General features: G+C 42.7%; 2 protein-coding genes across 3 annotated transcripts; both read right to left on the bottom strand.

The window, feature by feature from the left end:
• Positions 1–4371: 4371 nt before the first annotated feature.
• Positions 4372–21892, bottom strand: cenpt (centromere protein T). Of its 2 annotated transcripts, XM_083637914.1 has the most exons (16): positions 21810–21892; positions 21606–21715; positions 21060–21183; positions 20831–20975; positions 20626–20719; positions 19495–19631; positions 18686–18737; positions 16153–16301; positions 14912–14963; positions 13486–13634; positions 12290–13291; positions 11477–11833; positions 11317–11401; positions 10279–10440; positions 7807–7911; positions 4372–4814 (listed from the first exon to the last, which is right to left on the bottom strand). In XM_083637914.1, the coding sequence occupies exons 2-16, from the start codon at positions 21701–21703 to the stop codon at positions 4682–4684; spliced, it is 2844 nt and encodes a 947-aa protein (XP_083494040.1). In that variant the 5' UTR covers positions 21704–21715; positions 21810–21892; the 3' UTR covers positions 4372–4681. The 2 variants fall into 2 exon arrangements, with proteins under 2 accessions (XP_083494040.1, XP_083494039.1); XM_083637913.1 differs by having other exon boundaries at positions 11477–13291.
• A 5320-nt stretch (positions 21893–27212) lies between these two features.
• Positions 27213–46655, bottom strand: urb1 (URB1 ribosome biogenesis homolog). Its single transcript, XM_083637330.1, has 39 exons — positions 46526–46655; positions 46172–46311; positions 45793–45944; positions 45544–45673; positions 44596–44692; positions 44419–44504; positions 44211–44336; positions 43977–44107; positions 43695–43890; positions 43463–43600; positions 43055–43228; positions 42799–42925; positions 42587–42709; positions 42352–42464; positions 42094–42213; positions 41384–41500; positions 39787–39925; positions 39529–39687; positions 38650–38849; positions 38323–38541; positions 38047–38232; positions 37074–37911; positions 36725–36929; positions 36439–36625; positions 36296–36354; positions 35999–36186; positions 35775–35885; positions 35280–35343; positions 35012–35180; positions 33948–34050; positions 33384–33544; positions 33183–33294; positions 32923–33029; positions 32481–32624; positions 32145–32254; positions 31814–32020; positions 30762–31003; positions 29402–29980; positions 27213–28181 (listed from the first exon to the last, which is right to left on the bottom strand). Exons 1-39 carry the CDS (start codon positions 46650–46652, stop codon positions 27985–27987), a joined length of 6783 nt encoding a protein of 2260 aa, XP_083493456.1. The 5' UTR covers positions 46653–46655; the 3' UTR covers positions 27213–27984.
• Between the last annotated feature and the right edge of the window lie 18409 nt (positions 46656–65064).

Here is a 65064-nt window from a genome sequence, read left to right as displayed (position 1 = left end):
AATTTTTCGTTTTCTTTGTTTAGTTTTTTCAAGATAAATAGCTAATGCGGCTGTCGTCCACTCCGTCAGAAGTGCGTTGCCGTGGTTTTAACCTCGGGTCCTTTGCATTTACTATTTATCTTGAAAAAACTAAAAGAAAAAAACGAAAAATTTTGCTTAGTTTCCACAATATGGTTGTTGTCACTACACCACTTCAATCAAGATTTACAGTACGCCCAGAAAAGATGTGAATCCACGAAATTTAGAGTGTTCTCCCGTTGAGTTACTGTTTAGAGAGGCTGATTATAGGGGCCCGCGCTACCGCAGCTGACCACTGCGAGGCGCATTCTGTTTCCAAAAATGGCCGGAGTGTCCTCTCTTTCCTTCCATGCTCTTTGTGGTTCCTCCTCGCGTGCCTTCCTCTTCTGACTGTCACAAACCAGCGTGTACAAATGACCGCCACCTAGTGTATCGGAGTGTAAGATTGGTTATCAGTTCAAAACTATCTATGGTTCAAAAATAACGACATAGTGCCATCTATTGGATATATTGGGTCAAGCAGGAAACAGTACAAATGCTAGTTTTTTTCAGGTGATTTTTCTCTTGGCACTTCTCTACAAACCAAGGTTCAAAACAGTACACACAGCCACCTAAATTGCAAATGAATTTGCAAATCAGCCCACATGGATGTGGTAAATGATGGAACCAACTGTCAAGAACATAGCTACTGCCAAATCCCCAAATTAACTATTCCCCCCCCCCCTCATAACTTTATTATTTAAAGTTTTAACATTTAACATTCAACAAAAATGTAGCCTATACAAACCATACAAACTCTCACATACATTATCTCACATTATACCCACCCCCTTGTCCCTCCCTACCTCCCCTCAGACCAAGAGCACATAAAAAAGAGGATCCAATGTCAGGCTAGTTGTAGTAGGATTAAGCTAGCCTGGGTAAACCCAGCCTCCACATGACCTCTATGTGCTATCAGTCACGTGACTGATGGCACATAGAGGTCACGTGGAGGCTGGGTTTACCCAGGCTAGGATTAAGCGATATGATCAGGTAACATGATAAATCAGAACGCCAATTCCTTATGTGTACTAAACAGAGACCACACTTTAGAAAACGTATCATAGGCCTACGACCCCTTCAATGTATGGTGTATTTGTTCCAACTGAACAAGGACAACACCTCCTGTTTCCATCTCTTGAAAGGAGGGTGTTTGTTGGATTTCCAGTTTGTGAGAATTAATCTGTGTGCTATGAGGCTGCTGAATGCCATTGCTTTCTTTTATGCATTTGTGGCAAGGGTTTCCACTGGTATTACTCCAAAGATCTCTTCAAGATTCAAGATTCAAGATTTTTATTGTCACTCCATGGTACAAGTATCACGTGTGAAATTCTTGTGCTGTGGACTCCGTTTACAACATAGTACAAATATAACGGCATATGAGTGCAAAAACAACAAGAGACACAACAAGCAATAAGGCAGTATAGTGATAAGACAAGTCAGAGACAGTGGCATATTCACTGCACATACAGTAGGTGCACATGTCATGTGCATACTTTAGACGTGCTTAAACATTTTAAATTCTGCGTATTTGACATACAGGTGCAAATAGCATATTCCTTATTAAACATACAATTAAACTGCGTTTTAAATTCAGCGTATTTGACATACAGGTGCAAATAGCATATTCCTTATTAAACATATAATTAAACATTAGACATACGTAATGGTAGCAGCTACAGTGCGGTACAGTACGGCTACTACACTATTTGTGTATGTTAAGGAGTCTCGTGGCCTGCGGGAAGAAACTGTTCCTCAAGCGATTTGTGCGTGCTTTTGGAACCCTGTATCTTCTCCCTGAGGGTAACAGGGAGAACAGGCTGTTGTGGGGATGGTTTGTGTCTTTGATGATCTTCAGGGACCTCCTGAGGCACCACTGTTTATACAGTTCATGCAGTTCTGGCAACTCACATCCTGTTACGTGCTGGGCCGCGCGTCTCACTCTCCGTAGCGCCCTGCGGTCCATGGTGGTACAGTTCCCGTACCAGGTGGTGAAGCAGCCAGTCAGCAGGCTTTCAATGGAGCCTCTGTAGAAGTCCGTAAGGATTTCTGGCCTTAGCCCAAATTTCTTCAGGCGCCTGAGTCCGTGTTGGGCCTTTTTGACAACAGTGGCGGTGTGGCCGGCCCAAGTCAGGTCCTGGTGGATGTTGACTCCCAGGTACTAGAAGCTGTCCACCCTTTCCACCACTGTGCCATTGATGGTGATTGGGGGGTGTGTGCCCCCCCCCCCCCCCAACAATGATCTCCTTGGTCTTGGAGACGTTCAGAGAGAGGTGGTTGTCCTGGCACCATTGTTCCAGGTGGTGGTCAATGGGTTTGGTTCGAGAGGTGTATTACATAGAACAGTCAAATACAGCAGACCAGAAATTAACTAGGGAGGGACAGGACCAGAAGATGTGACCTATTGGGAGACTGGGTTACTGCATCTAGGACAGGCGGGATTAACAGATGGGTATATTTTTAGCAAGTCTGTCATTAGAGTATATTCTGTGGAATACCTTGAATTGAATAAACCCATTTCTAATACAAATAGAAGTATAAATTAGTATAAAAAGAACATTTCTAAATGTTATCTTTTTCCTTTGTTGTCATCTATAGTGGTTATTTGCATAAAAAACACAATTTGATTAGGAAATTATTGTATCTAAATATGTGCGTTGATTTTTTTTAAGTAACTCAATCTGTAACTTGTGTTACTTGACAAACTGGTATAATATTACTGAAATCCTATTGGTAATAAGTTAATTACTGAGTTACTGCTAAAAGTAATATATTACATGTAATATTACTTTTGTAATGACTGAGTTACCCCCAACACTGTTGAGAATACAGATCTTTGTAGGGGGGAATCAAATGAATCATCACTTGACTGTTTCCAAAGATAATGACGATCAAGATTGAAGAACACTTATTTACTTTATTCAAAGACTACTTGCACATCTTCCTTGCTGCAAGTTGTCGGAGAAGAAAGTATCTCAATGAATTAATAAATTAAGAAAGTTGAAGGATAGTACTATGCAAGCTTATATAGTAAAGACAAAAAGATTATGCTTTTCATCAAGCTGTGATGGAAGTTGTAAGATACTAGCGTGCTTTTCTTTTAGTGGGTAATGCATGACACACAAATAAGTAAAGCCAAGCCCCCCAAACTTATTTTCAGACAAAGAAAACTGACCACCTGGCAAAGAATGTTAGAAAATATTTACACTATTCAGGATGACTTGATTTATATTTCCAGGAGACGAAGAGTACAATGAGAGCTTACAAGTACCATTAGATAAGGATGACTATGGAAAAAGTGAAAAACTACAAATTGCTAAACTAAACAAAAAAGATGTGGATACGTCACTTCTCCAATAAAATGCACAAGAAAAAATAATAAAAAAGCTATGACTGTCGTGTCCAGCCTATTTAAAAATTGAAGCCCATGGTATAGGTGGCAGTCAAAAAAGCATCCAAGGCACTGATAATAATTCAAAAATCCTTTATTTATTACAGGGATAAACAAAATCCACAATGTATTAAAGGGATAGTTCATTTTTAAAGTGTAGCCCTATAAGCTACTTACCAATGATGATGTTGATTGGTAGAGTTCTTTCTCAGCACAATACATGGTGTTCCTCATAGTAGCAAATCACAAAAAGTGTGGACGACCAAAGCAGCTCAAAAGGCATTAGCATACAAAGTGAAAAAAGGGGGAGCTACTTGGAGTTTTCCTCATAGTAGCGCTGGAAAGTTGGGCAAAAAACAAATGCAAAATCAATGTGGTCACGCTCCTGTATGTACAAGCTGACTGAGGTTAACTAAAATTTCATTCACAGTGAAAGTAAATACCGTAAGTAAAAGTAAATTTCAGTGGGCTTCAGTCAGCTTGTACAGACAGGACATTGACCTTGCATTTGTTTCCCCCCTCCAACTTTCCAGAGCTACTATGAGGAACAGCATGGATTGTGCTGAGAAATAACTATCAATCAACATCATCGGTAAGTAGCAAATAGGGCTAGACTTTAAAAAAAGTGAATTAGCTGTGTTGCGGTATCTGCAGCTCCTGTGGCACTGTTGGTAGCTTGTGACATCACTGATGGCCCCATGTTTTAGTTGATGTTGTCACTGCCGATGGTGTCGCGGCGCTGTGTTAGTGGATATGACATCAGCAGTCAGTGTGAGTATGGCATCAGTCACCATCGGCCACCACATGCTGGTGATGGCGGCACGCTGACCGCAACATTGCGCCATCGGTGTATACGATCAACCGCCCCTCCCCACCTCCCATCACCCCCCCATAACCTCTGCCCTCCCTCCCTACCCTGCTCTCTATCCTGTTGTTTTGCTTTGTCATGTCGTTTGTTATGTCTATATAAAAAAAATGCATAAATGTTGCAGGCTGGATGAGATTAAATAGAATTGTAAACTTTAAATGTCTAACTAACAATAAAGTATTAAAAAAAAGTGAACTATCCCTTTAACACCAAGAGATCCATAACCAAACGGCAAAAAAATAAATAAAATGTAGATGTGTGAACTAGCATCTCAAATAACAAAACCACAAAACAATCACATTTCTGGATGGCACTTTACAGATTGCAGTGGAAGAAAGTAGTCGCCATGACGATGATAAAGCATCTCATCTCTTCTTCAGTTTGGGGATGACAACATTTCCACTGGCTGCACAGGGGATCAGGAGCTTGCGATACTCCATAGGGAGATATTTCTCAATCAGCACCTCAACCGGCATCTTGTCATTCACATAACCCTGTCTGGAGAGTGCAAAAACACACAAAGCAAGTTCAATGTAATCAAAAATGTCAGGTGCTTTTTGTATTTGTATCATTTGTAATCTTAGTGCCCTCCCTGATAGGCCATTGCTCATCCTGTCTAATTTAGGTGTGTAATTAGGTGTGCTTTGGGTAATGTTGCATGTAGAATGCATAGTTAAATGGGAGAAAGAAGCATTAATGTAATTCTAGATAGCGGAGTCAATCGATTTACTGTAGAGGATTTGCTTTACATGTCCTGTATGTTTGTAGGTTAACACTTTCTACAGTATGAAGGTCATGTCTATAATGTATTATGAGCACATTCATAAGACTATGCATTTATGAGGCTTTATACAAATTTGAATTATTAAAAGTAGTGGACAATGTATTATAATTAAGCAATATAGCATGAGAGCTAGTGTGTTGTGGCAAATATATCCCGCTGATCAGTTGTTATCCCACGAGGCCGCAGCGGGCCGAGTGGGATAACAACTGATCAGCGGGATATATGCCACAACACACGCTGCTCGAGTGCTATATTGCTTTTATAAAACGGTTTCCAAGTATGATAATATAAATATAATAATAATACTATAAGTCCGACTGGCATGGTATTCTGATAGTCAGTTGAAACACTACTATAAGGCGGGACCTCTAGCAAGAAGATAGACGTGCGGGTGATTTGATTGGATCGTTCTGGAGACTGAAGTTAACATTGGCCAATCCTGGCGCTTGCTGAGAAGCTGAGAGCTTTCTGGAAAGCCCGACAGGCAGCTCGAGCGCAGCGCTGCATTCTCAGCGCTTGCTGAGAAGCTGAGTGCTTTCTGCAAAGCCCGACACCAACTAACGTTACAGGGTTAAATGCGGGGTTAACAGCCTTTTTTTTGCAAAGAAGACATTAGCCTGCATCTATTCTTGTACAAAACATAATTTTCTGCAAAGTATTAGTAAAGTTATAAGCGAAGATCGATTCACAAGGATCTGACAGCTGTCTCCGCCATTTTTTTTTTTTTGAGGTAACCAAAGGCTTTTAGTAAGAGAGTTGCCATGGCAACCAATAACCCATGGCCATGGGTTATTGGAGTGGGTTATTGGATTTATACAATGGCTGTGAACCAATCAGATTGCTTGATTTGAGAGAGCCGTTTTATAATAATCAATATACACTATAGCAGGACTTTGCAAGCTTTAAGTAAAGTGACAGCACTATAAGGTTATTGGCAATTGTATGCAACAGTTATGAGGACTTATGAGCAGTATTTACTGTGGCTGCAAGTAAAGTGTAAAACAAAAAACATTGTTTCAAACACTTGTCGCTTTGGCATGGAGATATAAAGCATTATTGATGCTGAACTTATAATACATTATGACCACTTATAATACTTTATAAGTTGCCATGCATGATTTTAATAAACATTTATAAAGCCTTATAAATCCATTATAATGGCTTATGAATGTGCTCTTAAATGCATTATAGACATGACCTTGACATTCATAGAAAGTGTTACCGTTTGAAGTTTTGAAAAGTGAGTTTATAAAAACAGTAAATTCCTCTTGGTACTCCTCTTTCTCTTCTCTAACCTGTATCCAACTGCTTTTCAAATGAATTGTAGATCAGTGTGACACCATAGGTAACCAGTGAACAACTCTGCACTCGTTTCTGGCTGAAGGAACCATACTATAGGTTCCTTGCTCTGGCTATAGGGGACAGCGATTAATGATCACACATGTAAACTGAATTGTGCATAATAAAAACATCTTTGAACACTGAAATTCAATGGTTATCCCCTTAAACTGCATGTATAGACAAACACCTACATTTTCAACAGAAGTTACCTTAACTCATTAAGTGCCATAGACGACCTAACTCGTCTTACATAATCCAGCGCTTAAGTGCCAAGGACGGACTAACTCGTCTTACATAAAGATTTTTTTTTTTTGACGGTGGAACATCAATCAACCCCTTTTACATCTTCGAGATAACTATTTGGAGCAAGAGCATGTGTGTAATCTATTTTACCGACCACTAAGTGGCGACAGAGACCGAGAGAAGTCACAGCCACGGGACCCAAAAGCCACAAAAGCAGCCGCCTCCCGCGGAAATGGCTTGGCGATTTTACAGTCAGAAGCCCGGACACACACACACAGAACGGACAGAGATCCCTTCCCCCCAGAGCCGCGCAGCAACGCGCGAACACACACACACACACACACACACACACACACACACACACACACACACACACACACACACACACACACACACACACACACACACACACACACACACACACACACACCGCGGGAGCAAGCCAGCCATTCAAGGAAATGGCGACGCGATTTTACAGTAATCCATTTCAGACTCGTCTTGCCCGACAGGCAGGCAGGCAGGCAGGCAGGCAGCAGCAACGCGCTTCTGACACGCCCGCTGTTAGGAGGAAGGAGGAGAAGACACACGGAGGGAGGAGTTTGAATGAGAGGGGTGTTTCCTGTTGTTATGGAGGAAATTACTGTTCAAAACTATTGTTTAGAATGTCTGACGGTCTTACTGATGCCAAAAATGAATGGTTAAAGTGACTGTTTCACAAAAAGCCATTTATCTCTGAATAAATTTCCAGACGCTGAAACCATGCTGTACTCAACGGCTAATATCTACATAACTACTAACTCTGCAAACTAACTCTTTTAGACAGAGAAAGCACACATTCTATTAGTTATTTTTAGATGATTGATGTTCATGAATTCTTAACAGAAAAGAATCCTCGGCTGTTCTAAAATGAGCCAGAATCGTCAAAAACACCCCTGGCACAACTTACCTACAGGAATGAAAACATGGCTGGCATTCAATGTGTTAAACTGCATGTATACACACAAACACCTACCTTTTCAACAGAAGTTCCCTTAAACTGCATGTATACACACAAACACACCCACCTACCTTTTCAACAGAAGTTCCCTTAAACTGTATCTATACACACAATCACACACCTACCTTTTCAACAGAAGTTCGCAATCCTCAACATCAATGGTCTTCCTCTTTGCATGTGTAGCATACGCCTCCAAGTCCTCCGCCATTCGGTCAAAGAACTTATCCATTCTGTTAACCAATGGCATACATCAGTATTCTCCACAATACAATGAACCAGGTGAATCAACAGTGAAATCCATGACATCTTTACCATGTTACAGTGCAAAAACAATGTCAAGATAGATTGTTCTATTGTGGAGATCCAATGAGTACATAGCACTGTGCCATGGTGACATGGCATTTAGTGTAATCCTGTTGATGGAAAGTTTTCTGTCCAATATAATTAGTCCATAAATCATTATGCAATTAATTCACTGCTTTTCAGTTATTGTTAGTGGTTTCTGCAATATATAATTCAGGGTATATGCAGGAATCCTTACATTTTTCATTACAATACAATATTACCGTAAATTCCGGACTATAAGGCGCACCGGTGTATAAGCCGCACCTTCAGAGTTGACTATTTTTTTCTTATATAAGCCGCACCGGACTATAAGCCGCGGGTGTTTTAATGGTATTTTTTGTTTTTTTTTACAGTGCACAGTGTCCGCGGTGTGGTGAAAAGAGGGCAAGAGAGGAAATTAAAACAGAAGTGGATTTATAGTTAGAAAGAGTGCTAAAGAAGAGAGAATTCCGTTTTTTATTTTTTTATTTTAGTTACTCACAGTACTATTGACCAGTCCAACTCAAAAGATATTCGGCAGTTTCACTTTGAGCTCTTGTTCCGCCGCTGTCCATCAATGGTTATGACGAGTCTCGCTGGGTACAGTACGCCAAAGCGATATCCATTGACTTTAACCTTTTCGATGATGCGCGTTTCTGTTGCACCAACGCGGAGAGGTCCTGCCGGACGAAAAAGCGCGTACCCTCCCAGGTGAGGGGCTTCTTCCCCGCAGCCTGGAGGATGAGTTGACGGTCGGGCCAGCGGAGTAGGCAGATGAAGATGGCCCTCGGTGGCAGGCCGGGGTCTGGACGTGGCCGAGGCGCCCGGTGTGCCCTGTCCACCTCTGGTGGTTTCTCGCCTTCCTTCAGGTCCAGGATGTAACACAGGATTTTGCCACGAAAGCGTCCATGTCACCAATCTCAGCTCCCTCTTTTACATTGATCAGGCGAATGTTATTTCTTTTACTCCTGCTGATTAAGTCATCAACCTGCGTGTTTCGATTTGTTTTTGCATTTTATCCACTTTCGGACTCACTGTGTTGTTTTTGTCCTCCAGTGCGCTGATGCGCTTTTCCGCATTAGAAACTCTGTTCACGATTGCCTTATTTTCTTTAGTGATTGAGTGGATGGACTTCTGCACGTTTTCAAACTTGTTTTCAAGCTGCTCAAACCTCTGAGCGATGTCGGACTTAATCGATAGTGTTTCACGGAGTAAAAGTTTAGCCCAAGCCGTGTATCTCCAGCCTCCAGCAGGTGAGTCATTTCCTCATTCATGGCGGTGATTGCTTCGTCTTTTTCTTTCTGCTTACCTGTGTTGTGTTGTGTTATGTTATGTTATGTTGTTAAAAGAGGGCAAGAGAGGAAATTAAAACAGAAGTGGATTTATAGTTAGAAAGAGTGCTAAAAAAGAGAGATTTTTTTTTTTTTTTTGAAAAAATCCATAGATAAGCCGCACCGTTATATAAGCCGCAGGGGCCAAAAAAGGCCAAAAAAGGGGAAAAAAGCCGCGGCTTATAGTCCGGAATTTACGGTATATAGATTTTTTGTAGAGCCCGACCGATATTATTGGCCGATCACCGATATCGGCCAATATGGCCAGTATTTTTATTTTTTAAAGTTACAGACAGCATGTTGTGTACATTTGATTCATTTTTTTTTACTCAAGTTATATATACGGTATTTGTTCTTTGTGTTTTTGTATTTCTAGTTAATTATAATTATTACATTTCCAGTGAGGTTTACAGTTTCAGTGCACTGTATGTACAGTCATTTTGCACAATAAAGTTGATTGTTAAACTGTAAAATATCATGCCTTATATATATCTCACGTCAAGTCATGTCTTTGTCAAGTGTTTGATATTTGAGGGATCATTGCAAAAAATGTGTGTAATATAATGTGTATATATAAAATATAAGAATCTCGGCCGATATATCAGTATCTGATTCTTTTTACTCTCCAATATCTGTATCGGCCCCAAAAATCCAACGGGCTCTAATTCTTTGGACAATGATACGGTATTTGCTAATATCACAAAGTCTGCCACGATACGATTTAGATTCAATTTAAGGGTCTGCGATTGAGGAGAAGATATATGCCCATTTAACACAATCAGCTACAAAATGTAATACCTCATCAAATGGCGATTAAGACTTTTTAAAGGGCCTTCATTTTCCCTAAATTGATTTATCAACTTTCAATACATGTCTAGATCCCACGAATACCCTATGTAAGAAATGTTTAGCCTCAACACATCTATAGATAGAGTTGCTTACATCTCTTTCAGGACAGGGTACACATCAGGAGAGACCCTTGTCTTGGCAAAGTGCTTGAACATGCCCATAAGGTAGCTCTTGGGAAGGCCTGGTTCCTTCTTGGCTGGCCTCTTCTTCACTGGGGTCACTCTTTTACGTTTAGCTGGTTCAGCAGCTGCAGCACTGGTGGCATAATACATATTGGAACAATATGTGAACACCACAGAGTAGGCTAAGTAACAAAAAAAAAAGCTTTTTGGTAATGTTTGATTGCATATTTTGAAAACATGAAATCAAGCATTTTTCTTTCTTTTTTTTTACTGTTTTTAAAGAGTCAAAGTAACATGATGACCTAGTCTTGCATCGCCAGACCAATTCACATGGCATTGCATTTGCAAATGTGAATTGGTCTGGAATCTGTCAGTTCAATTTCTATTTCCAGGGGGCGTTCTCAATGGGCGCATTCCAAAATGCCTCAACCAGTTAGAGCAACGAAACATGCGACGCAGTGCAGAGCAAATTAAACATTGCTTACAAATGTAAACAGACTAATGCTACTGATCAGCTGGTTTGGTAAACTCCATGAGAGCAGGCATACATTTGTAGCCTGTTGAGTAGGGACTATAGACAGTAGAGGGACACCTAGTGGTGCTTTGATGGAAATACATGTTTTAAACCCGATGTTGAATGTGGGCAACAGAACAGCGTTCAGTCTGCTAGCAGCGGTTTCCTATACAAAGATATGTACCGCAGGCATGACGTATTTTTGTAGGCTTAATCAGAAATCGCCACCATGTTGGTTCTTAGGGGGAAAAGGCTAATGGATTTTAGAATGGAGATTTCGGTTAAATGCATGAAATAAGTTCTGTGGGTAACACGCTTATGGGAGTGGTAATTTGTGTTCAGCAGGATAATATTCACAAACATGGACCACTTTTATGACTGATAAAAAAAAAGCTGTGTCGTCAGTTGGAAAACAAACCAGTTTATCCTCAATTCCTAAGATATATGTAAAGCAGAAGGTATACATGTTCCAGTGCAACATGGAGTGTGACTTGCCTGGTATCAGTCGGTGAAGTCAGAGGATCACGGGGTGGAAAAATCATTTTCTGTCTGACAAATGCAGGAGTCTTCATGGAGAGCTCTAAAGAATTCAGAAAATAGAATAAATTGTCTTTCTTTTCCCATAGGGGGGGAAAAAAGAGGAAGAAAGACTGACCTTCACTCTGATCACTATCCCCCTCATCCTCCGACTCCTCTTCCTGGTCTGCATGGCCCTGAGCGGCATCCTGTTCAGGAGAAGTACCACTGGGTCCTGCCCCATCCCCTTCACCCTCTGTAAAAGGCACACTGAGTCCAGCCTCAGAAGGATGAGCCCTTCGACTGATGTGCTCCTCCTGCTTCCCATCGTCCTCTTCTTGGGTCTGAGATTCAAAAAGCTCCACACTTTGTTCACTGGCCACGTCATCCTCTTCAATTTGAGACTCCGCATCTTTCTCTTCAGATTGAGATTTAGCCGCATCCTCATCACTTTGAGACTCCTCTGCATCCTCCTCTTCCTCGGTTTGAGATGCAGCTGCACCCTCTTCCTCAGTTTGAGATGCAGCTACACCTTCCTGTTCTTCAGATTGAGATGCATCTGCACCCTCATCATGCAGCTGCTCATTGTCTTCGGCCTCCTGCTTCCCATCGTCTTCTTCAGTCTGAGATTCAAAAAGCTCCTCACTTTGTGGTTTATTTGCCACGCCATCGTCTTCAATTTCAGACTCAGCTGCATCTTCCTCTTCAGATTGAGATTTATCCGCATCCTCCTCCTCATCACTTTGAGATCCAGCGGCACCCTCTTCCTCAGTTTTAGATCCAGATGCGCCTTCCTGTTCCTCAGTTTGAGATGCAGCCGCCTCGTCCTCTTCCTCAGATAGAGATCCAGCCGCACCTTCCTGTTGTTTAGACTGAGATTCAGCCGCAACCTCCTCTTCCTCAGTTTGAGATGCAGCCGCCGCCTCCTCCTCTTCCTCAGATTGAGATCCACCTGCACCTTCCTGTTCTTCAGACTGAGATTCAGCCGCAACCTCTTCTTCCTCAGATTGAGATCCACCTGCACCTTCCTGTTCTTCAGACTGAGATTCAGCCGCAACCTCCTCTTCCTCAGATTGAGATCCACCTGCACCTTCCTGTTGTTTAGACTGAGATTCAGCCGGAACCTCCTCTTCCTCAGATTGAGATCCACCTGCACCTTCCTGTTCTTCAGACTGAGATTCAGCCGCAACCTCCTCTTCCTCAGATTGAGATCCACCTGCACCTTCCTGTTCTTCAGACTGAGATTCAGCCGCAACCTCCTCTTCCTCAGATTGAGATCCACCTGCACCTTCCTGTTGTTTAGACTGAGATTCAGCCGCAATCTCCTCTTCCTCAGATTGAGATCCACCTGCACCTTCCTGTTCTTCAGACTGAGATTCAGCCGCAACCTCCTCTTCCTCAGATTGAGATCCACCTGCACCTTCCTGTTCTTCAGACTGAGATTCAGCCGCAACCTCCTCTTCCTCAGATTGAGATCCACCTGCACCTTCCTGTTCTTCAGACTGAGATTCAGCCGCAACCTCCTCTTCCTCAGATTGAGATCCACCTGCACCTTCCTGTTGTTTAGACTGAGATTCAGCTGCAACCTCCTCTTCCTCAGATTGAGATCCACCTGCACCTTCCTGTTCTTCAGACTGAGATTCAGCCGCAACCTCCTCTTCCTCAGATTGAGACGTCATAGCACACTCTTCATCAGTTTGAGACTCGGGCGCAGGCTCCTCTTCAGTTGGTAATCCCGCAGCCTCTCTCATATCTCTCTGAATCTGAGACGCCATGACCGTGGGTTTGTCCTGCGTTGCAACGATGGAAAAGTTGGAATCTGTGGCAGGCTGGGCATAGAGGGCTGTGTTATGGTTGATGATGTCAGTGGTGATATCAGGTTGGCTGATGTTGGCCAGGTGCAGGGTGGAACCCTCAGACTGAGCAGTCACATTGTGAGCCCGCTCCGCCGCCCCTGAGAGAACGAGCAGGGGAGAAACCATAAGAGGAAAAACTGAGAATGGTAGTGATGAAATCAAAACAGCCAAATCAATTGTTCCAACACATCCTATACTGTTTGTTACTCCCAATCTCTAATGTGATACACTACCACCTGCTCTGTAATGTAGCCAAGCTGGAATTTAAAAAAATTACAATTAGTTCCTTTACCTGGATCACCACCCATCTGCCTTTTATGCACATCAGCGGCAAATTCTTCCACGCTGATTATTCTTCGGCGGTCTGGAACGTTTCTTTGAAGACCCCTTTTCTCCGTTTGAACGTCCACAAAGGGTGTTTTCAGATTTAGTGTGGCAGAACTGCAAAACAAAATTGGATAGGCTGTACACTAGAGGTCGACCGATATGGGTTTTTCAATGGCCGATGCAGATATTTAGAGAGCAGGGTGGCCAATGGCAATATATAATGCAGATTTTTTTTTGCATTCAATACAATGATACAATGATACAATGATTTAAATATAATAATAAATGAGTGTATTTGGGTAAAAAAACAAGTAGCCTATAATTCCATTATCATTCATGCACATTGAGAATCTAATATAACAAATACATCTACAGTATTATAAGGTTATCTTAGCCAGTAACATGCTTTAGATTTTTTTATTTTATTAATGAAATAGAAAAATACATTGGGTTATGCAGTAGATTTCAGAAGTGACTGGTAGGCTATTTAAGGGAGAGACCTCATTCAACTGTATTATTCTATTAACAGAGTTTGGGAGACGAATCATCTCCCAAACACAGTGTTTGGGAGACAGTTTGTCCCCCCCCCCCACACACACACACACAGAGACCCCCCATAGGTGTAATTTCCACTAGGGACGGGGGGACATGCCCCCCCCCCCCCCCCCTCCCACTTTTCAAAATCCAGATTCTGTCCACTGTTCACTTATTCAAATGAAAAAATCATGCGTAAACTGAAAGAATCATGCTTCAGACAGCTTTGTTTGGTCACGATAATCCCCCTGACTGACATAAGCGGTTCTTTCTTCTGGTCCAGCAAAGAAGTGGGGCCACTCTGGAGCCAGTTTTCCTGGTCGAGAGCCAGTTCCTTTGGCTGTCGAAATGCAAAGAACTGGTTCCAGATTAGGCACTGGCCCAGAACCGGCCCTGGAACTAGTGCAGAGGTCAAATCACTCACCTACCACCGCGGAGACCCGGGTTCAATTCCCAGCAGCGGTACTTCCGGCTTGGTCAGACATTCCTACAGACACAAATGGCCGTGTCTGCGGGTGGGAGGCCTGTGGGGTATCATGAGTCCTGGTCTCACTAGTGTGCCTCCTCTGGTCGGTCAAGGCGCCTGTTCGAGGGTAGAGGAACTGGGGGAATGGTGTGATCCTCCCCCACACACTACGTCCTGCCGGTGAAACTCCTCGTTGACATGTGTAAAGAAGCGGCTGGCGACTGCATGTGTGTCCGAGGAAGCATGTGCTAGTTTACAACTCTCCCCAGATCACGCAGAGGGGGTGGAGCAACAACCGGGACAGCAGGGGGAATTGGCCAAGTACAATTGGGAAGAAAATGGGAGAGAAACCAAGGGGGAAAAAAGTAAGAAACCCCTATAAGTCATTTACCTTGACAAACTGCACGAGTCGTCCGCTGATACTTCAGCCTCCTTTTCAACATCTGCAAGCACAAGCACCCAAAGGCTAGTCAACAAACACACATGACTGTTCACTGAAAGTGATCATTTTACTAACCACCAATGGTCTGTGCACCTTGTGAACCCAAAACAGTGTTGCCAACTCTTTTCCAAGCAAAGTCACCATTGGCTGCTCAGAAAATCGCTAGGGGTGGGGAGGGGGAATTGATACACCATAGTATGGCGATATTTTGCCTGACGATATTGTATCGATATTTGGACGCCAAGTATCGATTAAAAAAAAGCCATGCCATTCCAGGCCACCGGGCATCTGCCCGAAGCGCCCGAAGTTGCAGCTCGCGCCTGCAGTGGCGTATCGAGTCCAGAGAAGCTTAATAATGTAGCCTACGTGTTGGGCAAAAACAAAACAAAACAAAAAAACACTGCATGTTTTACTTCCGGTGAGGTCAAGGAAAAGGTAGGAAAAGGAGTTAGACAATATATCGAAATATTCAATATATCGCAATACTAGCATATCGCAATACTATCGTATCGTGACTTAAGTATCGTTTTAGTATCGTATCGTGGGCATCTGGTGATTCCCACCCCTACTAGATGTCATCACACACTAATTTGTATATCAATATATGCTTAAAAAAAGCATGCCTCTGCATAGCCGTTATAATAATTGACTGTATGATTGTATTATTAAGTGCTGACTCTGCCTGGGCCAGATTCAGCGTACGCTGTTAGAAATTACAGGTAAACCCTGTCCTGCTGCTCTCAGCGGAGAGGAGAAGGAAGAGGAGGGGCTACACTGAAGCGCTCCTGTGTTTATCAGACAGGCAGAGAGAAGGAGAGAGAGAGAAAACCCGGCAGCAGCCGCACCAATTTATAGGCAAAAAAATCTGTTGATTCAACACATTGACATTATTTCCCATGGTCAGAAAAAGTTGCCAGATTTGTCACTACCGTAGTCACTTTTGAGAAATAAAGTTGCCAGGGGTTCTGAAAAGTAGCTCAATACAGCGACAAAGTCACCAAGTTGGCAACACTGTGTGTGAGCTGAGCTCTCTGAAAACACTCCAGTCCAACTGTAAATGTATGAATTAATTTACAATAACAAAAAACATTCTGGGTCCTGTACACACCGATTCCAGAGTCCAAACACATCAGTAGTGGCTGTAATGCAGCTGAGCTGGAATTTTAAAAACCTACAATTCGTTCCTTTACCTGGCTCAGCACCCATCTGCCTTTTATGCACACCAGCAGCAAATTCTTCCACGCTGATTATTCTTCGGCGATCTGCAGCCTTTCTTTGAAGACCCCTTTTCTCCGTTTGAACGTCCACAAAGGGTGTTTTCAGACTTAGTGTGGAAGAACTGCAAAACAAATTGGATAGGCTGTACACCATCACATCCACTCCTGATACTGAACAGCCAATGATCTAAAGCAGGCATGTCCAAAGTCCGGCCCGAGGGCCAATTGCGGCCCACGGACCGATTTTAAGTGGCCCTTGGCTTGTCTCTCAAAATATGTCTACACAGTGGAAGCCATATTTTATTAAAGGCTTTTTAAAAATCTTCTTGAAGAGTTGCCTTGGACTTCCTTTGTTCTTTCTACTAATATGTCTACACAGTATTGGTTAATCAAGCAAGTTAAATTTGCATTTTTTCTGTTCACCTAACAGCAATACCATACAGTTTGTACAAGCATCAAGTAGGAACAGCACAGGCAGAATGTTTTCAGATGGTAAACAAGATCCTTGGAGTACAATTGTATGTTATTTTTTTTATAACCCATATGATGCGAGAAGCAGCTGGCCCCTTGGCATTTTCACATTATCCAATCTGGCCCCCATTCAGAAAAGTTTGGACACCCTTGATCTAAAGAAAACAAAGTAAAGATGTTCACAGCAGATCTGCCATACATGAATTTCAAGAGTCACTGAAGAGCTAAATGCTTGATCAGAGACTATTTAAAAAGACATTGTAGTAGTCAAGTAAGAAACCCCAGGGGCGTCTGTACATCTTTTCCACCAACTGGAACCTAGTGCTGGATCTGGGCTCAGTGGCGTTGGAAGTACTTTTAGGTAGGGGGTGCTGTCACCGATTCAACATTGGGGGGGACGGCTGACGGCGCCCACAGGGCGGCAAAAAATTTGGCCACTTTGTCGCCAGATTAGAGGAATATTAATATTAAGATTAGACTGTTGTGTCATTATTCAGTCACCTTTTCTCACTCACCTCCATGTCACCACTTGCTCCCACTGCTGTGTTGGAATCCTCATTCTCTCTCCCACCCTTTTTGGACTTTTAGCCATATTTAGAGGAATATTAAATTTTAAATTAACATTAGGATTATACTGTTGTGATGTCATTATTCAGTGTCTTCTCCTCTTCTCTGCAGCATTACTCAATTTACCCTCAGGACTCAGGGACAGTGATAGCCTACCTGCTATTCCTCCGATATATCCAGGGCCGGATTAATAGTACCATGGGCCCCCGGTGCTATTCATTTTCTAAGCTATTCATTTAGCCTTTTAAGGTAGTCATAAAGATTATATCTTCCAGACTGAAATGTTATAACAGAAGTGGAGTATTGGCCAGAATTACATGAACATTTGGACACTTATTCAGCGGGTATTTTGCATGTTGCGTTCAGGTGCACTGTAAAAAAAAAAAAAAAAAAAAAAAAAAAAAAAAAAAAAAAAAAAAAAATTTTTTACATCTCTTGCCACCAGGGGGTGCTGCAGCGCCCACCGCACCGTGCTTCCAACGCCGTTGTCTGGGCTGGTGCTAGAGCCAGTTCTCAGGTGGTTCAACTGTGAACCTTCTAAAGAATTGGTTTGCTTTTCCACGGGCTAGAGCTGACTAGAGAGCCACGTCATTGTGTCACTGAATAGGTCTGAATGCTTTGCAACATGGCTACCTGGGGTAACATGGTTAGCCCATACCATACATGTTAGTATAAACAAATAATCATGCAAAATAAAATAAAATGGGAATGCACCCCACCCATAGGTGTAATTTCCACTAGGGACGAGGGGGACATGCCCCCCGCCCCACACACTTTTCAAAATCCAGGTTCTGAATCTGTCACCCCCCACTTTTTTTTAACTGAAAGAATCATGCTTCAGACAGCTTTGTTTGGTCAAGATAACCCCCCTGACTGACATAAGCGGTTCTTTCTTCTGGTCCAGCAAAGAAGTGGGGCCACTCTGGAGCCAGTTTTCCTGGCTGAGAGCCAGTTCCTTTGGCTGTCGAAACGCAAAGAACTCGTCCCAGAACCGGCCCTGGAACTAGTGCAGAGGTAAAAGTACTCACCTACCACCGCGGAGACCCGGGTTCAATTCCCAGCAGCGGTACTACTTGGTCAGACATTCATATAGACACAATTGGCCGTGTATGCGGGTGGGAGGCCGGTGAGGTATGAGTCCTGGTCTCACTAGTGCCTCCTCTGGTCGGTCAAGGCGCCTGTTCGAGGGTAGAGGAACTGGGGGAATAGTGTGATGCTCCCACGCACTACGTCCTGCTGGTGAAACCCCTCGTTGTCATGTGTAAAGAAGTGATTGGCGACTGCATATGTGTCCAAGGAAGCATGTGCTAGTTTACAACTCTCCCCAGATCAGGCAGATGAGGTGGAGCAACGACCGGGACAGCAGGGGGAATTGGCCAAGTACAATTGGGAAGAAAATGGGAGAAAAACCAAGGGGAAAAAAAAGATAAAGACTTTTTTAAGTAAGAAACCCCTATAAGCCATTTACCTTGACAAACTGCACGAGTTGTCCGCTGATACTTCAGCCTCCTTTTCAACATCTGCAAGCACAAGCACCCAAAGGCTAGTCAACAAACACACATGACTGTTCACTGAAAGTCGTCATTTTACTAACCACCAATGGTCTGTGCACCTTTTGAACCCAAAACATCAGTGTGGCTGTGTGAGTAGTGATGCCAATTCTTTTCCAAGCGAAATCGATACTGGCTGCTCAGAAAGTCACTAGATGACATCACACACATCAATATATATGGTTAAAAATAAAAAAAGCACGCCTCTGCATAGCCGTTATAATAATTGACTGTATGATTGTATTAAGTGCTGACTCTGCCTGGGCCAGATTCAGCGTACGCCGTTAGAAATTACAGGTAAACCCTGTCCTGCTGCTCTCAGCGGAGGGGAGAAGGAAGAGGAGGGGCTATACTGAAGCGCTGCTGTGTTTATCAGACAGGCAGAGAGAAGGAGAGAGAGAAAAAACCTGGCAGCAGCCGCACCAATTTATAGGCAAAATATGTTCGGATTCAACTAGATTCAACACATTAACTTTGCTTCCCATAGTCAGGAAAAGTTGCCAGATTTGTTGCTAGTCTCTTTCGAGAAATAAAGTCGCCAGGGGGGTCTGAAAAGAAGCTCTATAGTGACATGTCACCAAGTTGGCAACACTGTGTGTGAGCTGAGCTCTCTGAAAACACTCCAGCCCAACTGTAATTGTATGAATTTACAACAAAAAACATTCTGGGTCCTGTACACTACACACCTATTCCAGAGTCCGATCAAATCAGTAGTGGCTGACCTTACCATTGCCATCTTTACACCGTTTCTCAAATGCAGTTACATTCAGGCTCCGACGTGGTCTCTTCCGGCTTAGTCCTTTTACACTGCTGGATGGACTGCTGGACGTTAGATCAGGCAGATCCAGCCCTGACAGCCAAGCGCTAGAAGTCAAGCAAATATAAACATGGACCAAATAATTTTGCCATTATGACCAGTTCCATCATGCAAACAGACAATATTGCTTCAAAGACTATGAAGAGGTGGATATTGTAATTGTTAGCAGGGTATATGCAGGAATTAAATGAAAATACCTTTTTAATATATTTTAAGTTCTCACGCCACTTTTGGCACATCAGTGATAGGGGTGTAAATAACAAGTTTCATCACGATACGGTATTATCTTTATTTATTTTATATTAGTTATATAGTATTATTAGTTATTATTATTATTAGTATTATTTTATATAGTATTACTTTGGACAATGATCCAATATTTGCCGATATCACAAAGTCTGCCACGATACGATTTTGATTCAGTTCAGGGGTCTGTGATTGATATGAGACAATATATTATGCACATTTAACACAATCAGCTACAAAATTTAATACCTCATTAAATGGCAATTAAGACTTTTTAAGGACCTTCATTTTCCCTAAATTGATTAATCAACTGAATACTTTTCAAGACCCTGTGGATTTCCCTGTAAAGGCCTAACAGTTCTACAAAATCTCCTACCCATTATTACAATGTCTAGATAGATGGATATCTTAATGAAAAGATATCTAAGTGGGTGGGCGGTGTCTGTCACGATTGTGATGTCATCAGTGATGTCATCACTGTCAGTGATTATCGCTTGAGCAATTGTGATGTCACTTGAGTAACTGATTGATCAACTGTGATATCACTCAGCCAGTTGTGATGTCATCAGTGATGTCACAGTTGTACAATGGAGCCTACGTGGGTGGGCGGTGTCTGTCTGTCAGTCACGATTTTGGGAGGCCGCAGAGCGGGCGATTTCCATTAACTGCACCCATGGCGCATCATCTCCAGAGTCTCCACCCTAGGAATCGAACGTGTGAGATTCCTAGTATAGATAAAATCCTACTAGTAGATACTATACTATACCATGTGGTCAAAATGCGCCAATAGCCTACCAAGAACTGTTGCTGCTCATGCTGGAGTTGGGTGAAGGCAGCTGTGGCTTCTCTGACACAACTTTCTCCTGAACCAAGAGGGACCTCTCAGGCTCTGACCGCATGAGAAAGAGGCACAGTTAAAAGGACAACAAGTAAAAACAAATTGAAAAAGGGGTAAAAAACAGCTACAGGACTTGAGAATGCAGGCCAATCCCATGCACACCTGTACGCAAGATGTTCATGAGTAGGCGCCTTGGAGTGAGGTCATCACAGGAGGAGTCTGTTGCTGTGGCAGGTGCAGTTGACTTTCTGGACACAACTGAGGTGGTCCTTCGCTTACTTTGGGGTAAGGATATCCTGGAAGCACTCTGGAAGGGAGGTGGATGGTTGGACATTAAGAAACTCAACAAATTCACCAATTGCAATATTATCACTCAGCACATCTGCCTGACCTCGCGCATCTTGTGTTTCAGGCTCCTCCTTAGGATTTGTTGTGGGGTTTGGGCATCAGCATCCTTCCTACTCAGTCTCTTGCTGCGCCGGGTCCCGCTGCTGGAGCTTTGTGTTGGGGAGGAACTAAAGAGAAATTAGATTCCAGTGAACAGTGGACAATCAATCACTGAGTGATGTGTACTTTGTACTATACCTACTATGGCTATAGTATACTTGGCATAAAACATCCACTTCACTCTGTGAGGACTAATAGGTCAGACTACTATGTGCAAGGAATGCGTTTTGTATGTTTGCTCAGTGGGTTTACACATAACTAACGTTTCAGCACACGTCATGAAGAGACAGTTTTAGTTACGTTACAGTATGTCTAAAGACGTAGCGTTAACAACTAACTAAAGTAGCACAGTGACTGCTTAATGATTCCATAGTTAGTTAGTTAACGCTAGTTAGGTAGCTAGCTACCCAGCAGCCCTGCAACGCTAACGCTATTTGGGCAGACACAATTTGACACAACGCGATTGGAGGTAAAAGTGCAACGGAATTACATGACAGTGCGACTGCGAGTAACAGGACTCCTAGCCTGCTCGGTGTCGAGGATATTTTGCAGCAGGACCCGAGCAGACAGGTCTTCCGTAAGATCCATCAGGACGCCGAGCTAAAACAGTAAAAACAGAAGGGTTAGCCCGTTAGCTAAAGTTAGCAAACCGTCAAAAAACTACGTCAACTGCTTTTTTTAGATGAGTTCTTACCAGAAGTGTCAGCTCTTTTAAGGAGGTCGTATTTTGCAGAACTTGGACCGAGGACAACAATGTTTAACTTCTCTCAGCTGTCCCGCCCGCTTTGGCCCGGTCCCGCCCCGCTATTCAATTACTAGCAGCAGCAGAGACGTTCCTCTTCTGACTGTCACAAACAATCCAGCGTCTATGGACGACCGCCACCTAGTGTATCGGAGTGTGTAGTATCATGACTTCAGAGACATTAACTTCCTACCAGTGTTGGGGGTAACTCATTACAAAGTAACTGAGTAATATAACTTATTACCAATAGGATTTCAGTAATATTATACCAGTTACTTTGTCAAGTAACACAAGTTACAAATTGAGTTACATTTTCAAAGCACATATTTAAATAAAGATACAATGATTTCCTAATGAAATTGTGTGTTTTAAAGAAAAAGGATGAAATTTAGAATTTTGGTCTGTTTACGCTGACTTCAAGATGGTTTAAATTATATTTCAGGATGGTTCTGGGACAGCGATGTCATTCTGCTACTGCAGTTATTTTGGTGAAAGTAATGCAAAAGTATTGTAATAAGTAACAAGTTACTCTACACAGACAATAATATTATAAAGTAACTTATTACTTTACTTAAACTTTTAGTTTAAGTAACTACCGTAGTAATATGTAGTATATTACATTTTGAAAGTAACTTGCCCAACACTGCTGCCTACTACCAAAGACAATGGGATTTCAAGCTATTACTATACAAGCTTGATAGTAATAGATCTATGCTACTACTACTACTACTAACAATAACAATAATAATAATAATAATACAATATAAGTATAGTAACAATAAACACATTTCTTGACGTTAAGTGTTTTATAATATTAAAAAAACTAATTTCTTGAGAAAGTTAGTGTTGTAAAATAAAACAAAAAACAAAACAAACCCGCAGATAATCAACAGATAACCCATTCCACTCCACTCAATTTCCCTTTTTTTCTGTGATCCTGTTTAATATCTCCATCCTGTGGCTAAACCTGGACACTGCATGCATTGAATTGATAGGAGACATCGGTGCAGACTATGGTAGGATGGAGATAGTCTGGCAAGCGAGATTAGATCCTTATCTAAATTTGCTGAAATATCCACAATCAGCTTCCACAGGCGGTAGAAAGAAACTACTGGGATCTTGTTTTTTACCACTATCAGCCATCTGTGGATAGCCTACATGATTACCCTTTTTTACTACGGAGTGAGAGACCATTAGCACTCTCCTAAACTCAGATGACAGTCATGGAGAACTTTACCAATGCTGACAACTATAAAGGGGATGATGATGAGTATTACTATGATTATCTTGATCCAATAATTGTGGATGAGAGCAAGCTGAAATACAATAAATGTAAGTATATTGCTTTACAAAATATTATATTCAATTTGTTATGATTAGCCTATATGATTAGATAACAGTTACATTACCTCTTCCCCTGCAGATTCAATTGTTATAATATTTTGGATAATTCTGGCTGCTTTTGTGGGATTCATTTTCATCATTTTGACTCTAATGTCTCACAGCGGAAATCTATCAAGGTAAGAGTGGCACATCAACTTTCAAAGTCCCACTGCTTTGCTTACATAGTGAATAAAACAAAGGAAATGCATTTTGGTTATATTAATCAAACACTGAATTATATACCAGTTTCACTTCCTCCCCCAGGGCTCACCGATCCCAAACCAAAAGGAATGACACCTGTGGCCAAATCTGAATGAGAGCTTTTCATGTATGTGAAGTGAAAGTAACACAAATGATCACAACTGAGGTGATGAAAATATAATGATGAAAGTGAGCCTGTGGAGAATGTGTCAAGGAAAAGGAGAAAGTTGAAAGTAACTATCAAGAGACCAGAGTAGCCTTTGATTCTGCTTTCTGTCCCTAACACATATGGCTATTATCTGGCCAGTGAACTGAGGGGCTAATCAAAGTGTTTAACACAAACAGCCACATTTCACCAAATAGCCTAATATCAAGTGCAAGGCTACATTTACCATTAAACTATGCAACACTTATGGTAAGAGGAGTTACATCATATATTGTTAAATGCCCCATGTGTACCCTGGGTGTTCAGGACAGGTAAATCCCCGGGGTTACTGATTCTAGTCTAATTCACTGAATTCAGTCCACACCACCTCCTGCGTCTCCTGGAACTAAACTCCTCTATTGCTGCTGTTGGCTGCTTGCTTTACAGTTACAGCACACTGCAAATTCATTTAGGCTTAAACCCACATCAACAAAAAATTATGGACAATTTGTCTTGTGTCTCATAATAGCCTACTGTATGTGAAAACAGGAAAACAAGCATTTACAAATAAGAAACATGGAAGAAGAAGAAGAAGAGGGGGGGGGTGTTTTGTAATTGAGTATTTTTGCAGCAACAGTTGTTTTCAAGGACAACACTGCCCAGTGAGCACAAACCGGGATTTGAACATGGATTTCTAGTTGAAAACTGGGTGATATTGGGTCTGAACGTCTAAGACCTACACATACTTTCACCCTCTTTGCAATTGGCTAAAATGCGGTTACATTGTGTAAAAAAAAAATCATATTGATGATTCGTTAGTTGTAGCTTGAAAAAGAGACAGTATTGATATTGTGTGAATTGGCATTTCTCCAATTCATTGTGTAACTGAGAAATTGAAATGTGGTCTACAAAAACACTACATTTCTTTCAACACATTTTATGTCACATGAAATATCATAAAATATCATAAATATGGAACTATATAGTCCATGTGCTGCCAGCAAAAACTTCCAGGACAAAACTATGGTTAATACTTTAGCGTAATACTATAAAATAATGAATTGAGTTCCTGCAGAATACGCAAGTAGCCTACTGCTGTGAAAAGAAAAAAAAAACATTGCATGGATGCAACTGGGACGTATCCTCAGTGATGTACCCTGGGGTCATAGGATGTTTCGGGTCTCGCAACATCATACACCCTCGCCCAGGTGACCCAGCCGGGGCTGGCCAAGCCCCAACTTACGTCTCAGTAGCTACACATGGTCAGCCCTCTAGGAAGGGTCGAAGGTGGTCACGTGGTCAGGGCCACTCAATCCGCTGCTCCAGGAACTACTCTGCCAGGACCGGGGGGGGGGGGGGGGGGGGTGCTCTGGTACGTAGAGGGACCGGGCTCTGTGGGTTGCCACCCGGCCGGGCTCCTCCCTCGTCTCACCAGGTCTAGGACCTGTGCGCTGCACCAGACTCCCCCGCTCCAAACATCTCATTCCGACGTGATGGTATCTTGGTGGATACCATGCAGTACCAGTAATTGGTGGCACTGCAGACTCCACTTGCGGCTTGAATGGCCCTCCTAAAAGGCCTCTCGTGGATTGTTGGGCTTCTTCCTCACGGAAGACGCAGGCTGGGGCGCTAACCCATACTGCTCCCGGGTGCCGTTCCTGTTCCGGTCCCTGTGACTAGACTGCCCGGGAAGCAGAATTGAATCCGAAGCAAGAGCAACTGCACGAAGTGCGGAGTGAGGTGCTCTGGGCTTCACGCTATGTTATTGTAACAGACTGTATACAAGGCTCTGTGTCCCCCTGGAGTTGCCGGTGTCTGGAGTTAAATGAAGTGCTGTACAGTACAGACAGATGCCCACACACAGTCAACATAATAGTCTGTTACATAATAGTCTGGTACACATGATATAAAATATACAGATGTATCATGATCATAGGCGGACTTTGACTTTTAGCTTTGGGGGGCCAGTTCTGGAGGAGTCAGATGCTCCTGACGGAATTTCTTTTGCCGTTTTACATTTGAGATTTTGCCCATTTGAAGCCAGATTTAGAGGAATATCTCATTTTAAGGCTACCATCATCATGGTTTGTCTCTAATTATTGTTTAATAAGTATAAGAATCGAAATATAAGAAATATTAGAATATGAGTAGAATTACAGAACATTAATACTCATTATTGTATGTTTAGTAATGTAATGTATATTATATAGCGCTTCACTGTTCACTGTTGCTTTTGACTGTGCTCAAAGACACTTTACAAATACAGGATACAACAACTATAATAAAGAAAAAAATATTAAAATAGATGAGAAAAAGAAAGATTATAGGTCAAAAGCAACAGTGAAAAGGTGGGTTTTGAAGGCTTTTTTTGGAAAGATGACGTAATGAGTATGAAAGACAATGAGTTTTGGCCTGTCAGATGTGACTGGGGAGGGCATTCCAGAGGGAGGGGGCGGCTGCAGCAAGGCCCTGTCAGAGGCCCCCCTGTCACAGCTTTAGCAAAGAGATACCTGTGATGCTTGTCAAAGTGGATATAAATCGTATGATCATATTCAGCCAGTGAGATGGAGATTTACAATGGTGAGCAAAAAAATACTACTGGGGATGGCTGGCCCCCCCATTAACTCCGTCCATGATCATGATAATTTAGCCTGTGGTACAGTCATGTAGAAAGCGGCCAACATTGTGTAAGAGTATAGATAGAGCCAGAGTATATATGTGCCAGGGGCTCAGTAACTTTTCATTGAACAGATAACTCACTTAGTAGAGGACAGTGGTTTTAATGTGGAAGATTGGTGGTTCAAATCCTGTGCGATTCATTGTCTTCCAATTTTAATGGAGCCCCCTTTTTGTACGGGACATAATGATGTATAACGATGCTGAATGCACACTGTGTACATAAACCTATCAGCATAGCTGAATATCCCCATTGTGGTAACTGTCTTGATCGTTTTTTCCAACGGTGACCCTAACCGTTTTTTAAATGTCTTTTCAACGGAAAAATGCTCACTGGGTGTTCTCAGATGTCGGATTTAACTCTTCATGTTGACAATGTCATTACAGACGGCTCTGACATCGTATTTAACTCTTCATGTTGACTAGCCACTTTTAGACAGAGATCCCGCAATATTGCCATTAAGAAGGCCCGCAACGTTGCCACAGAAAATGCTTTTACACAGAACCAAGCAGCCCCGCCATATTTCCGCCCCGGAATGTGCTTTTAGATGGCATCCACCCCTCCCGGATTGAAATGAGGCGTGAACCATGGGCTTATTATGCATATTATGTCCGAGGAGTTTAACAAGCAACTTTCAATATTCGTCTGATCGACGTTATGGATCACAGAGGCAGCATCATGTATGGAGAAACTAGCTAGCTTGTTAGCTGTCATCTATCAAGCTAGCCACTGCTGAGCTAACGTTATTTTCATTGTTTCCTTGCATATTGTGCGCTGGGCTCACATGCAAGGAAGCAGAATCTGAACATCATGTAAACCCATAGTATGTGTATATGCCTTCAACGACCGTATGTTTCCCTGTTTGCATCCTATTCTCTGGTTCCACTGAACATCACCACATGCCACTTAACAGTCATTTTGTGTGCCTTTATTTGAACTCAGTTGGGACAGAAACCAGTACAGTGACTGCTATGGATGCATGATTATCATCACTGATGGTCTTTACGATTTTCCTAGATATATTCACAATTATTAGTCTCAATGATATAAGGAACAAAATTATTTTACAGCCATTTCTATGTTCGTAACATAATGAATATTTTCTACAGCGGTTATTCTAAGTGAAAGAAAAGATATCACTAGTATTGCCGAAATGCAAAATTTCCTATCATCATTAATTGTGTAAACAAAAATCATTATATGTGTGTGATTATATACATTATTAACTGTGCATGAATTGACTATATTTAGCCTGAATACACAGTGCTAGGGTGAGTTATCGATGTTTTCTGATGTGCAATGTTCATAAACAAGCCAAGATGATTTGGATATTGACAATTATGACAAACGTAATTAACGGTGTGTATTGACCTATTCTTTGTATGGCTACATGCACCGAACCATGTCGTGACGTCACGGGACGAATACACGTACCATGACACCCCTAAACCAGATTGAAAATAACATTTCACAGACTGCAGATATGCTTTGCTTGTTATTTCTGATAGTAGAACTTCAATCTGGAGGTGGTTTTCTCTCAGTGCTCCTGTCATTTTTTCATGAATGAGCTGAGATTCCCGTCTTCCCGCAGCGTACCCTTTTTAAACAGATGTCGATTCGGGGGTGATACTACCTCCATTGGTGGAACGAAAGTGACACTCCATTCCGTAACTGTGACTTTTACACGTGAGGTGTAATAATCCCCACAAGGATCACAGCTTTCACAGGCTGTGTAAAAGAGGCTTGATGTCATTACAGACGGCTCTGACGGCAGCTTGAGTCAGCGAGGACTTGGAGGCCTTCTGTGCCTTTCCCTTGGCTCCGGTCACCAGGCTGACATGACAGAGGAACAGCTGTGCTGACTGGGCTCCGCTCCACAACTCATGGATGTAAAGTGACAACAGAAAGAGTCCAGCATCTGGAAAGGAGAAGAAATGAGGCGTTCATTTGTTTTATATTAGAAGAACATATTACAATTTAGACATTTAGTTGACACTTTAATCCAGAGCTATGTGCAATGGGGAGCAGGCAGCGTCTCACTTAAGGACACTTGGACAAGACACAGGGCAAACGATACCGACTGCTAAGAACGGTCTCTCTAACCTCTGGTGAAAACTAAAGGATGCCTGCAAACACTGTTGCTCTCAGAAAATGCTCTTCAAACATTGTTCTGTGTGTCTTAATAAATTGTATCCTCCTATACAGTATTAATTTTTGATTTTTTTTGTCCTGCACTTGATAAGACTGGTGTGCACATTCTACCTTCTGTTTTTGTCTTAACTCTCCAGGGTTTCCTCTATATGCATTTAGTAGTGGCAGTCCACCGCTGCTAAATCCTGGCCACCGCTGCTTCAAAATAAGATAGATATTTTTGGGGGGACCTGGCTAAGAAAAGCAGCATGAAGTTACAGATGCTACAAACAACAAACATTACATTATATTATATAACATCACTTTTATAGATAAATAAATGGTGCAAAGCACAAACTGTTATAGCAAAGTAAATCCGTGCAATTCTCCGGGGCAGTGGCATTGTACGCCAAAGGGCTTAACCACCTAGCCTAGGTAAACCCAGCCACCACGTGACCTGCTCTCTCAGTTCCCAGTCACTATCATTACTCACTAACATAGTGACTGAGAACAGGTCTGAGAGCAGGTCACGTGGGGGATGGGTTTACCCAGGCTATTAACCACCGTCCCACTCCCCACCGGGCCCCGGCCCTCAGCCACCGCTGCTGAAAAAAATCCTGGAGGAAACACTGCTCTCTAACTACTAGGACTCCCGTCACCCCAGGGTGGCAACATACCTCTGAGGTCTTTTGATAGTAAACACAGTATGGAGTGGAAAAGTGAATACCACAAGTGAATTCTTAAGTTACAGTATTGTTTGGTATGGAAGTTAAATAACTGAATCTAAACCTATCATCTGTCCAGATTCCTGTGCAACTTGTTTCTGTGCAATGTGTTGTTTGAACAATCCTGCCCCTCTGCACCCCTCCCATCAAATAACATTTTCTTCCTGACTCATATTCCATTATGTCCCACCCCAACATGCTTCTAACCCAGGAAGTAAAGATGCCATTTCATGAGGTCTAAAAAAGAAAGAAAAGAAAGCTGAAGAAGGTGGCATCCTCTTACCGTGTCTGGCCTGATCATGTGTGGCATCTGGCAGGCAAGTGTGGAGCACGGTCTGATGCAGATGGTCTGGAGTGCGGCCTTGGGTCTCCAGGAGGTGCATCATGATGGCGGTGAAGGTCTGGAAGGGTTCTCTTGCTGAAAGACCGGCATGCCGCTGGGCCTCGGAGGCCTGATGGTAGAGTCTGAGGAGGTCAGCTTTCAGGCCGGGGTCGAGCAACACAACCTCCACGATCTCTTTGTGTTTCACCACAGCCTTGTTGAGCCACTGCAAGAAGTCTTTTGTTGCATTTTCATTGTACGAGCTTTCCACCAAGCACCTCAGGGACCACTTGGTGAGCAGGTGCGCAGTATCGCAGGCCAAATAACTTGCACCCTGTTTGTCTGTTGGCTGGGCTAGTTGGGGTAAAGTGAGCGGACACACAGGCTCCCAGTGAGCAAAGATGTTGTTGAGGAAAGGTTTACATTCTGCCAGGAGAGTCTGTTCCTGTTTCTCCGTCTCAGCATCATCCACCAGGTCTTCTTTCCGTGTGCGGGCCAGTGGGAAGGAGCCTTTACCTCTGGCCTTGTCCTTCCCCATCCCTGAGGAAGAGGAAGACAAAAAAAAAACATGTTTATCCCATTTCAGATAAAAGGAAGATTATTAATTTTGATGCAGACAACACACTCTAAAAGTCTCCACTTGCTTGTGGAGGTAGAAGCATGAGCTAGTCCAGCATCTAATGCGATCATGTGTGATAATGGGGTATTCTGTTAATGCCCACAGGGAAAATTAAGTTTTTGCTTGAACAGAACAGAGCACAAGGTTAGCTACAGAACAGTGTCTTAACACTTCAGCAGGATGGATGACTGCCAGCATGGAGGCTTGACCCTGTGTCCTCAAGTTGAAGATAGCAATGGGTCATACAAAAATAAAATAAATAAAAATAAACCTTGACTTTTGCAATTTGGCCTATAACCTTTCTTTGAGTTGAGATATTGAATAAAATGGCTGACAGAGCTATAGCTATAGACCAGCCAAAAGGACGTTTTGGTGTAATTTTAAACTAAACAGCATCCAGCTATGTCTCCAAGTGAGTAATATAGACTTATCCGAACTAGCATGACAACATTTGTGAGAGATGCAAAATAGAGATACAACTGATGAGCACTAGAGCAGAAACTGATGTAAAGTGATTCATTTCTTCTCCATAATCTGCATTACCTTTTGTACATTTCACCACATGCACAATATTTCAAATATTCATTTAAACAACACACTGCGTAGTCGACCAAGAGAAAATGATTTGTTCAGATCCCTCGTTGAAGGACACTGCCCACTCACACCGCCCCCATGTGACCCAAGAACCTAAATCACACTCACCCGGCAATGCCATCACTTTGTGCTTTTCAGTCACAGTCTGTATCTGGGCGAGGAGTGTTGCATTGTGGGACAGGGAGGCCCAGCACTGGAGCAGAGAGAGGGCTTCAGTACAGGACAGAGCCTGGGGGTGCAGTGTGAGCCAGTCTGCCTGCTTGTTTACAGCGAGCGCTGTGCCGCGATGCTTCAGCACAGAGCCCAGGGTCTGCAGGAACAGGCTCAGCTGGGCGGCCTTCAGACGCGGCCTGCCAGGAGTAGAACAAGCAAAACACTGGAATCCTTGACCACAAGTTCACATTCGTGGTGTGTTATGCTAACGCTTCCGTCAGGTTTTTGATTAGAACACAGTTCTGTGTGGTGACATGAAGGAAGGAGTTCCAATGCACTCTTCCAGCAAAAATGTAAAAGCCTGTATTTCATGGCTAGTAGAGATGAACAGACTAAAAAAACAAATGTTGGCCAAGCGGAGACCTTCATTGGAAAGTACTGCACTCAAGAGTTGTTGTTTGACTCATTTCATCGTGTGTGTTGCCCCTTGATGAAGGCCAAAGCATGACCAAAACATGTAGCAGTTGTTAATGCATTCATTTGAACTGAATAAAGACTTGTAACATTTTTGTTTGAAGAGTGTCTTCGAACAATAAACACAAGTACTTTGAACAAATGGCTTCATAGAACTAAATCCAATAATCCAAGAGGCACTCACTATCCTCTCTTCTTTGAATTGCAGTTTTAAGTCGGTTTACTTATTTTTCACCACTGAGTATACATACATTACATATTACCAACCTATTGGTGATGAAGTGTGGAAGTATTTTGCCCAGAGTTTACTCTGAATTGTTTTGTAGCATTGGTGGGTGGTGGTAATTGTTAAAAGGGAATGAGTGGTCAAACAGAACCAGTTTAAATTCTGCTGCACAATAAAACAATAATTATTCAAATCTATTATTTGCTTTTTGGGTGAAACTGAGGTAAATTCTAAATATTTTTGTCACTTCTTAGCTGTGGTGGCCTGCCACTGCTGAATGTGTCTAGACTAGGAAATGATCCCTTACCTGAGGTGTCTAATGATACTTGATGCCACACATAGGAATTCATTGATTAGTGGGAGAGGGAGACACTTTGTTGACCTCTGAGCTTTCTCCTCTTTAGATGAGGAGGTCTTGGTTCCATCCGTCTCCTTCTCCTTCTCCCCCAGGTTAGTAAACCACAGGACATGGAGCAGATCTATAATGGCACTTAGCAGATGCTGGTCCAGATGTCTAAGAGGGACAAATGTATAGTGAATACAGTAGATACAGTAAGTGTACACATTATTGTAGTACTGAGAGTGAAAATGGAAAAATGTATATCAAGATGACAAACGGACTGCACTCTTGAGCTCACCTTCTTTCAACCACCTGTAGTATCCAGGTTAGGAGGCCGCAGCTCTTGGTGAGGTTATAAGCAGCTTTGGTCACATGGGCTGCCTGCCGCAACACCCTGATGATCTGGGCCTAGTGCATCACACAAAATGTGAGAGAAATGTGGAATATATGTATATATCAGACATAATCCTCCAATATTGTACTGCACTATTGCTTTGTTTATCAAGTTCATTTTAGAGTGTCAGTCATCTGTCTCAACTTCCCTCGTCCCTTTCTTTACAGAGTTAATTTTAAAAGCATCTTTCTTGACTTCACGGTCAGTGGGCTGCACCAGCCCGACTCGCACAGCACATACCTGGGCCTGCTCATCACACAAGGGGCTGCTGCTGAACCCCAGCAGGCTGTGGAAGATGCCTTGCTGGTCACACAGTTCATAGCTGTATCGGTCGGTTATACCTTCCTCCAGCACACTCAGGATCCACTCCCGTTCCACCTTGTGCTGCAGAAAAATAAATAAATTAGCGCCAGTCACACTCCCACAGCTGACCCCCCCTTCCCTGAAACAGATAGCCTACCGTCAATCGAAGAAAAAGAAAAACATGAACTGAGCCAAACAAACCACAGATGAAGGTTGACTGTTGTTGATATAAGCAGAGTCTATTTGGACAGTCATTTATTTGACAGGGAAATATTCATCAATTGTGATGAATGATTTAGAGAATGGGGAAAAAAAACACATCCCCAATGTTTTACAAACAGTAAAATGCAGCCTATAAAAACAGCCTATAATGCTATACCTCTAAGTCGAAGCCGTAGAAGAGCTTGAAAAACTCAGGGACTCGTCTGAAGTCCAGACTCTGATGGGACAGCAGGAACCTGTTCAACACTATGTACATGTGATCCTCTGGGAAAATCAGGAAAAACAAGATTAGATGGGAAATTGGGTCATTAATCCCTTTGTAAATACAAATCTTATTGTAGATACACCATGGGCCAAATCACGCAGGTCAAGGGGTAACCTAATGTCAGATTTCTGCTTTATTGAGTGTGCACACACCAGGTTTGAGCATCTGCTGGGCTACTTTGGTGATGTACGTTGTCAGCACAACTGGGAGTCTTTGATTCTGCTGCCGGATACCATTCTTCACTGTGTCCATCAAATACAGCAGCTGCGAACAAAAACATTTTATTTTTTGGCGATTGTCAAATAAGATTTGAACAAACACACGTAACATCCTGCTGAGGCTTTTGCGTTCACCTGTCTCTTCTCTCTGAATCGAGCGCCCTCCAGGTGCTGGTAGAAACAGCTGAGCACGTGGTACGCCGCTGCTCTCACTTTGGGGTCGTAGCTGCTTAGAGCCATAACAGTGACCCCGAAGGCGTGGCAGGAGACAAACTTGAGGCAGTCGACTTCACACTCTGTCATATAGGAGAAAATGGGGTGCTGTTGTGAGCATCATTATACAGTAGAACAGTAAATTCTAGTCCAGTCATTTTATTGGACAGGAGATAATGATATACAGAAGAGCAGTGGGATGTTTTCCGCTATGTATGTACCACTTCACTTTGCAGGTGTTTAATGGAATCCTGAGGGAGCTGATTTTGGTGGCAGAAACAAATAAAAAATAAAAATCATACTGTTTTCTCAAATTACCATTATTTGATAAATAGCTTTGTTTACAGAACAGTTGTATAAAATCAATATCATACTGTTAACATACACATGCTGTTATTCTGTATACCAACACTTCCTCTCATGTGATATTGCTTAAATAACAAAAAGTGATTTGGAGCAGTGGCAGCAACAGTTAAATATTCCCACCTGACCGCAGTATGGTGCTGAACAGAGGCAAAAGGAAACATGGATCATACAAATCCCTGAGGTCCTTCACATTATTTTCACTGTAGAGCAGCTCCTTGCCCTCCTGCAACAGAGCAAAACATGGAGGATAAGGTAATGATAATAAGGTATACTTCTCATCAAAATGTCACTCTTAAGGGTCATTTCAGAGCAAGGATAAAATGGGGGAAAAAAAACGAAAATGCAGAATATTCGTTGACAAATTTTGTGTTCAAACCTTTCACACCACGAGCGACACGAGTAATGGCACTCCATGCATTCCACCGAAAGTTAAAGGTCTGCAATGTTGTGACAGGCAGCAGGGGGCAGCAGTGGCTGAGCAGAAACGCTGATGTGGTTAGTGGAACTGGTGAAGGCAGATGGCAGCAGGTGGGGGAATGGTAACCGTATTGCACTGGCCAGGGGCTCCGGGAACCTACTCGAGAGGGGCCGCTGACGGCAGGGTCTTTTTTTGCCTCTGGTGCCAAGGCAGCTGGAGCCCTGCTCCTCAGGCGGTCTCCCCCTGCCGAGCATGGACAGCTCTTCTCCTCTTTCTGCAAGCCGTGCGCATTTGGAGAGCTGAGCGCCGGCCGGTTGGTTTGTCATTTGTGCCAGATAATGGATCTATTATAACATTTTATAAGTGAAGAGTGAAGCACTTGGTGTAATTTCATAATCGAGAGAGACATTATTGATTTCCCTCTGATCAAGTTTGCAGGTGCGACTTGCATCTATGGTTACCAATACGCAGACAAATAGTACCAGCCTATGTAGCCGCATACCTCTAGTAGTCACTTCTCCACAGTATTGTTGTCTACACTATATTTTATTGGGTGGCATGTTTTTATCAGCATCCGAAATCCGCAGAAATCGAAACGGCTTCGGGGGGAAAAACAGCCCTGACATATCGAAGTTTGTTTTTTGGTGTGGATAGGATTAGGCTCAGAGTTATATGGGTTCGGTTTGTTTAAGTGACGTGCAAATTATTCCCACAAATTATTTGCATCTGGTCTGAATATGCGAGTAAACAAGAGTTAGGTGCCAACCAGAGGGATGATCCTGCGTTGCTGGGGGAAGTGTGCGATGGTGTGGAGCATCTGGTCAGTCTTCAGCAGGGACAGCAGCTCATCACAACTCGCCTGTTTCCATAGAGACGGTCCCAGGCTTTTCCTGGTCTTGTGGTGTTCCACTGCCGCCGGGCCCCACAACAAGGATCTGCAGGTGAAAACACACAACGCTGTCAACACTCCGATTGTTCCCATCACACACAAACATATGTTGCTTCTCCAAGATACAAAACAAAATGTAACTTACTGAAACGTCAGCAGACTAACGTTGTTTCTTTCATATTCCTGAAGAAGTAGTAACAGTTTTTGATCTGAAAATCAAGACATGATGTGAGAGGAAGATCTACAAACACTGTATTAACTACCTTTAGAATTGACGGGACTTGAACTCGGACTGATTGTCACACTGTTTCTCTTTACTGAATCAAATATGTTGTGTTACATTGTGTTGGCTTGTGTGGAAAAATAAAAGATGTGCTGTTAACCCGCACATCTCTACTGTGTCAAAACACAAACTTTCCACACCAGCTCTGGCGCTAAGAATTATGGATAATGTAGTCTCACCACATCTAACTCAAATGAACAGGCGCATAGTTGCATTATCTTATTACCAATCAAATTAAAATGCAAAATAAATGTTTTAAATTATTCTAACCTTCAGCCTGAACTCTTTTATAACCCTTATGAAATTATATAAAGTCATAACACAAACATAAACACAAACGTAGACCGACTGTTTTACCTGATGTACTCAATGTAGCTCCATATGCTCCCAAAAGCACAACAAAGTGATTGATGTTACAGACTGTTGGGCATTTCTTCACCAGACAGAGAAGAAGGGACACTAGCGCTTCTGGAATGTCAACAAAATGAGTGTGTTTGATATAATTTACGTACATAAAAAAAAAGTGTTAACCTTGAACTTTCATATATTTTACTCTGCTCTATTACATATACTGTATCTACCTTTGGCTTGAAACCCAGTAGGCTCATGATCGGAGTCCAGCATGGTGGGCAGGAACAGAGAATGGCTACTCATCATCATGTACATGGTGGATAAGGGCAGCAGATCCTTGGGGACGTCACTGCCACCGTACATCAGTTCCAACAGGTGGCTCAAGGTGCTCAGGAAGTGATGGTCTCTGTAGCGATATCTTCAGGGAGAGAATACGTTTTTAAGCGATCCACAAATACCAGATGTGACACATGATGATGTTCATCACATATCTAGAAAATGGATAGAGTTTAAGCTGAATATCTTACTTAAGTCCATTCTTGATAAAACTGTTCCATTCGGATGTAGTGATGTCTTCGGTATGAGTCTGTGCAAAGAAGATCAATTATGAAACACACAAAATAATGTTTGGACATCCTAAAATGTACATAAGAGGAAGATGAACACCCACTAGGAGTCTTTGCAGTCTCTCCAGGATGCTCTCCTCCTGTGCTGATGGGGCAGCAGCTGGATCTTTGGAGTGACTGTAAGAGGAGATGAGCCACTTGAGGGCAGCAGTGACAACAGATTTCCTCCAGGTTTCTTGTTCCTCTGGATTACCAGCCAGCTTCTCAGTAACAACATCTACTAGCTGCCATCTGGTGGAGAAAACAATTAATTTAGGACAAGCCAATGCATTCTGACATCAATAATTCACTATTCAGTTTTGACATACTGTAATATTTTGGAGACATCACCTTTCAAAGCCGTCTAGTCTTTGAAGGGCTGTCGGCAGGTTGTTGATCAAGTCCCTGATGTCCTTGATGCTCGCAGCGAGGGTGATCAGTCTGGCTAGAGTTTCAGCATGCTGGGCCACAGAGTCTTCCGTCTGGTTTCCCAGAACAAAGTGGCACAACTTGGCCAAAAGAGCTTGCTTCAAAGCTTTCAAAACTTCTGTTTGCACTACAAGAGATTATTGCAACAATTGAGCATGTGTATAAATAAGAGAAAAGATATGACTGACAATAACATTCTAGTAATGACAATTTTTTTAGACAATAATTCTGTTGTGTGCCAAGGCCTGTCAAGGTTTATTGTAGTACACACCATCTTTGGGCCTGGCAGGATCCTCCATACTTGCAGTCTGCAGGTAGGTATTGATCAGTGGAAGGAAGGTTTCAGCCTGGTCTGAGAGCTTCTTGGTGTTGCCTGGGTCGAGGCACCACAGCTCAAAGCGGAGGCGGTGGGTAGAGCAGTTCTGCAGCAGGAGGGAGCTGATGGCTTGGGCATCTGGGAGAGGCCGCTGGAGACAGTGCAGCAGCACATCGCCGTGGACGAGTTTGGCGCTGCCCGGCTCACTGGAGAGCGTCTGGAGCAGGAAGGCCTCCAGCGCAGGGCTGGAGCAGGACAGCAGCAGGGTGCCCAGGCCGTGGAGGTGCGTCTGGGACAGAGAGAGGGAGTGGTCCTGGGAAGCATTCGAGTTGCACTCCGTGAGGATTTGCAGCGCTGTGCGACCATACGCACTGAGCTCGGCCATTGCTGCATCACGCCCGGTGGTGATGAGGCTCTCCTGGGGGAGGAGGAGCAACTTGGAGACCACCTCCCTCAGATGAGAGGGGTCCATGAAGCCGTGCAGAGACAGGAGGGCTCGGAAAGCCCGGGACTGTCTCTCTGCAACCTGGGAGCCCTTCTCCAGCAGCTCCTTCAGCACCGCCCTCCCCACGGCTCCCACGTAGCTACTGAGAAGCTCCAGGTGACCCAGATCTCTCAGGGTGGGCGCACCGCTCTTCAGCAGCGCCAGAATGTCGTCACTCAGCTGAGCACACAGTTGCTTTAGTCTGACAGGGTTCAGAGTGTGAGGAGGCAAAGCAGCCAGCTCCAGAGCCAGAAACCACTGCTCCAGACATGGATGCTTGAAGATGGAGCTAAGAGCAGCAACAAGGATCTAAACACAGAGGGTGTTATATTAGATAAAGTACCTCTAGAAATAGTAGAAACAAACTTGATATCACCAACCATACTTTTACAGATATAAGATATATTTCAATCAAATAAAATCAAATAAATACTTTTCCCCAACCTGCTCTTTGTTGGTTTCGGTCATGGAAGGTTGGTTGATTTCCAGGAAGAGGTCTGATCCCTCCCGGGAGTTCACAGCCATTGGCTCAGAGTTCGTCATCTCCTGAAAGTCTTGTAACTTGGTCACCAAATCCTGGAGTATCCCCATTAAGGTCTTCAAAACTGGAATTCCTGTGTCTTTGGAGAACTGTGCAGAAAAAGGAATGAAACTCCAAACGTTCTAAATGTTATTTGGCTGAAAGTTCTATTAACTAGTCAGGCTGTTTTCTGCTCTTACCATTTCAAAGTTGTCCACTGTGGATTTGACGTACAGTAAGATCTGCTTGATTGCTACTGGAAACTCAGCCATGGCCATGGTAGCCGCATACGCCTCCACCTTCATCCTGAAGGTGTCCTCAAGCAAAGCACTGGGTCCTTGGCTATACTCTGCTTTCATCAGTGCAGTGAATGAAGTGGGGGCTGGCAATACTTGGGAATGGCATTCAGAGGACTTGAACTGTGAAACGTGTGAGAAGAGAAATGCTATTTTATAAATCTAGCAACCAACGAGTAAAGCACAGCACACTATTATAGGAACTGTGTCACAGCGCTACAGAAAACTGACCAGTTCCTCCCGGCATTGTTGTGGTAGCCATTTAGAGTAGTAGTGATGAAGGTGTATGACCGAGGGATGAGGAGAAGTGGAGTGTTCAGAGGAGACAAGCTCTTTATCGTACTGCAGCAGAGCCAGACAGAGGGGCAGGGGCTCTCTCTGACAGTGCAGCACATCTGACAGCACTGCAGACAGGTAATCATACACCACCCCTATGGTAGAAGAGACAGAGGATTAACCAGCATTACAACAGTATATACAGTATATATATATATATATATATATATATATATGTGTGTGTGTGTGTGTGTGTGTGTGTGTGTGTGTGTGTGTGTGTGTGTGTGTATAATATATATCTGCTACCGTATATGTTCTATACAGTTCACTGCAAATAAGATACCCCATTTTATTCATTGTTAATATTTTGGCTATATTCTCAAACTGATATTTGGGTGTTAACTGTCGTAGTTGTAGTGTTCTTGTCCCTTTGTTGATTGTTCTGTCTGTATTGTCTCTTTTGAATTGAATTGTAACTTCCCTGACTCTTGTTTTTGCATGTTAGGACCCCCTCGAAAACAGTATTGACAAAACACGCGTTCCAACGGTTTTGTTTTTAACTTAGTACAAAAGTGCAAAACCATGTCCTACACATCCTCCATTCACGAGTGCTAGCTACTGAGGAAGATGATATGGAGCTGACTAAAACGTAACATGTAAAAATATTTACAGTACAGACCTTGTCAGAGAACTATGAGGGCAGTGAAGAGTGTATAAAATAAATAATTGTTCGTTAATCGTAATAGAGGTGAACGTTTGAAATAATCGTGATGTTGATTGGAAGTCATATCGCCCAGCCCTACATTCCTATCTGTTCTACTTGACTTGCTTTACCTTTATCTGCTGGCAGTTTGTTCCGGGCCTCGAGAGCAGCAGGCACCACAGCGCTGAAGGGGAAGGTCTGGATGATGAGGTCATCACTCAGGGATGGCCCAAACTCCTCCATCTCACCTTCATTGCCCTCCATAATGACGTCCAGCATGTCTAGTACATCTACAGGGCATTGTCAGATTGGAAACAAAGCTACAATTTCACACACGCGGGTTTACGACTGGAGGAAGTCGACTGTGAATGAGTCGTTTAAGTACTCACCGTCGATGTGTGAGACGGGGATGCTAGTAGCGTCTCCCTCCTGGCTGCTCAGGTTAGCCTGCAGGTAGGCAGCCTCCTGGACCAGGCTAGCAACCTTATCTGTGTATGTGTAAGAATTACACACCAATCTCGCCAGCACCTGAGGAGAGACACCAGGGCATTTGCATGAGAGGCGGGGGGATCTAAATTGTATTATTTTTTTTATTATTCTTTTATTATTAATTCATGTTTGCAGTGGTACAAAAAGGCCCACTGAAAAACTGCAGAATTTTACAGTCATGTAAAAGCAATTGTAAACAAGACAATTAGAGAAAATAAAGGTAGTAAGCAAGGCAAGGCAATCAGTCAGTATAGCAAGCAATACAGTATGAGGGCTCTATCCAGAGCAGCAAGAGGCAGGTATAAAAATAAGAACATGCTCCAAAGTAAAAATAAAATAAAACTTTTTTTCTCTCTCTCCCTCTCTTTTTTTTGTTAGTTAGTTAACTGGTCAAAGTTTAAACTGTCTCATTGTACAGCCTAACTGCAGTGTGCAGAGTTGAGTTCCTCCGCCTGTTGGTTCTGGCCTTCAGTTCAGCCAGCTTGTGCTGGTTTCTGAGTGTCCTGGCAGTGCAGGTGCCTCGTGTTGATGGTAACAGGTCATGCAGAGGATGTTGTGGTTTCTGCACTCAGCATTACAAAACTGTGGCCATATTGGATAAGTGCACTCATTTAGCAAGTTGCTGTCTGCTTCTCAAGGACTAAGTAATGAGGGCTACATGATCATATTAGGAAGTCAGCTTGCTCAACCAGTAGCACTGTATAAATAGCCAAAACAGGGCTTTAACATTTACAGGTATTTTATACTTTTACTTACAATGAATATTTGGTGATACTGACAATTATGTGACACAAACTATATGGAAAGCAATGTTTTGCTTAAGAGATCTCCATAAATAAGAGTAACTAAGTCTAGAATGTATCTTCATAAGGATCTTGTTACAGTTGCACACATGAAGAAGGTAGGAAGACATGGGTGCTTGAAAATAGACCACACAATATCAACTTCTGCAGGACTTCTAGCTGCTATGGTGCTTTCACAATTTGGTGTATATATTTATATATATTACGCCGCCACAATCAGATCACAAGTAATGCCTTTTGTTTACTATGACATATTTTCAATATCATATCTGTTGAATGTAGTGTATAAAAATTGCTGAAATGATGACCACATTGACTCAATTTCTTGGATTTCATAATTTAATGGAAGACACAGGCAGAGGTGAAAGTAACAAATAAAAACTACTAATAAGTACAGTAAGTATTTCCCCCCAGCAATTTAAATAATGTTTAAATCAAAACCACTGTGTATTTCTGCCATCAGCTTCTGATGGTTTAGTATTACTTTGTACCTGTACTCATATAACATCTGTATATGTGGATTACCTCTGTAGTAATTTACCTAAAGCACCCTTTTCACCATTCAGTCCAAAATCATTGGTTTATTATGTACTCACTCCAAACTAAGATGATACCATTAATACATCCTACTGGGATACATAGATATTATATAGCTAAGAGCGATGACAAAACATGATGAAAGAGATGGACTCACCCTCTCTAGGAACAGGATAACAGTCTCTTGATGGTCCGGCTCTAGTCCTGCCAGGTGGTTCAGCCAGAGCTCCAGTTCAATCCAGGTGTATTCAAACACTCCACTGTCCTTTAGAACCTGGATATAACAGAGCAAATACCAAATAGGTTACCACTTTTTCCACCCCAAAAAATGAGATTTAACCATTTTGTTAGGAGAAATTTGTTCAAATTTATTTGAAACTCTTGCAGCTCAAAAATAATATAGTTGCCCTCCCCTACACGGTCCTTTCTGTTTTTCAAACTAACATGCAGCCTACAAACACAGCTTCACACAGCAGCATCATTGAGCTTCAAGCTCTTTCAAATAATATTGACAAACTATGCTTCTAAACTGCAGGGAACAAACTGTTTTCCTGATGCAGCAGCCTGATTTAAGTGAAATGATGCCAGTATATATCCTGGAGGAATGGTTAAATAAAAATATGAATTCACCAAGCTATTCCTGAAATGTTGACGGTTATTTTGATCAACTTTGATCTATTTTTATAGAGGAAAATCTAACTGGGTGATGGTGCAAGTGGATCATTATGGGAATACAACTTGTATCCGCCGTTTTCTTGGTTGGACTACTTGAAATGATGATAACAAAATAAAACAAAAATTCTTAAATACAGTGCAGACTGAAAGCAGAGCTGAGAGAGATAAAAATACAAATACAAATGTCCTTACTTTAAGGACCAGCATCCGTGTGGAGGTTTTCAGGTGGCTGTTACTGCTGCTCACAAACATCTTGAGAAGCAGATAAAGCACTGACTTCTCTCCAGATGCTGATTCTGTATCTGCAACATCCTGGGGAACAGGAAAACAACATAAAAAAAGAACAGGAAACAATAGTTATTACAACATACCGGTAGCATCTAATGAACAACAGCAGTCACTGCAAATGACACAATAATTGATAAAAGCAGCAGTGTGCAACTTCTTCACCTGTATGCGGAACCAGGAGAACTTGCTGGCAGGGAGATCCAGGGCGAGCTGCAGTATCTGATACTGCAGGACTGGAGGAACTTCTTCCCTTATGCCTTTCTCTGACACAATCCCTGGAGAGGTAAAAAAAAAAAAGAAAAAAGATTTGGCTTTGAAGGCTTTTGTTGCAGTAACTACTACCACCATCACCATGATAGAAATCAAACTTGCATCGACTCCATGGAAAAAACATTACCTTTTAAGAGCTTGCTGAAGTCGAATTTGCACTGGCTAACCAGATGTGGCACTACTTTCTGGTAAAGACATACGACGTGGAGAATGAGAGCCTTCAGCAGGATGATCTCAGCGGTCTCAGCGACTGTCACCATAAAAAAAACACGATGGTTAAAGCCCTTACTTTACAGGACTGGTCAGAATAAACAATCACCATGTCATGATTGTCATTACCAGGTACTTCAGTTTTAATATCCTTTGCAACATCCTTCTCCTTGTCCTTTTTTTCTTCACCCTCTGTTTTTTCCTTCTTGGTAAGCGACTGCCACTTTGCAACTATGCCTGTCATATCCGGCAAAATCTGGAACAGCATATAAAAAGGGAAAGTTGGAGATCTTACTCGCTGATGTGGCTACGAATCTCAGGGTAAAATGTTGAACAACATTATCATTACTATTTGTAGGGATAAGATGGCATTTCCTGACGTTACCTTGCTTAGGGTCTCCCGGTACTGCAGCACCAAGTCCTCCATCATGTCAAGAGTGTAAATGTCTGAGTTCTGCCACACAGACTTATCCAACAGGTACTCCATATTCTTATGGGCTCTTTTCAAGATGAAAGACATCATAGACAGAGTTGTGTGCTGCACTGCTGTGTTGGCAAACTGTCAGACACAAGAGATGTCATTCTTCAAAGATATGGCAAAATGCATTTCCAATCAACCCAAGTAGAATCGATGAAGCCTCTCAGATGAGTGGCAAAACATCAGATCTTTTGATGGACATCTTACTACCTGGATGACTGAAATTAATCTACACAAACATATGCATTTCCAACGTTTTGTGGCACTAAAGCTATTGAACTAATGGGTTTATTTCTGTGAGAATTAGTCACTTACATTGAGTCCCTGTGTGAAGAAGGCCTTGTTACAGACTGGAGGAACAGATGTCACCATAATCATGGAGAGCAGGCGAGGTAGAGGGATGACGTCATGAGTTTGGAAGACTATGGAAATCTCTGGCTGAGCCTCATAGATCTGAAACATAAATGCAAAGAAGACATTATTGCATGAAGAAAGGCATTACCCAAAGCTGAAATCTCTACAAAAGCCAAATGCAACCAAATATTACCTTCTTAAGTAGGTTGACATTGTCCTGCCAGGCACTTTTGAGGCGTGGCGTGTACGAAACCTGAGTCTCCTTAAAGTATCTGGACAGAACATCTGGACTGACTTTGAGCACACTGACCACCAGCTCTGCCACTAGCTCGTCCTCTGTGGCCTGCTTCAGCCCCACTAGGAACTGAAGCAACACAATGTTGCCAGCTCTGGAAAAAAGAAGTATAATTTGTGGTCAGCATCAGAGGTTTCCAGAAGAGGATGAAATAAACTTGTCATCCTACAGACGACTCACCTGCCAGCTGTTCCGAAACTGGGGTCGTGAAAGCTGAGGCCATGCTTACGAGAGCAGCACAGGTCCAGGAGGAAACTGTGAACAAGTTGCCGGACCAATGTTATCCCAGCCTGCTCTGGGTTCTCCGACTTCTACAAAAAATAAATTTGAAATTGAAATTTTGACCTACAAGAAAACATTGAAGTGATAATTATGTGGCTTATTGTATCAAAAGACAAAAGGCAAACAGCTCACCATGTTATCATCTGTGCTTACATCCACAATCCCATTCCACTTGTACAGAGATGCTATGTTGGCTAACAGAGCAGGTGTGAAGAAACGGACTTTCTGTGTTTTACTTATGGCTTTGCTCAGTACAACCTGCAGCAACAGATGCAGAATTAGCACTCTAGCAACAAAATAAAAAATCGTAAAAGTCAGAACAGCCAAGACACAAGCTTACTCTCGTCTTCAGTGTGGATAAAATCAGATTGACTATGGAAATCCGATCCTCCTTCAGCCCCGAACTCAGGATCTCCGGCAGGAACTCTGCAACAACAAGTCAACATGTCATCAATATGATAATGGACAGCGAATTGTGTAAAATATAATCCATGTGAAATCATTATCAAATCATTACCTTTGACCTCTAATAGCTGTCCAACTGTCGCATTATCTCCAGACACCAAGAAGGACAGCGCAAACTGAATGAAAGCCATGCGAACATCAGGTTTGCCCTGGAAAGAGGATGAAAAATTAAGCAAAAAAGAATGGAAGCATGTATATTTGTTCAGTTGTTTCATTCCAAAATGGGGGGGGGGGGCACTCTCCCATATTGACTGCTAGCATTATCATTATTATCAGCTTTATTGGTCAAGTATGTACACATACAAGGAATTGGGGTCTGCTTTGCTTTGCTTTCAAAGTTCACACATACAGAAAAAAGAAAGGATGAAAGAAAGGTATGCACAAATCAAACACATGCAAGGCAAGAAGGGTAGCAAACATTTACAGTAGCTACTATCTACAATAAGGGTGGTGTACTGTAAAATGTCTATTTTAAATACCTATATATGAAGGAATGTAAATTTACAGTAACTACTATCTACAATAAGTGGTTTGTAAAGTGTCTATTTTAATACGCATATATGAAGGAATGTACATGTACAGTAAATGTGTAAATACCACATTATGGGTTATTATTACTGGAGTTACAAGTCTTCTTAAGACTCATTTACATTTTTCAAATATTCCCTGATGAATTTATAGCGTTTTGGAATCATTACCAGCCGCGACAGCGGGCTGGTATTGTTTTCAGCTTGTAAGTCTGTGCGTGTGACATCAAGGCAAAATAGGGTCCTGGAGAAACCTATTTGAGTATTTTGTCAGGTGTTATATGCATGTATACTATGTCTGTCTGTCTGTAGACAGATTCTGTCACAAAACTTTATAGGTGCATAGTTGACATCAAAATTAAGGTCGAGTTCACGGCTGGTGTGATCGCATGATCGCAAGATGGTCTCTAGTTATTTTTTTTTACTACAAGCAACACGTTAAATACACACTCAAAACACATCCTAGGTCTCACCTTCTTATCCCTTCTCTTTGCCAGCGCAGACAGACCCTTATTGAAGTGAACGTGACTGAGGACCTCTCTAGCAGCTTCTGGACCCTGTGACACCATGGCCGACAGCAGACTGAGGCACTGACGGACAAACCTATCGTCAAGGGAAAACACAATGTCAGGCACACTTTGTGGCTGACAGTGGACATACAGTATTTTAAAATGTGTTGATGACAGCTATTTGAGGTCCCTCATTGAGCTCATCACACCGACCTGTGGTTTTCAGAATAGAAGGAACTTTGCAGAAGTTTCATGTAGCTAGAAACAGTCTTTTTCACGATAGTGTTGCCCACCATGCTGAAGTGAGACAGGTCACTGGCTGTCCTCAGTAGGATCATCTCCAAGCTCTCAAAAATCAGCATCATCTGCACAAGAGGAAGATTTTATTAGAGCTTTATCTGTCCAAGAAGGGGAAACAAATTTCCACAGCTAGTCACACACATTCATACAAGACCATTAGGCTATTTCTCAGACTCCGCACAATGCACAACACAACACAACACAACACAACTGGAAAATGCAGGACATGCAGACATAACAAGACACACGTACAGTACTTTGTTGAAGAACAAGACAGACAACGTATGCTTACCTCACTTTCTATTTGCCGTTCTCCTTCCAGCAGTTTGAATATTTCAGCACACTCCATAGAGATTTTAACATAGCCTTCAACCACATCGTACACGTCAGGGCATGGCAGTTTCCTTGCAGTTGAGATGAATGTCTCCAGTCCTGCAGGCGATAACGTTAGAAGTATCAGAAGTGAATCAAGGCACAGCAGTGGGAAAACGTAAAACATCTGGGTGAAGCGTATTGGTTGAAGTCATAATGGCAAATTAGTAGCCTCAACGCGAGACTCTTCAGTCATTCTGAAGAGTCTGAAGGGTCTCTTGAGGCTAGCAAAGTAGTTACATGAATCTGTAGCAAGACATCTTCACACACTCACCCTTCATCGCTTTAGCAGGCTGCTTCAACATGGCTTTAAAAACAGTCCCGTTGAACTCTGCCATTTTGTCTCTTTTCACCGGCGTATTTGACTCCCCCGAGTCTTCGCTGATACGTTTTTTACCCATTTCCCCCACAATATAACGCTAGCAATTTATAACACTTTTATCTGTGTCCACGAAAGCGGCGTGACACACACGTTGCGGTGTAAACAGAAGAATTGTCCCACGGAATTGTCTTCCGGGCGAGCCTAGGAACGCTGGCAGCTTTGCCTTACTTTCGTTCCGGGTTAAGCTGGAGTGGCGTGCGTGTGTGCGTCATGGATGCGCGCGTGTGTTTCCTGCATGAACTATTTGGATAAAAGCTATTTCCTATGGAATTCATCTGACAAAATAACAGTAATATCTATATACGTCCTGAGGTGAGTAGCCTACATCCTTTGTTTGCCTACATATTTGGTAACCTGACATTGCCAGATGGATGGGTTTGCTTCACATTCTGTTAATGTGAGCATCATCCATCACTTCAGTGAGTTTTGGAGATAAATTTACAAATTATTATGATTAATTTTGCCTTGTTTTAGTTTCACTTGATTACAGGCTATGATAATCTTGGAAAAAGACAGATTCAGCTGAGAGCGAGTCAGCGAGATTACATACTTGTGGCTCTGCATTGTATTTAAAGAGTAGTGGTTTCAAACCAAACCAAAGTGCAGCTGCTTCTCAGTTACTTTCTTTTAACAAACTGTTGCAGGCGCTCTCCAGTCTCTAAACCAAAATTCAAAGTTGATTTCGAAATGTTATATGAACTGTAAACCAGCGACCTCAGAATGCCAATAGTTTTTTCTAAAATGAAAAATATGTCAGAGCAGTTTACAAAATGGAACAATCAATGTATTTAAACTTAAGATTCAAGATTCACTTCAAGAGCCACAGTAAGTAATCAGATTACAAAGGGATTTGACTTAGTGCAAGTATGCAGCACTAGTGGTCACGTCAACAGTAGAAGATGAAGCAATACAGAAAAACAATCACAAATTATAAAGTACACAATAAAGTCCTTTAAATTGACATATGATAGGGGGGGGTAGGATAATGTCCATGGGCTTTCGGGTCTCTTTGAAGAGGCGGATGGCAGTTGGGTAGTCCCTGTGAATAGAGGTTCTGGTACTGCCAGACATCAGTCTTCTGCCGGGGGGGGCACTTAAAGAGTTTATGGCCTTGGTGGGAGGCGTCTGCCATGATTTTCTGAGACGGCTTCATCGTCCTGGCAGTGTGTAGGTCCTGAAGGGATGGCACTGGCAGGCTGCATCTGACCACCTTTTCAGCACGGCATATGATGCGCTGCATTCTGGAGATGTCCTTGAGGGCAGCAGCATACCAGATGGTGATGGAGGAGGCGAGGATGGAGGAGGCGAGGATGGACTCGACGGTCGAGGTGAAGAAAAGTGCCAGCACTGCCTTTGGCACCTTGAACTTCCTCAGCTTCCAAAGAAAGTACATCCTCTGTTGTGCCTTCTTGGTGAGAGCGCTGACGTTCAGCTCCCATTTCAGATCCTGGCTGATGAGGAAGCTCCACAGTGTTGACTGGGGAGTAGTCTCACGTGGTCAGACCCAACATCTTATCATGTCAGCACGCTTCCAGGCACAGAGGGTCTCTGAATCACAAGTCAGCATTTCTGTGTTTTGCCGTACGAATCCCTACAGTAAAATCTGATTGGCTCAGATTCAGCTGTTATGGAAGTCCGGCTCTCTGTGTGCATTGGTGCATCGTTCAAAAATGTACCGCCTCCACGAGTTGCGTCACACAATAAGGAGGTCCGTGGTTGGTTAATTCATATGTCTGTTGCACATTTTGTTTTGGTCTCAGGGGGCGGTTCTTAACCACTTGTTAAGAGTTGTGCACCAAACACAGATATTTATCTACGGCTGGCTACTCGTACTGCAAGACCAACTGGGGTGTCACCTAGGGTGATCGGGGAATTAAGGTGAGGGCTACGTTCTTCCTGTAGTCCACAATCATCTCCACTGTCTTTTGAGCATTGAGCTCCAGGTTGTTTTGACTGCACAAAGTCATCAGGTCATCACCATTGATTCAATTACATACATTAATAATTGACCAATTTCAATAAATGATGGTCAAAGGGAGGAAAATCATCATGTCACTCATCATAAGCAGGGGCATAGTGGTTGTGCTTAAACGTCAGCAAGAAAAAAACAGAATTCTCCATAATTACAATTATATTACAGAATACAGTATCTTGAATGAAACACTACAAGGATTTAATTTGCATAAAAAAACCATCTGCTCGTCATTGTAGACTACTTAGCCTACTTGCAGGCTGCTAAAGACAAAAAGTGAGTTACACAATTATTTATATAAACTTATGCCAGATAATAACATTGTCTACATAGAAAAGAATGGTGAGGCCAATTATCTAGCTAATTGTTCACGAGAAATTATTTTGTATTTTCTCAGGAATAAACTGAACCTGCAGAAACACTGACTGTCCCTTTTCCTTTCCATAACCTTTTAGTTGTTACTCAACTGCATGGCCACCAGATGTCACTTTTATTTGGCTTCAGAACTTTTAAGTAAATGGACACAATCTGCTTAGGCTACAGGCAGACTGACATCATACAGCTGCCAGTCAGACTGACAACAACATACTCAACTGGTGAAAATGACTTCTAGTCAGACAGTGAATCATATTTGGAGGCAGTTACAGCATGCTGTGTAGATTGTAAGGCAGTTACAGTACATCTGACCAGGGGCAGAATAGAGTACATCACGCGGCACGCCATGCTATTACTCTGCCATGCTATTACTCTGCCACGCTGTCTATTGTACACAGAGTAATGGTGCTCTTGGGGCAGAAATATTGTAGGCTACTGTAATGCTGATTAGTTTACATTATGCGTACAGTCAATAGTGTACTTATGCCAGCTGATTCCTCATGGACCCTTTTGCGTGGGACATAAGTGGAAGTGGAATACACTTTTGGCCACCGCTGCAGTGTGCACACTTTAAAGGCTGGTGTGTTTGTATGTGCGTCAATGTGGTGGGGGTGGTGGTCGACAATGGGGCAGGGTGGTCGAGTATTTGTTCGTTCAGGTACGGAGAAATTACGCAGCTGTTCTATTTTTGTCAGATCCTGCATACGTCTGACAGATTACATGAGTGTGGGTCTGTTCGCAGCCGTACCGGAGCCGTACCGCATCTGTTCTGAAGGTGGTGTACATTACCCTTAGGTTATGTCCCTTTAGAAACAAAATGTGAAAGACTCTGGCTTGATCATCCCGCCACTAAAGTGAAACACCCCTCTAGATGAGTTCTGATAGTAATCTGCTGTGTGTTTGCAGCCTCTAGATGAGTTCTGATAGTCATCTGCTGTGTGTTTGCAGCCTCTAGATGAGTTCTGATAGTCATCTGCTGTGTGTTTGCAGCCTCTAGATGAGTTCTGATAGTCATCTGCTGTGTGTTTGCAGCCTCTAGATGAGTTCTGATAGTCATCTGCTGTGTGTTTGCAGCCTCTAGATGAGTTCTGATAGTCATCTGCTGTGTGTTTGCAGCCTCTAGATGAGTTCTGATAGTAATCTGCTGTGTGTTTACAGCCTCTAGATGACTTCTGATAGTCATATGCTGTGTGTTTACAGCATCTAGACGAGTTCTGATAGTCATCTGCTGTGTTTGCAGCCTCTAGATGAGTTCTGATAGTCATATGCTGTGTGTTTGCAGCCTCTAGATGAGTTCTGATAGTAATCTGCTGTGTGTTTGCAGCCTCTAGATGAGTTCTGATAGTCATCTGCTGTGTGTTTGCAGCCTCTAGATGACTTCCGATAGTAATCTACTGTGTGTTTGCAGCCTCTAGATGACTTCTGATAGTAATCTACTGTGTGTTTGCAGCCTCTAGATGACTTCTGATAGTCATCTGCTGTGTGTTTGCAGCCTCTAGATGACCTCTAGATGACTTCTGATAGTCATATGCTGTGTGTTTGCAGCCTCTAGATGACTTCTGATAGTAATCTACTGTGTGTTTGCAGCCTCTAGATGACTTCTGATAGTCATCTGCTGTGTGTTTGCAGCCTCTAGATGACTTCTGATAGTAATCTGCTGTGTGTTTGCAGCCTCTAGATGACTTCTGATAGTCATCTGCTGTGTGTTTGCAGCCTCTAGATGAGTTCTGATAGTCATCTGCTGTGTGTTTGCAGCCTCTAGATGACTTCTGATAGTCATCTGCTGTGTGGTTGCAGCCTCTAGATGAGTTCTGATAGTCATCTGCTGTGTGTTTGCAGCCTCTAGATGACTTCTGATAGTCATCTGCTGTGTGTTTGTAGTTTTTGTTGCTGTGTAGCTGAGGTTCTGTAATTCTACCATAGGATTTCTTTTAACTATAGGTAATTCACAGCTCGTCTCTATGTCCAACACGGACATACTGTAGTGTTATCCTGTGTCTGTGTCTGATGTATTCTTGTTCCTCAAATTGTGTTCTTCTTTTACAGCCTCAGGTCTCCAGAAGCAGTCCACGTCGGCCTCCCAGTCTGGGAGACCATTGACTCCATCCTTCATGTCTGGAGGCTAAGGTATCATAACACCATCCTGCTTTAGAATATTGAAGTAAATTGATTTTTCTTTTTCTTTCCTGTCCTTTCCTTGCTTTACAAGAGTGGAGTATAAAACAGAAACCATCATCTAATCTGAAGAGAGCAGGGGCTAGGCTACATTTTCAATTGTTGGGAGTCGGTGCTCCCTATATTATTGTACAAGTAAATACTAAATCAGTAGCATTCATTTGCTTTATTTCCATCAGCTAGGAAGTGGATTTGCCTGGAATACCATAGGCTTTTGTTTCAAAATCCGACTAATCATATAAAGGTTGGATAGGTGCTTGGATAGATCAATCGTTTGTCATTTTTCATAGTGGCTATGTGCGTTACTTTGTACACTTGAGGACTCGCCATTTGAGAACATTCCCTGTGTTACATTAACACCAGCCAAGATGATGTAGAGCACAAGGATGGGAACGCTCACTCTAAATAAAATAAAAAACCTGGAGAAGGCCACGAGCCGAAACACGTTGGTTTTAGCAATAAACGCTTGTTCTCAGTACTGCAAGTGTTGGGATGGGATCTATTCTTTTCCAGTGTTACCTGCTCATTCCATGCATGGCAGTACAGTAGATAAAATTGTGGCAGAATTCCCTACCGTCTTCTAGGCCTGCATGATATCAGGAAAATCTGCGATGTGAAGTGTAACTGGAGTGACTGAAGGCAAGTTTCTGTATTTGTGCTCAGAATAAGAAAGGATCTTTCATTAAATGTCACAGAAAGAGCAGACCCGGGAGACCTTCTGAGAAGAGAGACAGGAGCAGTATCACTTTGAAGTGCAAAAGGTATCACTCTGTCAAGAGGAGGGTTTGTGGGTTGGTTGCTCTATGCTCCATTAATGCGGTGCACAACCCCCACAGGTTTTCTACCAAAGCGTCTTTGTCGTATCAGTCACACATGTCTCACCGTTCTTAACCGCTTTATAGATTCAAAAGATTGAAAATGCATTGACAACATCTAAATGTATGGAGGCTTAGGCACAAAGCAATTCACCTGAGATTATCAAAATCTAATAAATTGCTTTTCTATATCATCTCAAGGTAATTCAAAAGGAAATAAATAATAGCTTTTAAGTTAAATCCACAATGCTACCAGTTGAGTCACGTCTGTGCATGACCTTTTCCTGTAAGCTCCCATCTGACATCCCATCCTCTGCCCATCTTTATTCACTCTCCATCACCGGGCAGTCTGCTTTCCCATGCTTCTCTCTCAGTGTTGCATGCTTGGGCTGGAAATGAGACTCACATGCTGCTGACCTTCTGGCACCTGCACCCTCCATCTGAGGTCTGGTTCAGTGAGGGCTTTGGGGTCAAAGCAGCCCTGACGTGGTAATAAATCTACTTTTCTCTGCCTTTTAAAATTCATGACCATACAAGCGCAATGATAATAGGAAATGGACTTCTGGATTAGGATCCTGGGATTTGGTGGCTAGTTCGGTTTGATAGCCCAGGTTTATTATCCCCTGTAGATAACCTCTGCATAGCAATTTTTTTTTTGTACGAGTCATCTGAAGCGTAGTGCTTATATTTTGGGGTACATTAAATCTTTGTCAGTGTTGTAATCCGCTATGAGTGCTTTAGCACTTGAGCCCTGTCAACCTTACACATCTGCTTGCAGCAAAGATACATGTTCCAGCCTCTGTTCCAGGGTTGAATCATAGAAAAACATATACTCAACAATGATGCTCTTCATGAGATTTCAGTCCTGGGACAGTCTCAAAGTCAAAACAGACAATCCCACCCAAAACCTCCCCTCTCCCATATGTGTGCCTCAGGTTTAATATGCAATTGTAGAACTGTTTTAAATATCTTGGTGCTGGCTTTCCTGTATTGGGAAGAAGTCTTGGGACTCTTGGATTTCCAATTTTGTGTGAGAATTTCACCATGCTTTGTCAAAAGGTGGATCCTCCTGTGGTTGCTTTCTGGACAAATCTTTATGTAAATCCACAAAGGGGCTCAAAGTACTTTGTGGATTAATTGTTTTGTTAATTAACAACTGCACTCTCTATAGTCATTGCAGTAAATAGTGTTCTTAGCAAGTTGCTTGGTTAAAACAGGATAAAATTGTAGAAACCTCGGAGCAGGACAACCACCTTCAGGACAGATGGACGGGAACAGGGGTTATCCGCTGCAGGTTCTTTGTTGCCACAGAATATCGGAAGCAACATGTGTGTCTGGGAATCTCATTTGGAAGCAGAAGAGAAAATACAGTTTGATGCTGAAGACAGTGCAGTTAGTTAAAGCAGCTACGAGCAAGATTTTCGATTGTTATTAAACAGTCTAAATTTCATTCACATCTTACCTCTAATAGTAGACAAGACGAGTGTTGTCTTGATGATAGTCTGTGTGCGGGCCGGGGCAGATCAGGAAGTGAAATGAAACGGTTTGCGGGCAGCCACACGGCCATAACCACAAAATTACAAAATTACTTTCAAACAAACTGTTAGAATATAACCGTTTAATTTCACTTCCTGATCTGCCCGGCCCGCACACAGACTATCATCAAGACAACACTCGCCGATTCACTCGGCTTTCAAGCGAGACTACTCTGCGTTGGTCTCGTCTACTATTAGAGGTAAGATGTGAGGCATTGATATTAAATTTAGACTTTAATAACAATCGAAAATCTTGCTCATAGCTGCTTTAATACCTTATTTGCACACAATTTAAGAGGAGGAAGAGAGGCTATGTTAATGCGGTCACCAGACAGAGATGCTCACAAGTCATTTCTTGCAAGTCCAAGTCTCCAAGTTTTTGAGCTAGAGTCCAAGTCAAGTCTGACGAAACATCGGTGAAGGAAGTTGCCCACTTGAGAACCACATGCTGCATACTCCTGTTGGCTAGGGTTGGTAAGTGCTGATTGGTCCATCTGAGGAATGGCTGTAGATCTATGATGGTGTAGCCTGATGTCGCCTATGGTGTTGCATCTGATGGTGGTTATATCACTTGTTTGTTTGCTTGTTTTTAATATGGATTGGGCTTCTACAGGTGTTTTACCTTGGATTTTGGCGCAAAGGATAGTAACATCTTGTCCTGTGTATTAATGAATGCTGTAATCTTTGAGCTATAGTCCAAGTCAAGCCTCAAGCCTTTGATTACAAGTCCAAGTCAAGTCTCAAGTCTTTGATTACAAGTCCAAGTCAAGTCTCAAGTCTTTGAGGACAAGTCTCAAGTGTCTCAAGTCCAAGTCCCCATCTCTGTCACCAGGCCACCAGTTTGAAACCCTGGACTGGCAGAAGGGATGGATGATGCTGTGTGGACTGACACTGAGCTTAGTTGCCTCAGTAGAGCTGCTGAGTGGCCCACAGTGCAACACTGGGCCAGCTCCCAGGTGTGAGTGTGTGAACGCGTGTAAACCCCCCATCTCATGCAACTCACCCAGGCTGTTACAAATTAGTCAACTTTTTCCCCTTTTTTTGGTAGGACATCATAGCGGGTAGTGTGGCATTTTAAACACATTGATGATTTCAGACATATTGTATGTCTTTATAATAAATGAAATATATAAATACATATCTTTAATAATGGAAAAATATCGCAAGAAATGGTAACCTACCAAGGCAAGAATGACATAGAACTCAAATGTCAAACTTCTGATATTGTTCTATCATGTTTGATTTATTGCAATATAAAGTAAGAAATATCTAGGAAACTGAGCATTACAGTGTTATCGACCAGTGACTTCATGTCTTCAAGCCTGGTTAGAAAGCGAGCCTGTAGCCTGTAGCCTGTAGGTGGTGCACTGGTAGCGCTGTCGCCTCACAGCTAGAAGGTCCTGGGTTCGATTCCCACCTGGGACGGTGTGAGCGCTGAAGGAGTGCGTGCCCGGCCACATGTCCTCGAGTGCCCACCGCCCGGGTGGGGTCGTCAAAAGGGGCTTTCTGTGTGGAGTTTGCATGTTCTCCCCGTGCCCCCTGGGGGTTTCCTTCAAATAGGAACCCCTCATCAAAAACATGCAATATCCTGGTCGCTGAAGTGGTGCCTCCTCTGGTCGTTCGGGGCGCCTGCTCGGAGGGAGGGGAACTCATTGAATAGTGTGATCCTCCCACGTGCTATGTCCTACCGGTGAAGCTTCCCCTGTCAGGTGAAAAGAAGCGGCTGGCCACTGCCCATGTCTCGGAGGAAGCATGGAGCCAGCTTCGACTCTCCCCAGATCGGCAGAGGGTGGAGCAGCAACCAGGATAAATAAATTGAAGATTTCTTTTTTTTGCACTAATGGGGGATAAAAATGGGATAGAAAGAGAGCCTGTAGGCAGTGTCATTACATGCATGGAGAACAATCAGCTGGACTCCCTCCCTCATTAGGACTTGTTAGTGGAATGCGCTTCGCTCTCGCCGGCCCGTGGGGCCTCGAGCTGCGTTGGCCGCGGCACTACAGAGGAAGCAGGAGTGGCACAGCTATCCAAAGCCTTTTCCGGCCCATAAATGCCAGGTTTATTTTTGAAGTTCTGGCCTGGTGTGCTCCACTTCCTTCCTAAAATACCTTCCCTGCAAAAGAAGATGGCGGGTGTGTGTGCATGCACAGCCTGTCTGATGGCTAGAGGAACGGGCTGTCAGGCAGGCCTCAGCGCTGGCATGTCGGAGCGGGATGGTCGTCAGGGCAGAGAGGCTGTAGCCACATGTGGCTTGGTTAGAGTCGTCATGTCAACAGACGGGCATGTTTCTTCCCTTTGGGCAATGGAAAAGAAAAGGGTTATTTATGATGTGGCTCCGTTCCATGCCACAATGTGCTACACTACTCAGCACTGATATATGACTGAAATCGCATTTCAGCGACGAAATTGAGCAAAGCAACATTTTGCTAAATACATTAACGTTGACATTTAACTTTTTATGACTTTGTATTATTTAGACTTTATAACACCGTTTCTGTCCGAATTTTCCCTTTCTTCCATATGAAAAGATATTTAATACTTTTCTTTTTCCTTTCGGAGCCAATTTAAATGAGGAGGTTAGATATGTATGTGTTTACTTCTTCTGCAACAATGCCGGTAGCACTATTGGGTCTCGGTAGAGATGCTGGGTGGTTTCCGAAGAGTTCCTTTCCACAGCTGAAGTCACTTTACCATGCCTGTTTTCACCACGGCAAACCACAGGCCCTTCTGTGAGGTTGCTACACTTCCGCTGTGTGCTTCACAGGCCCTCCTCACGATAACACTGCAGCCAACGCTGCCGGGGGATCAAAGATCACCCCACGCCTAACAAACAGCTAGACACTTGGCCTATCAGAAACATCTGGGAGCGGTTGGGCGCAGCTGTTGGTGCGTGCCCACACCCCTCAAACCATCAGGACGCGGGCCAGATGTGGAGATCATCTCACGTAAGGTACAGATGTTTCTGTTCCTCTGAATCACCACAAGGAAAACTAGGATGCTTTCTGAAGTCCTATTAAATTTAGACTGTTTGTGCTACACCCAGATCGGGTTCGGGGCCGCGGGATATGCCACTGGCTTGCGGGTTGTCACTATTCAGCAAGCTGATTGAAAACAGTGCTTCTTGTGGAAAACAGTCAAAAGGTATATTGTCTTTCCGAATGAGTGAGTGTGAGCCACTAAATATCACCGAATTTGACCCTACTGGTAATACAGCAGTGATTAGCCTATGTCGCAGGTCTTGCTGAAGTGATTTTGTGTTTACAACAGGCCACCTCATAATGTCCCATAATCTGTGGATGTCAGACAATGAGTGCGTTGACATGCACACAATAAACAGAGAATAATCAGGTAACTGGCAATAATCTGATTTCCGCGTTTACATGCACTTAGTAAATAGCGGGAAATCACCTCAAAGTCTGTGAGTGGACATTGACTGCAATGAATAAACCTGATGATTCAGCAGAAACCTATGTGTTTATCGGTTTTCTCATAAACTGATAACAGCCTTTATCCGATAAAGGATGGTGTTTACATGACACTTGAATAATGAGGTACTGTAACTCTAGAAATCAGATAATAAACAGTTTATTAGTGTGCATGGAAATGCACTCACTGACAGCTGTTCCAGTAAATAACGGCTCTGCTCCTCTGATGAGAAACAGTCTATTAATTTTCTTCACTAGTCTTCAGCAGAAATTGCTGAAGTTGGATGATCGTTTGGATGCAGGGTTGTACATTTAAAACTAATATGGGAAATGAACTGCCTGCCTGGTGCCAGGACACAGCAGACTGCCCGTTCTACTTTAACTCCACCTCCCTCCTTCTCCACGTCGTCCAATCACCTTCAACTATTTCAACGTTTGAATTTTGAATAACAATCAGTCCAAACAGCCACCTGGCGCTTTAGCTGAGATTTGTATGAGATAAACTGAGACATAATTGATAGTTGTCGATATCGTATTGAGACTAATTTGAATTTAGCTGCGACTCTAGAAATGAGACGACTGTAAGAAAACGTAGAGAACTCACACAGGGATGTGAGAGTCGAACCCTGAAGTGGCACTGAGATTTGTATGAGATAAACTGAGACATAATTGAGCCAGTTGCTGATATCGTATTGAGACTCATTTGAGAGCTTGTACTACTCTCATATTTCTTTTAGCCGAGACTATAGAAATAAGACCCCTACAACAATTTGGAGAGCTCACACAGGGATCAGCTGTGAGACCAAACCATGTCTATCTCTCAGGAGCAACAATTGAGAAGAATGAGAAAATGCCTTGACTAGTGCTCATTTTTGTCTAGGAGATGTAGATGTGATGTAAAGCAGATCTCATCTTGAATTTTCCTTTGCTATGAGATACAAGGTACTTTACTTAGTGTAATTGTAGTATTTGTACATAATGTAAGTGTATTGAAAGTTTGTAGATGTTATTGTTTCATGCGTTTGTACCTTTGGGCCTGATGGGTTTGTTTTCTTTATAGTTCCTGGCAGTTGTGGATCAAAGCTAATTTCATCATCATCATAATTCATTGATGTTTTGTCATCAAAGTATTGTGGACTAAATTGTTTTGTGAATCTCTTCCAATTCCATTAAGTACTATAAGACATTGGACAGATAGTACCAACCACACAGTAAACTCTCCAATGAGCAACAAAAACATGAAAACAAAGTTGTTTTTATCATGTCCAGTGTTGTTGTGTTGATGCATTAGAATCCACCGCGGCAATGTAAATGATACACACACGTGAATATGCCTATGGAGTGATTGCAGAGTTGACATATTAATGCAGTGAATATGATGTTAATACCAGACCTGAGATGGTCTGGAGAGAGTCTTCCGCTCCTGCAGGCTCCCTGTGGGGATTAGAAAAACACTTTGGTGGATATTACAGCCTGTTATTCTTTCCCTCTGCTGTGTCTGCCTGTTCCCTCTCTCTGCACACCATTAAAACAACATCTCGGGCCCAGGGTCACCGAGCAGCACATCGGAAGCAAAGTTTAGCAAGGTACCCTCACCGTGACCCCCCCCCCCCCCCCCCCATTCTCATGAATGAAATGGTTTTGTTCTGTACATCAAAGAATGGTTTTCTGTTTATGTTGGCTTTTACTTTCTGTATATCTCTTCCTCAAGTTTTCCCCCTGTAGTATTTAAGCATGGTGAGTCCGAGACGTCTTATATGATTGGGGGGTCGTGATAACATCGGTACCACAATGCCCTAGATAGGCATTTGTTTTTCATCTCCAATTTCGATGGGCTCACATTCTTGAACCCACAGTCCCACATCTAGTCAGCCGTTGCTGTCTCTAGGTCATTAGTCTGTCTTCAGGCTGCCTGGTGGTCTTCAAAAGAGGCTTAATATGGCATAGACGTGCTTCTACCCATACAGCCTCTCAATCTGAGGGAATATGGAATTGGCAACCTGTCACTAGATAGCATTGTAAGGCCTTTGTTGAACCCTGCCCTCCAAGACCCCAACTTTTCATTCCAGATTTAAGACACTGTGTGTTTTGGCAGATAAGTAGGATCATTAATAGAGTTTTTTTAACACTGGTCCGCAGATGTGATTTAGCAGTACCTCTTGACATTGATAAATCTCCCAGAGCCTTTTCAGTGAGAGCACAATGTTTTGATTATGAAGCAATGTCTTTATCGTGCAGTGGGTACGCTATGGGGGAAATAATCCTACCAATGTGAGCCAAAACTTTTTAATTACTTTAGAATTGTTCTTACTTGTTTCCATGCAAATGAAAAATGGACTACATGGTACATGGTCAGAAGTCATTAAATGATAATAATAAAAAAAAAGGGAAAGTAAATTGTCATTATAAACAAACATACACCCAAGTTTCTAAGCTCCTTCCAATTACTTCTAATATTCTACCTCTTGCATATCTCTACGGTATATTTTATCTACAGTTTTTTGTTTACATTTACGGTTTGTTTTATCTCATTTTGTTTTTTATCATTGTGATCTCAACATTGTTGTAAATGAGCGCCATCCTCAATGATTTCTTCAAGAAATAAATTAACGTAAAGGTTTGCAGGAATATGAGTCCATATAGTCAGACTCTTATGGCTGCTCTGTCCCTTCATATCAGTGATAATTGCTGGCTTTCATTTAGAAAACCTAAGAACTGACACACTGTTTACAAACTTTGGCAATTTGGATCTTTGTGTTGTTTTGTGTCCATTTCCCAGTGGTGATTTGTTTCTTTAACTTTTTTTTTGATAACTCAGAAGACATCTGAATGATGTGGTGGGTACTACAAATGCTAATGTAGCTAATGATAGAGGTTTAGAGGCATTTTGTCTTTATTAGAGTCTAAAATAAAGGGAGACACAAAAGATTGAGGAGACAAGCCCAGAACATCATGGTTACAGGGTAGACCACTGATCCACCAGGACACCCAATAGAGGTTTTCATGGAGACATATGAGGTGCTAAATATGGCATTTATTTGTTATTTCCTTTTATTTACTCAGAGCCCTTTGCAGTGTTCACTTCAAACATGCATGTCGAGAATTAATTATGTGCAGAGGGAAGTAACTAAGTACAAATACTTTGTTACTGTACTTAAGTAGGATTTTAAGGTATATGTACTTCACTATTTATTTTTCTGACAACTTTTTACTTTTACTCCCTACATTTTAATAGATATCTGTTCTTTCTACTCCTTACATTTTCAAAACAGGCTAGTTTCTTTAGATATAATGCACAACAGACAAAAACGATGTCTGTCTCTCTCTCTCTTGTCACACATCCAAAATAAGACACTAAATAAGGCGTGGCCGATGATGTCACAAATAAATCACGGATGATGTCACAGATGATGTCATCAGTGATGTCACTCGAGCAATTGCATCAGTGATGTCGAGCATAGTAAGGTCATCAGCGAGTGATGTCATCAGTGAGTGCAGTGATGTCACTTGAGCAATTGTGATGTCATCAGTGAGTGATGTATTCAGTGATGTCACTCGAGCAATTGTGATGTCATCAGTGAGTGATGTATTCAGTGATGTCACTCGAGCAATTGTGATGTCAGCAGTGAGTGATATCATCAGTCATCATCATTATTATAATGTCATCATGTAATAATGTTATGATGTCATGTTATCATGTCAATGTCCAACCCACATTCCAGACCCTTCATAATTCCTTCTGTTTGAGACACAGCATACAAGTCGGTGTGGTACAATGACAGATCTGAAGGAATGGCTGTTCGAAGCAGGGTATGGCGACAGGCTGCTCCATGATGTCGTCTGGGCAGGAGACCTGGACAAATTGAGGAGCCTGCTGCAGGAAGACACCTTCAGAAGGCGGATCAATATCGGCCTTCTGATCGGCCATGTTTTCGTGGGTGTCGGTGGACGCCTCTGGTGCTCGCAGCCTACCGGTGTCATGCTGCCTGTGTGGACTACTTGATCACCCAGGGATCACAGACTTGGCTGACAAGGATAACTGGACGCGGAGGTACGGTGGTGCAGTGGTAAGCACTATCGCCTCACAGCTCGAAGGTCGTGGGTTCGATTCCCACCTGGGCCGATGTGAACACTGAAGGAATGCGTGCCCGTCCGCATGTCCTCGAGTGCCCACCACCCGGGTGGGGGTCGGCAAAATGGCCTTTCTGTGTGGAGTTTGCATGTTCTCCCCGTGCCTCCCGGGGGTCTCCTTCATATAGGAACCCCCTTCACAAAAACATGCAACATCCTGGTTGCTTATATGGTTCCTCCTCTGATCGTTAAGGGCGCCTGTTCAGAGGGAGGGGAACTGGTTGGAATAGCGTGAACCTCCCACGTGCTATGTCCTACCGGTGAAGCTTCCTCGGGCAGGTGAAAAGAAGCGGCTGACTTGACGGCCCATGTCTCGGAGGATGCATGGAATCAGTCTCGGCTCTCCCCAGATCGGCAGAGGATGGAGTAGCAACCAGGATGGAGTAATTCAAATGAGCACTAAACGGGGGATAAAAATGGGATAAAAAATCGGGAAAAAAACATAAAAAAAAAAAAAAAAAGGATAACTGGACGCCTCTCAAGTGTGCCGCGTGCAACGGTCACCTGGACTGCGTCCGGATCCTCCTGGAAGCCGGGGCCGACCCTAACAGAAGCATCCACCCTTCTCTACATCAGTGCTGAACGCAACCACCTGGACTGCTTCCGCCTGCTGCTCCAGGCCACTGGCATTCTGACCGGTGACGTGGCTTCTCCTGCTGGAGGTGGTGCTGCATATTCATAACAGGTGTAACACGGCCTTCGTCCAGCTGCTGCTGGACCACGCGCCGACCCTGAGGCTCTCAGGGTCTTTCTGCAGGCCAAGAGATGTCCACGCAGTCTGGCCCACGTGTGTCGGATCCGGATCCGCCAAGTGCTGGGCACACATCGCCTGATCCAAGTCCACTCCCTACCACTACCACAAGTGATGAAGGACTTCATGCTCCACCAAAACTGATTTGAAGCTTGAAGGGAGTCAGTTTATTTGTTTTCATTTCCTAGATTTAGTTCTTCAGTGACTGTTTAAAACAAATCCAGGAACAGAGATTATATACCATCAGCATACACCACCTGTAGCCAATCCTACTACTTGGAGAGCATTAATTGGAGTGTGTCCGTGTGTGCTCAGTTCATCGTCTCCAGAGTCCGCACCCCAGAAATTCTGTTTATCTTAATATGGCGTGAGGTTCACTTAGCTTTGCACAGAAACAGCCGGGAGAAATACTTTTACTTTTATACTTAATTACATTTCAGAGCCTGTAATGTTTTTACTTTTACTTGATTAAACCAGTTGAATCAGCACTTCTACTTTTACCAGTCTTTATTTAGACAAGTAACTGTACTTCTAAAGAATGTGTGTACTTTTCCCATTTCTGATTATGTGGGAAAACCCACTGAGCTTGTTCCTTTGGGCAATTGCTGTAACAAGTCTGGACTTTATTCTTACTGATTGTCACAAAGTGACAGGTGAAAATCGTATACAGGCCATTTCCCAAAAAGGGATATTTCCTCATATTTCCTTTATTATTGCAAAATTGTTGTTTTCAGGGTTTCATCCCCCCCCCCCCCCCCCCACACACACACACACACGATTCTCAGTCAATGGAACACCTCATACACTGTTATACTCGACTCTAGGTGTGTCACGATACACTCAGTTCACGATACGATACGTATCACGATACTGGGTTCACGATAACGATACGATACGATACGATTTTAACAATATTTTTTTAAACTTGAATAATGACAATATATGACTGGAAAAGTAGTATTTTATTTGAAATGCACAAATACAAAACATGCTGTTGTGGGAAATTGTTATTACAATAACAACTAGAAAAAACATGAGATTGGAGATAAGGCTTATCTTGAAATAGAATGAGTTACACCGTCACTTAGATTTACTTTGAACTAAAAGGTTTCTCAGCAGTATAAATTCTCATTATGCATCTTCAGTTTTTCTTCAAACTCAAACAACAAGACTTTTCTTAATCTATTTTTTAGGCATCTTCAGTTTTTCCTGTCAAGTAAACAGTTTTGCCAGAAACTCAATTGAATGGTTTCTCTCCTGTATAACTTCTCATGTGTCTCTTCAGAGACTTGTTCAACTGAACTACTTTCCACACATTGAACTTCAACAAACAAAGACGTTTCTTAGTCTATTTAAAAAAAAAAAAATTTTTTTTTTTTTTGCGATATGAGATTTCATCTCAACGATACATATCGTGACGTTTTACTATCGCGAAATTTCGTGGGACGATATATTGTGACACCCCTACTCGACTCCCATACTCTTATACACTCGGATTCAGCTGTGTTCACATTCTTAGCATCGCTCAAGATGGCCGCTGATCTCCACCAACAAGGATACACCTTGCCCTCCTTCCTGTTTGTGATATTGATGGATAGGATCTTAAGGTGGGCGGCCAGAGTGTCCAGTTTGATCAGATTAGAGTCTCTGCTGTTTGACAATGCGTTGTCCTTCTGCCGTTATTGGACAGCGATCTCTGTTGTGCACTGGAGCTAGGGATGCACGATATATCGGCAATCATATCGGTATCGGACGATGTTAGTAATTTTTTTACATATCGGTCATATCGGTATCGGTCAGATGTTGCAATGTTAATATCGGTTATCATTATCAGCCAAATTCTTCACATTGACATGAAATAATGCAGTAAATCTATGATTTATGGGCTTTTCCAAAGGCTTTGCAAATAAAGAAATGCATAACTTTTTCAAATTCAGTGTTAACATGTGTTTTTCAGTATGTACAAAATGTGATGATCATAAAAATTTGGTTTTATACAGATCATATCGACATCGGTAAATATCGGTTATCGGCCATAACAGCAATGTTAATATCGGTTATCGGCATCGGCCAAAATTTTCATATCAGTGCGTCCCTAACTGGAGCCATTGACCGCTGAGTGTGATGCAGTTGGGATGAGGGTCAGCAGCACCTCCAAATGGTTCTCTCCTGGAAAACTGTCCTGTCACTGTCACTGTCACTGTGTGTGTGTGTGTGTGTGTGTGTGTGTGTGTGTGTGTGTGTGTGTGTGTGTGTGTGTGTGTGTGTGTGTGTGTGTGTGTGTGTGTGTGTGTGTGTTTGTGTTCATTCCAATTGGCTAAAAGGGGGCGGTGGGGGCACATTTCAAAATGCAGGGTGGCAGAGGGTGGGCTGCCCCTGCCATGCTGCATTTTGGAAATGTGCACATGTGGTATTGCGAATACAGTATTGCGAATTCGCGCTTGTTTATTGTTCTTGTTCCATTATATGACTTGAGAATGGATCGTGAAACCTGGTAAACATACATGTAGAGCTAAAGTGTCTTTTCAATCGTTTTGTTTCTCCGGCTTTGATTTCAGTGTGGTTTAAAAGATTATTCTGAAAGGTTTTCAGCCGTAGAAACACTGATTCTGCATAACTGCTCTATGACTTTGTTGACATGCAGAAGCCATAAGCTGCCTGTCTCCAATCTGGAGCTTCTCCCACACTCCTTTGATCTTACGTCTACTTTATCTCTTTTATGACAGCCTCGCCATTTGTTAATGGCTTGGCTGCAGGCGTTGGCTCTAGGTTGCTGAATTGATGAGTCATAGAATAAAATGACTCCCCCTGCCTCCGGCTGAGGATTTGGGTTCAAAACCTCAGCCGACTCATCAAAGGGCAAATAAGGGATGTGGTTATTTACTATATCTGAGGTTCTAAAATGATTTCTCTCACAGTTGAAATGATGATATATTTATCCTTAATTTATTTCTGATGTCAAACCTTGCCTGTGTATTTTTAGTCGTGAGCTCAGCGGCCAGTTTATAGAGTGCTACTGATTATAGTGTTTGTGCAGACCAAAGCACATATGGCTTTGACAGTATCATAACAGCAGTGCTCTCCACGCACATCTGTGCATGACTAATACTGAAATATTACATGCTGATGTGAGATCTTCCCATGTGCCGTGTATTTACTAGATTTATTCCCCATCACCTCTATACCCCATCTCTCTTCCTGAGTGCGCCATGGCTTTCATATTTTTTGCTTCGTTCTGCATGCTACAGCAAT

This window comes from Poromitra crassiceps, assembly GCF_964638095.1.
Source record: "Poromitra crassiceps genome assembly, chromosome: 5".
In the NCBI taxonomy this organism is placed as follows: domain Eukaryota; kingdom Metazoa; phylum Chordata; class Actinopteri; order Beryciformes; family Melamphaidae; genus Poromitra; species Poromitra crassiceps.
Note: the sequence above shows the minus strand (reverse complement) of the source record. Positions and strands in the feature narration are given on the sequence as shown.

Bases quoted from the DNA above. Each gene is read 5' to 3' on its own strand.
- urb1 (XM_083637330.1), bottom strand. From the start codon at position 46,652: ATGGGTAAAAAACGTATCAGCGAAGACTCGGGGGAGTCAAATACGCCG. The intron at 45,945-46,171 runs GTAAGCATACGT...CCTCTTGTGCAG, and splicing joins AACGGCAAATAGAAAGTGAG to ATGATGCTGATTTTTGAGAG. The intron at 36,626-36,724 runs GTGATGTCTCCA...TTTCTCCACCAG, and splicing joins AGACTAGACGGCTTTGAAAG to ATGGCAGCTAGTAGATGTTG.
- cenpt (XM_083637913.1), bottom strand. From the start codon at position 21,703: ATGGATCTTACGGAAGACCTGTCTGCTCGGGTCCTGCTGCAAAATATC. The intron at 13,292-13,485 runs GTAAAGGAACTA...TCGTTCTCTCAG, and splicing joins GCAGATGGGTGGTGATCCAG to GGGCGGCGGAGCGGGCTCAC. The intron at 11,402-11,476 runs GTCAGTCTTTCT...TGAATTCTTTAG, and splicing joins GGATAGTGATCAGAGTGAAG to AGCTCTCCATGAAGACTCCT.